Source organism: Haliotis rufescens, unplaced genomic scaffold (assembly GCF_023055435.1).
Source record: "Haliotis rufescens isolate VD_foot unplaced genomic scaffold, xgHalRufe1.0.p SCAF_21, whole genome shotgun sequence".
NCBI lineage: Eukaryota > Metazoa > Mollusca > Gastropoda > Lepetellida > Haliotidae > Haliotis > Haliotis rufescens.
The window spans coordinates 10864768-10936856 of record NW_025963902.1 but is presented as its reverse complement, the minus strand read 5'-3'; the positions used below and the strand labels follow the sequence as shown (position 1 = coordinate 10936856).

At 40.8% G+C, this 72089-nt stretch overlaps 2 protein-coding genes, 3 long non-coding RNA genes and 1 pseudogene across 6 annotated transcripts; 4 read left to right on the top strand and 2 right to left on the bottom strand.

Annotated features, from left to right (window-relative positions):
• Window positions 1-2419: 2419 nt before the first annotated feature.
• LOC125382922 lies at window positions 2420-5842 on the top strand. Its single transcript, XR_007222600.1, has 3 exons — window positions 2420-2485; window positions 4280-4351; window positions 5614-5842. It is a non-coding gene; the product is annotated as an uncharacterized LOC125382922 (long non-coding RNA).
• Window positions 5843-13575: 7733 nt separating this feature from the next.
• On the top strand, window positions 13576-19289 carry LOC124145748. Its single transcript, XR_007222599.1, has 3 exons — window positions 13576-13596; window positions 18255-18295; window positions 19112-19289. It is a non-coding gene; the product is annotated as an uncharacterized LOC124145748 (long non-coding RNA).
• Window positions 19290-32489: 13200 nt separating this feature from the next.
• On the bottom strand, window positions 32490-36442 carry LOC124144270. Of its 2 annotated transcripts, none has more exons than XR_006862393.2 (3): window positions 35782-36442; window positions 34196-34291; window positions 32490-33097 (listed from the first exon to the last, which is right to left on the bottom strand). It is a non-coding gene; the product is annotated as an uncharacterized LOC124144270 (long non-coding RNA). The 2 variants fall into 2 exon arrangements; XR_006862392.2 differs by having other exon boundaries at window positions 36133-36439.
• Window positions 36443-44859: 8417 nt separating this feature from the next.
• LOC124145719 lies at window positions 44860-46386 on the top strand. Its single transcript, XM_048401236.1, has 3 exons — window positions 44860-45378; window positions 45694-45771; window positions 46251-46386. Exons 1-3 carry the CDS (start codon window positions 45198-45200, stop codon window positions 46358-46360), a joined length of 369 nt encoding a protein of 122 aa, XP_048257193.1. The 5' UTR covers window positions 44860-45197; the 3' UTR covers window positions 46361-46386.
• Window positions 46387-46773: 387 nt separating this feature from the next.
• LOC124145707 lies at window positions 46774-48868 on the bottom strand (annotated as a pseudogene).
• A 4616-nt stretch (window positions 48869-53484) lies between these two features.
• LOC124145706 (formin-like protein 20) lies at window positions 53485-63033 on the top strand. The gene is made up of 4 exons (XM_046515601.2): window positions 53485-53631; window positions 54611-54721; window positions 58751-59297; window positions 62963-63033. The coding sequence occupies exons 1-3, from the start codon at window positions 53526-53528 to the stop codon at window positions 59239-59241; spliced, it is 708 nt and encodes a 235-aa protein (XP_046371557.2). The 5' UTR covers window positions 53485-53525; the 3' UTR covers window positions 59242-59297; window positions 62963-63033.
• The last annotated feature ends 9056 nt before the right edge of the window (window positions 63034-72089 follow it).

Below are 72089 nucleotides of genomic sequence, written 5' to 3'. Positions count from 1 at the left end.
TGCCCCCATGTTGAGAATAGGTCGCGGGGGACACATTCGAACTGGGAAAACCCTACAGGGTAGGAGTCATGTACTCATCACGAGCATGGCTCATGTCAGTGAATGGATACTTGATAACTGCATTGATCGATCTTTGACGTCATATAGAGTTAATGATACTCATTTGATTGTAATTACGTTTGCTGTTGAGGATATATAAACAATGTTTACAAGAGTGCCAACGCCACTGGTGTGGTTTATGGGAGACTAATATGGTCCACCTGTGTATGTTATCGTGGTTGGTTGGTTGGTTTGTTGTTTAACGCCGCACTCAGCAATATTCCAGCTGTATGACGGCGGTCTGAAAATAATCGAGTATGGACCAGACAATCCAGTGATTGATACCATGAACATCGATCCACGCAATTGGGATCGATGACATGTATCAACCAAGTCAGCGAGCCTGTCCACCCGATCCCGTTAGTCGCCTTTTACGACAAGCGTAGTCACCTTTTACGGCAAGCATGGGTTGCTGGAGACCTATTCTACCCCAGCATGTATGTTATTGTGAGGCTTTGCTTGTGGGTCTCGAGCTGCCGACAGCTCTTCGTGTTCTCCATCAGTGCATTGGCTATGCAAATATCTAAGTTACCTGTTTTAATCCATCGAACATGCATCTCGCTGGGAACATTACGTGAATCAATATTTTAAAATATTCTTCCATTATCAATGTGCACTTACTTGTCACTTAAAGGCATCGGTATTTGAGATCTATGTATTCAGATTCGGAGACCATTACAACTTTAAACATCACATGCGTTTCAAAGCATGGTTTCCAAAGCGACGATGTCAAAACATGACACAGAAAAAGCTGCTCAGCCATTAGTGCCAAAACTGCAAGTGCAAGTAAAATACGACTTGATGCAGTTATCCTGCCGTGGTGTTTGTATATATCCTGTTGCAATCCACCAGTTGATTCCGGTTTAAACTGGATCACGATGAAAAGATAGGGGAGGAGTATACCGAGTATCTGCATTAACAAAGAAGCAATGAAATTGAATTGGAATTATAGCTTATTGGGCAGAAGTGAAGCTAAATATATTCTGTTACTGTTTTCAGTGGGGAATGGATTGCATCTTAAGAACTGGAAAAAATCATGGTTTGATCTATATGAATTCAACATACCGTTAGGATCGTGTCCTTCGTGCTGGTCATTAGGCCTAAATCACCGATTCCGATTTGGCCTTGAGACAACTTGTTTGCGAACATTTTAACCTAGGTGCATGAAAAATATGATATTGACAAGACCCTACATATTCATTAAATTACATGTATTTTGTTTAATAACAACATAATAATTTAAACGTTCCAAAATAATTAGATAAGTCATTAGTAACATTACGCAATTATCAAATGGATATATTTTATGGAACTTTTATCATGTTCAAGATGCTTGATGACATTTATCAAATTTATCATTTAACATAACATGTAGGATGATTAACATTTATTTAATTTAAAGTCTATTAATGTTTGTATTAAAAATATCCAATGTATGTTAGATTGTGTGTGTGTGTGTGTGTGTGGGGGGGGGGGGGGGGGGGGGGGGGGGGGTACACATGTATATGTGGCAAGACACAACCATAACACAACATTGTGGCAGTCATGAAGCAAGTGACCTCGGACAACACGTGCAAAAGTTGGTTGGTTGGTTTGTCGTTTAACGCCGCACTCAGCAATATTCCAGCTATATGACGGCGGTCTGTAAATAATCGGGTCTCGACCAGACAATCCAGTGATTAATATCATGAGCATCGATCCACGCAATTGGGATCGATGACATGCATCATCAACCAAGTCAGCGAGTCTGACCACCCGATCCCGTTAGTCGCCTTTTACGACAAGCATAGTCACCTTTTACGGCAAGCATGGGTTGCTGAAGACCTATTCTACCCCGGAATCTTCAGAACCGGATACGAATTTACGACCCGGATGTACATTAATAAAGATAGGACATTAGCGTACGATTTGTTTAAGCGCTAAAAAGTCATTTAGTTGCTAGTACTTATTGCAATTAACGCCTCACTAAACTATATTCCAGCATATGACGATTGCCTGTAAATCAACGAGTCTGGACCAAACAATCCAGTGACTTATAATTGGAGAAACGTCATCGTGTCTGAGGTCAAAATAGGAGCCTCGTATGACAAGCACACGACATGTGCACTGGGGTCTATTCTTACCCAAAATCTCACGGGGCTTCATCGAGTCTGAAGAACAATGTAGCATGTGTGATAAAAGATAACAAGTCGTTTCAATAAATAAAAATAGAGTATTCATAGGGCTTATTATAGCTGACCTATGAATTATGTCATGCACGGTTAAGGTGACACCATTTCACATAATGGTAAACAGAAAGACCTTGACTGAAATAGCTGCAGGTGCTATATAAGGAAGACACAATTCAGTTTTCACCATATCCTCAAACAGCGACAGAAGAGTTCATGTAAGTTGTGAACAAACTAACTCTCTATGTTAAGGCATTTGTTTTCATTCACATACTTTTTATTCATTTCGACTGTTTATTTGGTAAACTGTTAAAATTAATTCAGTGTACTTGTTGATATCAGTCGGTGTTTGTTCAAGTCCCAACTAAACAAGGACAAGCATAGACTCGTTAAATAGCTCTCCATGTCAAGAGTGTCTTTAGTATGTTTGTTGTTTCACGGAGAACTCAGCAACATTCAAACGGTCTGTAAATAATCGAGTCTTGACCAGTCAATCCAGTGATTGACATCATGGGCATCGATTTCAGTGACTACTATCAATTCATATCAAACACAAAACATGTCTGATATCAGAGAGACGATTCAAATAAAAGCAACGAAACCCTTTCCATATTTATAAGCATCTCTGCCAATGTCGATTTTACGATTCTGACAATATGATGAGCAAGTGATTATGATTCACTATAAAAAAGTGATGATACCAACTGTTCGCTAAAAGTCGAGCGTATACTTCCCTGTTCGGTGGGACCGTCACAAACACATGCAAAGGCAAGTCAATTGTTCACCTGAGAAAACACGGGAACAATTTGTACAAGTCAAAATAGAGAATTGCATCGGATCTTATTTTCGTCACTTGTGCGTCAAATTTGTAACATATGAAACAAACTGAACATTCACAGAGATGTCCACGGACAGTAGTGACACGACCATCATACAAAATCTTTACTTGCGGATTCTAATTTCATGTTTTCAAATATTTATTTGGTTGAACACTCAATTATATCAAAAATTTTTGGTGAGATTCTAATTTATATAAACTACATGCATTGGGACGTGAGGCGCGGCAACTTGGCTGCTTGCATTTCACATAGCTGGACTATTGCTGCGTTTGGTGTGAAACAAACAATCAGACTAATCCCTTGCTGCAAAAATATCTCCGTAATATCGATATCGAAGAAACAAATACAACACTCACACACAAATATTATGAACTTATGAACAAACAGCGTTGTTCCATCCATTTTCTTATGATAAATACCCCTGACCCTTGCGCTACCATACCTTCGTTTCGGAAGTGACGTTACCATCTCTATCCCATCTCTCGTATAAGTAACTTCGCACATAATTTCTCTCGCTCATGCGTGGTAATTTGTTGGACGGATAATATTTTGGCACAAGCATTTTGTGGTCCATGGTATTTATCCTAACTGAATGGAGATATTATGCAGTGGGTTATTGATGATATTTTTTGTTTGTGTGTTGTTTAACGCCACACTCAGCAATATTCCAGCTATATGACGGCGGTCTGTAAATAATCGAGTCTGGACCAGAAAATTCAGTAACTGACATCATGAGCATCGATCCATGCAATTGAGATACGATGACATGCATCAACCAAGTCAGCGAGCCTGACCATCCGATCCCGGGAGTCGCCTCTTACGATAAGCATAGTCGCCTTTTACAGCAAGGATGGGTTTCTGAAGACCTATTCTACCCCGGATCTTCACGGCTCTTATCGATGATCAGTTTCATCGATGATAGATCTGATCTAGTGTACACATTTCAGGACGAGTATAAACTCACATAAAACACAAAACATGGTTACATAATTTTATGTCTGCTCTCAAAGAGATTGATTCAAACTGAACATTTACAAACCCACCAACGAACAATATTCTTTCTCTTATGTTTGTTATTTGGTTTGATCTGGTATCATCATAATCATAATATACTGGAGATACATGTAAAATGCACTGTGTTTGAGGGTAGATTTAACCTAGTATATGTTTCAGCATCAACAATGATTCTTAAGTTGGCTCTGTTCGTCACGCTGGTATGTGCCACCCTTGCAACGCCAGTGCCAGGTTTGTAACTTAAATGTATTAAAAAAGATGGATACTTTCCGCACTTCTATACCCAACATAACTTACGTACCAAAGCATCGTGTTAATACATAGATAGGAGCGGTGGGGGTAGCCTAGTGGTTAAAACGTTTGCTCGTCACACCGAAGGCCCTGGTTCGATTCCCTGCACAAGTGAATCCACCGTGATATTGATGGATTATTGCTGAAAAGCTTACTCAATCACTCACTAATATATCGATAAATAAATAGGTTCTTAGGCCACAAGAGAAGACAAGACATGCCTTCTTGTGTGCGCATATTTCACATTTGAGACATGCAAACACTATAAGAACATTTAAAGATATTGATCTGGTTACCCACTTGAAGTAAGTAAGGATTTAGCTGCCAATGTAAAAATACATTTTCAGTGTAAACGTCCATGTGTCGTATATGGACATGGAAGCGCGGCCACGCACACGAATATCTGAAGGAGCAATAGCTAGGCTTACTCGGAATGAGCGAGCGTATTGCCCTCGTCAACTTATGGACCTGTTCGTTTGTTAAGGTCAAACCCAATCACATAATTCTGTATAATTCTAGTAAATGAAGTAGTGACTTTGGAAAGTAGTGAGTATAGTTTTACGCCGCGTTTCGCAATACTCCAGTAATATCTCCGCGGAGGACACCAGAAATGGGCTTCACACATTGTACCAATGGGGGAATCGGACCCGGGTCTTCGGCGCAACGAGCGAAAGCCATTATTACTAGGATACCCCATCAACTGATGACACTTCAACATTACTTTAAAGTGAGGTGTGTGTGGCTGCTTGTTCTTGTCGGGTTCTTGTCGGTTCAAAGTGCTAGCCCAGCGAAACACCATGCCGGTAACTGTACTACACCAACATCCCAATTGTTTCTTTAAAGATCAGAAATGACTTGTCTCCATAGATTGAAATGTGCAATATATGCCACTTATGTTCTTTTATGGAATATATTGCAACAAATTCAAATTTCAAAATGTTCAAATGCCACAGAATATTGGTACATGTGTACAGGTGGTGGTTACATTCATGGTTATTTTCAATTGCAATTAGTGCGGTACAAAGATATCGTAACAAGTGGTTTGTTGGAGAATTTATCAAAGTGAAAGGTATATTTCGCGAGACTTACTACGAACATTCAGTCATGATATCTTTGATATGTTAAGTTCACAGTAACTCCTTTCTTCTTATATACAATTTATACCAACCCTTCCAATGTTTAAATATATTTCATTTTCCCAGAACAAAAAGACTTTGTCCAACTGATCGCAACCCCTGCTGCTCTGCCGCCCTGTCATGGTCTTCTGGCCTGTATACTTACGCGTACTACTTGGCCCCAAATTGTATATACCGTTGGTCCTTTCATACCGTCTTGAATAACCTACTTGGCTGAAATAAAACATGCATCACGTGGGTACATAGTCGATCATGTAAACGTGACGGATATCATAAAGAAACTTTTGTTTTCAAAGAAATGTTTTTGTTTTGTTTATTGTTCCAGTTATTTAAATTACGGTCTGTAAATATTCAGGTTTGGAACATATAAATCAGTGATTGATATTATGAACAACGATCCACACCATCAGGGTATGATGACACAATGAACCAAGTCACCCAGTTTGACAATCCAACACAGGTTGCTGGGGATCAGATTAATGTGGGAGGAAAGCCCAAAGTGATGCAGGTCTCAGGCGTTTCGCACTTTGACGAAACCCACAAGGACGAATATAGTGCTGACAAACCTAAAATTTGGTTTGTTTGTTGTTTAACGCCACACTCAGCAATATTCCAGCTATATGACGGCGGTCTGTAAATAATCGAGTCTGGACCAGACAATCCAGTGATCGATATCATGAGCATCGATCCACGCAATTGGGATCGATGACATGGATCAACCAAGTCAGCGACCCTGACCCCCCGATCCCGTTAGTCGCCTTTTACGACAAGCATAGTCACCTTTTACGGCAAGCATGGGTTGCTGAAGACCTATTCTACCCCGGATCTTCACTGGTCTTAATGACAATTGCAGCCCGTGGAAACACCAAGATAATGAAAAGCTGTTCCAAACAAGATGGTGAAAAGTTTTACAGTACATTAAGGAGTATTCTACCCCGGAAACGTGCAAAGTGTGGTGTTCCAGATTTACCAGTGTCACGCAGAATCGGCTGTGAGCAGACTAGGGCTGGGACGGGTAACTCGGGTACTCGGGTCGGGTGGGTACTGAGTAGGACCCGGGTACCCACAGGACTACCTGGAGTGAGTGAGTGAGTTGGGTTTAACGCCGCTTTTAACATTATTCCAGTTATATCACGGAGTGTGAGCTGAATGTGGGAGGAAAGCCCGAAGTGATGCAGGTCTCAGACGTTTACCGCTTCGGTGTAACCAACGAGCACGGGTATGGTGCTGACAAACCTAGGAACAATCGGGGCGAACCGGGATTCGACCACACAATCATAGGTTTCTGCCATGCCCAGGGGACGCAACTCTGCACTGCGAATCGAGGCGCCTTAAGACAACTGGGCCACCCGTTCCCCCAGGACTACCTGGACCCGTGGTTAGTCACGAGATATATTGTTCAATGGCTAAAAATAAAACTCTATGGTTACACTACAAGTCACTAATGTTCGCATTTCTTTCTGACTATGCACCCATTCCTTCTGACCTTTATAGGTTTGAATAAAGATAAAACTTCAGTCAAATTCAGTGTATGCATGACAAGATCGTTTTATACGTGTATCTAAATACATTTTACCAGGGCTACGGTCAAACTATTCCCAGTCGGACATTTTACACCCAAGTCTTGAGACATATAGCGGGTGTCCGTGTAGGGTCGGGTAATAGCATGGTGGGTACCCGGGTAGTAAATTTGGACTCGTCCCAGCCCTAGAGCAGACGTATGTTGTTTTCTTGGAACCAAACGCACAACGACGCTTTATTAAACACAACAGCAACAGCATTCATCATGCGACATTTGCAACGTGATGAACAACTGGCAACTGGTGTATAATTGCATGCCCGGACACTGCGAAATCGTATGCACAGATGGCATTTGCGTGCACGAAGTCCACGTGTCATCTAACAACTTTCTGTCATTTGAATCGGAGGCGTCAGTGGTGTAGGGGACGTCAGCACTAAGATAATCGACGTTAGGCTAATGACATGTTTTCTGGCGAATCGAGGTTCACTCTCGAATTCCATTACCGAAGGAATCGTGTTAGGAGACGTCCTAATGAGAGTCCTATGGACGTTAATGTCGTTTTTGGGGTGGGCCCTTAGTGGTATTGGGTGGTATCACAAGGACTGGCCAAACTGAGTTCCATATTGGCCATAGCAGAGTCACAGGTCAATACTAGCGGGACAACATCATTGCACCTCTCGTGGTACCATTTGCCCAACGTGTTTAGCAACATTTCATCTTTAAAGATGATAATGCACGCATCCCGTTAGTCGCCTCTTACGACAAGCATAGTAGCCTTTTAAAAGGCAAGTATGGGTTGCAGTATGCAGTATACATGTTATTTATTTTCAACAGTAAAGACAAGAAATACTAATAGGGCAAGATTGACAAAAAGTAAAAGGCAGATGACATAATTTTGTTTTCAAATGTTAAGGGCTTACAGTTTCGGGTGAATACCCAAAATGTCAGTCAATACCTGGTGTGACCACCATTAGCATTAATCACTGCCACACATCTCCTGTACATTGAGTGGATCAGACGATTTGTGAAGGCCCTAGGGATCCCCCTGCACACATCCAGAGCAGCTGTGCGTAGTTCATCGGCAGTTGAGCAGACGCCTTTGAACCTCATCCCACAAGTGTTCGATGGAGTTCAGATCAGGGCTGAGGGCTGGCCACGGTAGAACACGGATGTTGTGTTGTTGCAGAAAGGCCATTGTAGCTCTGGCAACATGGGGACGAGCATTGTCTTGCTGGAAAATGTGTTGTTCATGTTGTGCAAAAAATGGAACAACGTGGGGTCTGATCACTTGGTCGATATACCGCTGAGCAGTGACGCCGTGTCCCCGACCTTGACCAAAAATCAGAAAGCACATGGATCCCTTTCCGCAATGTTTCTGTCAGGGAAGCGATCACCTCGACGCAGCCCAATTCTTACTCTTCCGTCTGCATGGGAGACACAAAAGCGATTGTCATCAGAGATGACACGACTCCACTCACGATGACGCCAATTGCGATGACCCTGTGCCCACTGAAGTCGTGCTTGTCGATGCCGTGGTTGGAGAACAGGACGACGTGCTGGTCGGCGACATCTGAGGTTGTTGGAACGGAGACGTCGGATCGGATCGTCCCGGTTAATGTGTTGATTACGTGTTTCTCCACGCAAATGGGACCGATGACATGCATCAACCAAGTCAGCGAGCCTGACCACCCGATCCCGTTAGTCGCCTTTTACGATAAGCATAGTCGCCTTTTACGACAAGCGTGGGTTGCTGAAGACCTGTTCTATCCCAGGACAGTCAGTGACAGATATGATGCTGTATTGAAAAAGTATGTGTGTGAATGTAGAAAGCTGTTCAAATCAACGAGAATCTTTGAACGACACCTTAGGACAGTGCATACACAAGATGTGTCAAAACATTCTCCAGAATCCGATGACACTTTGGCACATGGGCGAGCATCTTTCATGCAGTGTACCTTGCGTCTGCGTGACACGATGATGCATACCAGAGGCGATGGTGATCGCATTGCCAGAGATGCCAAATTTGAGATGTTATTGTGCGACGTAGGTGGACAAACAAAATACAAGTTGTGGCTATTCCGATTCCAGGCCTACATCACAGTTCTCCTGTCATCCTGTCAGAGAGACACGCTGTGGAGTACAAATGGAACTGTACATCCAATACTTCTGGCGGAACTGGAAACAATATCCTCAATAATAACTTGGTTGAGAAGACGTTTCAAGATATCAAAAAGACGATTCACCATTAAGGTGCCAATGCAACATAAAAGTGCCAGGAATGCAGCACTTAACTTGAAGTCACAAGACAAGATCAAGAACAATCTAATGGCCGAATGCAAAATAGGAAAATCTGGCAAGTCAAGACCACATGTTGCAAAACATTCCGACATTAAAGCCATATTTACAGAACTGAAAGTCTAGACTTTTCAGTCATGTTCTCGGTCGGAGCTTTGACGCTTTCCCCAACTATAAAGACATAGTTTTGTATGTACAAGTGGATAACTATCATAAGAAACGACTTTTAGATCAACTGTTGTGAACATTTGTTGGTGTTACAGAGTGTTTAACACTACATCTCGGTTTCTTTTCAGCAGTCCCTAGTAATAGCAAGTTTAGTTACCGGAAAGACTATGTTGACATTTTCGTGAAGCTGGATTGTCCTTGACTAGTGACGTTTACCACGATATTTGTCTGTACTTCAAAACCTGCATTTAACAGTTTGAAATCAGAAGAGAATGGTTCATTCAGCCTTTTTTTATGCTCATATATCTTGTATTGTTTGTGTGGATGGATCATGAATAGCAGAGCTTTTTCTGTTTAAGTGTGCATTAGGATCATATTGAATTTGTTACTGACAGTTTGTAGGGTTATTAATGGCTTTTACCAATGAATAAATAAAGAACATACATTTGAAGACTGTTTATTATATCAAACCCCAAAAAGAGCTATTTTACCATTATAAAACAGGAGATGTCCTCACTGATCATGTAGGCCATGGTAGACAAGCAGCTACATTTTATGAATATATCCAAATATTTAGTTGGTGAAGTGGAGTTTAATGTCGCGTCCAAGATTACTGCATTTATATTGCGAAGTGTGTGTGTGTGTTAGAGAGAGAGAGAGAGAGAGAGAGAGAGAGAGAGAGAGAGAGAGGAGAGAGAGAGAGAGAGAGAGAGAGAGAGAGAGAGAGAGAGAGAGAGAGCTTTTACTAGTCCCGACTGATGTCGATTTCTAGTGCGGATGACGCGGACGGTGATCGTACCCCGGACCTTCCACTCTCCGGGTGGATGCTCTACCACTAGACCACAGAGGCGGAATTAATAAATTAATAATAATAATACTTATAAGCAATGTCATGATAGCCAGACTACCTGCAGCTGATGCGAGGACCAGAACTGTTGGTGGATTAGTTGGTTGACTGTGTGTTCACAGAGAGGGATTTTTGTGCAGGGGTTTACCAGCTTTTTGCCTCAGATCAGCCATACTTGTCCGGGATAGGTGACAGCTTCTGCTCCGAGTTTGTTACTACAGCCCGGATGCTTTCAAACCTGAAACATCGACGGAGCATCGGTAATGGTATTTAAACTGGTAAAGACATACTTTGCCTTGAACAGAATAGTTTGCGGCATTGAAGGATTAGATGACCCAGAGTTGAATAAACTTTGCAATGGGAAACAGCTCCAGGACAGTCATGTCGCATGTTGTGCCACTGGTCGTGCCACCCATTTACAATATAGGTAAGTCCCAAAACCTGTCCCGACATCTGAAGAAAATTACAACTCACTCAAATTTTCTAGACTCGGTCGATCGGTAATCTTGATGTGTTGGAATAACGTTTTCTAAGCAGGTGAATTAGCCTAAGACCGACTGCCTTTGTCATTTAAAAAGCCTTGCATATGAACTTGAGCTTACGTACTTGAGGCTGCAGGGCCCTTCCAATGACATTCATGTTACCTGTTGATTTATATGCCTTGGATATCACCTTCTTGATCTTGGTCTCCAGGAATTTGATCTGCATTGCTTTGGTGTCAATCTCCAATACGAACAATTTAAACTGAGCTGCCGGGCCGAAAGAAAATGTGACCCCAAGCTGTTCCAGTGTATGTAGGGACAAGTAGAGGTTGCCCCACATTAAACACTCATCTTGGTAATGCATCAGAAACATTGATTGCAGACGTTTGGAGAACATTTCCAAATTTTACCCATCAGTGATAAATGATGTCCAATTCAAATCCCTATTTTGACATATCTTGTGGTCCCTTGTTTTTTTCAGGTCAATAATTGACTTACCTTTGCATGTGTGTGTAGTGGGTGCCACCGGTGGGACATGATACGGTCACCTTTTCGCAAACGCCAGGCATCATCACTATTTGATGGTGATTTCTTATGAATATGGTAAGTTATTACCCATATTGGCTCAGATATGCAGTGTAATATCTTTTTGATATTTACACAGAATGCAATTAGTGATTCTCGAAGCTGATGGTCAGTTGAACAAAGATCAATTTTCATTGGACAACGGGACTATTTTTTTCTCATCCCATTCAATCACAAATCCACGCCATTCATTCAGATATTTTACGTGCTAGAATCTCACTGATTCGAGATTTTCAAGACAAGAAACATAGTTTCATATCAACAACATGATTTCACATTTTCTTTTCATTTATTTCACATCATATTCATTTTGCAGTAAAAACCAAAACTACGTCTGCGTTGTTTGTAAACAAACATAGCTGACCATTTGACACCTGTCAAAGTAGAAATGACCTCGTTAAAGCGGGCGGAGATCTGACTGGCATAAAGACTTTTTCGTATAATTCAACCTCTGAACACATTTAATGTCTCTGTTGTAAAAACTGCATATGGACAGATAGAAGTTCCAAGATTCAGATTGCGAGTGTTGCCAGAAACGGTTTCTATGCGCCACGATCAACACCACCAAGTCCGGGTTTGCGTTTTTGTTATCAAGAGGACTTGCTGTTTGATGAATGTTTCGACCACCCGAATCCCAAAACCGGACTTAGTACAGATATGTTTGCCTTGGTGAACGATGATGACATCCATAACTGCCAATGGAAATGAAAACACAATGAAAAAGACAAAACTTGACAAGTGGACATGAACTTAGTTCACAAATTTATACAGGTAAGAAAAACGCGAAAAAAATATTACTACTCACACTTTCAACGATGGCCTCATAACAAAAACAAATTCATTTTGCAACAACATTTAGGCTTTCCAAAAGACAATATAAACATGATAAAGATCCACTATTTCGTAAAATTTTGTAACGTTGTGTTAAGGAAGAAGAACGTGACACTTTTTTATACAATGTATACGCTATTTACGATTGGGTGCCAATGCTACGTATTTCGCAGTCTCGGTTTGAACGATTGAAGAAGTAATTCCCAAATGTTTGGAGAAAGTGTTAAACAAGGACACTGAGCTTTACCTGCTGGTTTGCAATCGTAAAACCGGTTTCGATTGCTCCAGGAGTTAACACATTAGCATTAGCTGGTGCCCCCTCATGCTATACTGGCCATTAGCCTGCATTTTAATTATCAACTGGGAGAATGGCACGGTATAACTGCACTGGCACAAGGAAAGTTGGAAATATGACAGTCGTTATTATTATCAAATGACACACCATCAGCATCCTGTATGATGCGAACTCAGTGGACTTGATGGTCCAGTTGAGCGAGATTGCTCGGTTTCTTACACAAGCCGGTGATTGATGGCTGCTCTTGCCTTCAGATGCATCACGGATAATGGAATTGACAAAAGCATAATAGAGGATACGTTGGTTGGTTTGTTGTTTAGCGCCGCATAGGTCTTCAGCAACCCATGCTTGCCGTAAAAGGTGACTATGCTTGCCGTAAAAGGCGACTACCGGGATCGGGTGGTCAGGCTCGCTGACTTGGTTGATGCATGTCATCGATCCCAATTGCGTGGATCGATGCTCATGATGTCAATCACTGGATTGTCTGGTCCAGACTCCATTATTTACAGGCCGCCGTCATATAGCTGGAATATTGCTGAGTGTGGCGTTAAACAACAAACAAACAAATAAACTTTAACGCCGCACTCAGCAATATTCCAGTAATATTGCTAGTACTTATTGCAAGTAACGCCTCACTCAACTATATTCCAGCATATGACGATTGCCTGTAAATCAACGAGTCTGGACCAAACAATCCAGTGACTTATAATTGGAGAAACGTCATCGTGTCTGAGCACCAGGTTAATTCTTACCAAAAATCTCACGGGGCTGCATTGAGTCTGAAGAACAACAACGTAGCATATGTGATAAAAGATAACAAGTTGTTTTAATAAATAAAAATAGAGTATTCATAGGGCTTATTATAGCTGACCTATAAATTATGTCATGCACGGTTAAGGTGACACGATTTAATCATTACATAATGGTAAACAGAAAGTCCTTGACGGAAATAGCTGCGCGTGCTATATAAGAAAGGCAGAATTCAGTTTTCTCCATATCGTCAAACAGCGACAGAAGAGTACATGTAAGTTGCCAGTGTTTGTGAACAAACTAACTCTCTATGTTAAGGCATTTGTTTTCATTCACATACTTTTTATTTATTTCAACTGTGTATTTGGCAAACTGTTAAAATTAACTCAGTAATCAGTCGGAGTTTGTTCAAGTCCCAACTAACAAAAGGACAACCATCATTTCGTTAAATGGCTCTCCGTGTCAAGATTTCCTTTGGTACTTTTGTTGTTTGACGGAGCATACAGCAATATTCAAATGGTCTGTACCGTATTCCGGTGTAGAATATATAGGTCTTTAGCAACCCATGCTTGCCGTAAAAGGCGACTAACGGGATCGGGTGGTCAGGCTCGCTGACTTGGTTGATGCATGTCATCGATCCCAATTGCGTGGATCGATGCTCATGATATAACACTGGATTGTCTGGTCCAGACTCGATTATTTACAGACCGCCGTCATATAGCTGGAATATTGCTGAGTGCGGTGTAAAACAACAAACTAACTAACTGTAAATAATCGAGTCTTGACCTGTCAATCCAGTGATTGACATCATGAGCATCGATATCAGTACCTTAATCTCCTATCAAACACAAAATGAGTCTGACATCCGAGAGGCGATTTAAAGCAACGAAAGCCTTTCCATATTTATAAGAATTCTCTGCCAATGTCGACTTTACGATTCTGACAATATCATGGGCACGTGGTTATGATTCTAACTCTTCGCGAAAAGGTGAGCGTATCCTGTCCATTTCGGTGGCACCCGTTACAAACACATACAAAGGCAAGTCAATTGTTCACCTAAGAAAACACGGGAACATATTGTTCAATCAAAATAGCAAATTGCATCGGACCTTATTTTCGTCACTGATGCGACAAATTTAAACATTTGAAACAAACTGAACATTCACAAAGATGTCCACAGACTAGTGACACGACCATCATAGAAAATGTTATCTTTTCTTGTGGATTCTAATTTCATGTTTTCAAATATTTATGTAGTTTAACAATGTCGAGCTCAAATATATCAAAAATATAAAGTGAGATATAAATTTGCTGTGACGGAATGTGTACTCATTAACATATCTTGATTCTAATAAACACAAGCGTATAGTTGACAAAGTCATCTATATCCCCCGCCCATTTTAACACATTATGGTCCCAAACCAGTTAACTGACCCAACATTTCTCTTAGCCCATGTCAAAATAGCTGCAATGGAAATTCTAAACTAAAACATTTCTAAAACTCCTTAATATCAAATGGCACTAGTTCAGTATGCGCTTTATATATAGACATGCAAGTATTTGGCATGGAAGTATTTAACAGTTTATTTGTTATACTCCTTAAGTAAACCAATCCTATATTAAAACTTAAATCCAACTTCTTGTCATGGAAACATAAACAATAAAATTTTCTAAAAGTGCTATATATCAAAAGGCACCAGTTCAGTATGTGCCTGGTAGACATGCAAAGTTTTGTAAGAAAGTATTGAACGGTTTTTGAGTTACGCTCTGGAAACGAACACCACCCCTGTAGACCCTAAGTCCAACTCATTGCCATGGAAACGTGAAAAATAAAAAAAATGTCTAAAATTCCTAAATGGCAAGAGGCACCAGTCCAGTATGTGTCTGGTAAACATGCACAGTTTTTGTTGGAAAGTATTGAATGGGTTTTGAGTTATGCTCCGGAAACAAACTCTACCCTATAGAACCTAAGTCCAACTTGTTGCATTGGAAACGTAAAAAAATAAAAATTTATAAAACTCCTAAATAGCAAAAGGCACCAGTTCAGTATGTGTCTGGTAAACATGCAAAGTTTTGAAAGAAATTATTGAACGGTTTTAGGGTTACGCTCCGGAAACGAACAGCACCCTTATAGAACCTAAGTCCAACTTGTTGCCATGGAAACGTAAAAAATAAAAAATAATAAAATTCCTAAATAGCAAAAGGCACCAGTTCAGTATGTGCCTAGTAGACGTGCAAAGGTTTGTAAGAAAGTATTTAATGGTTTTTTTTAGTTACGCTCCGGAAGCGAACACCACCCTTATAGAACCTAAGTCCAACTTGTTGCCATGGAAACGTAAAAAATAAAAATTTATAAAATTCCTAAATAGCAAATGGCACCAGTTCAGCATGAGTCTGATGGACATGCAAAGTGTCGTAGAGAAATATTTAACGGTTTCTGAGTTATGCTCAAGAAACGATTTCGGGAAAACACACACACACACACACTTCTTTGGGGCGGGGGATAATAAAATACAAGCATTGGGTGGTGAGGTTCGGCAACTTGGCTGCTCTCATTTCACATAGCTGGAATACTTAGTGCAGCGTGAAACAATCAGACTATTCATTTGCTGCAAAACTATCTTCGTAATATCCATATTGAAGAAACTGATACAACACACACACATTTTTTTATCACCTTAACAAACAGCATTTGTTCCATCCATTTTCTTATGATAAATACCCTTGACCCTTGCGCAACCATACCTTCGTTTCGTTACCATCTCGATCCCATCTCTCGTATAAGTAACTTCGCACATAATTTCTCTCGCTCATGCGTGGTATTTGTTGGACGTATAATATTTTGGCACCAGCAATTTTTGGTCCATGGTGTTTATCACGCACTCTCTTTCAAAAAACGCACAGGTAGTATGTAGTTCATCGAACCTTACTACACAAAAGATCCGGTATATAAATTGGATATATGTTATTAGAAAATGTTGGTGGCCTGGTATTCGTTGGTTGGTTGGTTTGTTGTTTAACGCCGCACTCAGCAATATTCCAACTATATGACGGCGGTCTGTAAATAATCGAGTCTGGACCAGACAATCCAGTGATTAATATCATGAGCATCGATCCACGCAATTGGGATCGATGACATGGATCAACCAAGTCAGCGAGCCTGACCACCCGATCCCGTTAGTCGCCTTTTACGACAAGCATAGTCGCCTTTTACGGCAAGCACGCAAACGGTGCGTCAAAACGCAGCCACTGTCGATTTGCAATGCCTTAAACGTCATTGTTTTAACACTTGTTCAAAAATGTCATGGAGGAAAACAGTAAAGCAAAATGCAGGTGCAAGTGCAATAAATTGTCATTCAATTGTCAACATTTTTCAAGTTTGAAAATGCCGAGACTCAGCGCTGCCGATCGGAACATTGCCATAGGACGTATCGAAAGAGGGGAATCGCAGTCTTCTGTAGCACGCCACTTCAAGGACCACCACAGCACCATGTGCCACCTTTGTGGCCAATACATACAGGTCAATTCCACTGCAGACCGTCCGAGAACCGGCCGACCAAGAGTTACCATCCCTGCACAGGATCGTTACATTCGACTGTTCCACCTACGTCATCGCAATGCCACTGCTACGGAGACTGCAGGACGCATCCCTGGTTTGAGGAGGATATCTGACAACGCTGTCAGGAACCGTCTTCGCGAGGCTGGAATCCGACCCAGAAGACCAGTTATCATCTCTTTTTTGCAACAGATCCATCGACAGCGACGCCTGCGTTGGTGCCATACCTTACAGCCTTGGAATTTGAGAAACTGGAGACAAGTGTGGTGTAGCGATGAATCACGATTTCTTCTTCACCGGCGAGATGGAAGACAACGTGTTTATCGTCGTCTAAATGAGCGTTTTGCCCAACATTGTGCACGTGAATTTGAAAAATTCGGTGGTGGTAGTGTCATGGTGTCGGGGGCCATATCCTACACCTCGAGATCTGACTTGGTTGGGGTTCAGGGACATTTGACAGCAAATCGCTACAGCTACCGCACACAGCTCGTGTCACGGTAGACTACCTTCATAATGCCAACATCAAGTCTTGCCCTGGCCGTCGAGATCTCCCTATCTCAACCCAATCGTACACCTCTGCATGAACTCGATCGACGTGTGCGCCAACGTCAGAACACGCCGCAGACACTCTCACAACTGGCCAATGCGTTACAAGCAGAATGGCGCAGCATTCCGCAGGACAGAATTCGTACACCTATCCAGTCAGTGCCGAGGAGATGCAGAGCTGTGATTGCTGCTCGGGGCGGTCACAGGAGATACTGAGTTCAACGTACATGTTACCTTGTGGCCTTATGTGACATGACAATGAACAGTTTGCAATGCCTTTGTACATCATGTACAGCATCATGTGACTTTCGGGGCTCCAAAATTTCATATTTGTATCTATGATATTAAATATATCTACTTTTTTAGGAAATCTACATGTGCGTTTCTTTTTTTGAAGAGTGTAATTCAATGGAGATATCATGCAGTGGGTTTTCGATGATGGTTTTTGTTTGTTTGTTGTTTAACGCCGCACTCAGCAATATGCCAGCTATATGACGGCGGTATGTAAATAATTGTCTGGAGCAGACATGATCTTCGATCCACGCAAATGGGATCGATGACATGCATCAACCAAGTCAGTGAGCCTGACCACCCGATCCCGTCAATCGCCTCTTACAAGCATAGTCGCCTTTTACGGCAAGCATGGGTTGCTGAAGACCTATTCTACCCCGAAAGTTCAACATCTAGTTTCAAGGAAAATATTGTTGCCAACCGAGATGCGGCAACTGAATCTCTGTATTGCTACATGTTAAATGCACTTGATACATGTTAGATACTGGTCAATGCACTGTGTGATGGAGATAGGATTTAACCTAGTGTATGTGTTTCAGCATCAACAATGATTCTTAAGTTGGCTCTGTTCGTCACGCTGGTATGTGCCAACCTTGCAGCGCCAGTGCCAAGTAAGTTTGTTTGTTTATTTGTTGTTTAACGCCGTACTCAGCAATATACCAGCTATATGACGGCGATCTGTAAAAAATCGAGTCTGAACCAGACAATCACGTGATTGACATGAGCATCGATCCATGCAATTGGGATACGATCACAAGCATCAACTAAGTCAGCGAGCCTGACCACCCGATCCTGTTTGTCGCCTCTTACAAGCATAGTCGCCTTTTATGGCAAGCATGGCTTACTGAAGACCTATTGTACCCCGGATGATCATGGGTCATATGATTAAATAGTGACTTATAGAAAAGTATATGGAAAGTAGTGAATATAGTTTTACGCCGATTTTACTCGGCGGGAGACACGTACCAATGTACCAATGTGGGCAATCAAACCCGGTCCTTTGCCGCGACGACCGAACGCTTTTAATTCTAGGATAACCATCAGCTGATGACACTTTATATGAATTTATATGAATAGACTGAAACGTGCAATATATGCCACTTATATTTTTTAATAGAATAAATTAAAACACATTTAAATTCCAAAATTTTCAAATTGCCAAGAATAGTGGTACACATGTACATGTGGTGGTAAAATTCATGGTATTAAGTGGTGTACAGAAATTTCGTAACGTGATTTGTTATAGAAAGTATCAGAGTGAAAAGCTTGTATCACGAGACTTACTACGATCCTTCAGTCATGATATCATATATGTGTTCACGGTTACCCCTTTCTCCTAATGTACATCCACCAACCATTCCAATGTGTTTCAATCTGTTTCACTTCCCGGAACAAGAAGACCTACTGGATATCCTAAAGCAGTTTGAACCGCTGCCTACGCCCAGACAGGATCCCTGTCGTGATTTTCCGCATCTCTGTCTTTCGCATATCCTTCCTATGGATCCGCAGAAATAGGAATATGTAATATCAATGAAATGCGCTCATCCGAAATAAAAAATATCCGAAATAAAAAATGTCCTTGTTCCTAAAATTACACACCTGAATAACCTACTTGGCTAAAATTAAACATGCATCACGTGATGTATATCTTACGGATGTCATAAAAAAACCATTTGTTTTCAAAGAAATGTTTATGTTTTCTATATTGTTCCAGTTATATGAGGGGGCGGTCGGGTAGCCTAGTGGTTAAAGCGTTCGCTCGTCACGCCGAAGACCCGGGTTCGATTCCCGACATGGGTACAATGTGTGAAGCCCATTTCTGGTGTCCCCCGCCGTGATATTGCTGGAATATTGCTAAAAGCGGCGTAAAACCATACTCACTCACTCCAGTTTTATGACCACGGTCTGTAAATTATCAGTTATTAATGTAAGCAAGGATCCACACCACAGGGGTATGATGAAACACAATGATCCAAGTTACCCAGCCTAGGTAGCTGGGGATCAGTTCTAATCAGTAAGCATTGTCAACATTGTAGTGAGTGAGCGAGTTAAAATTTAACGTTGCATCGGCGTTTTTTCAGCTTCATTGCGACGAGAGGAAGTTAATATATTCACAATTTAGTTAGTTATGCAGTTATATTTAAAACATATTTGAGCATACTATGTTTAAAAACAATTCATGAAACATATTTGAGCATAACAATATAACGGGATCGGGTGGTCAGGCTCGCTGACTTGGTTGATGCATGTCCTTGATCCAAATTGCATGGATCGATGCGCATGTCAATCACTGGATTGTCTGGCCCAGACTAGATTATTTACAGACCGCCGTCATATAGCTGGAATATTGCTGAGTGCGGGATCCGAATGTCTCCATGTCTCTGTACGCAAAGGGATTCAGTGTGAAACCAACAACAACAAAACAAAGAAGTGGTATACCACTGACATTTGTATAATACAATGAACTACAACAAACCAAACAGATATTGAACTTACTCTGTTGTTTCAGTGTGCGAGTCGAAATGCCCTCTTTGATGACGTGTTTCTGCTGATTTTGCACCATTGTCCGTATACTATTGACAAGGAAGGCCACATCGTCCTTAAGTGTATCTGAAACAGCAATCATTTTGCTCGTGATCTACGCTGAAAAGGTCTTTCAGCAACCCATGCTTGCCGTAAAAGGGGACTATGCTTGTCGTAAAAGGGGACTATGCTTGTCGTAAAAGGCGACTAACGGGATCGGGTGGTCAGGCTCGCTGACTTTGTTGATGCATGTCATCGATCCCAATTGCGTGGATCGATGCTCATTATAATAATCACTGGATTGTCTGGTACAGACTAGATTACTTACAGACCGCCGTGCGGCGTTAAACAACAAACCAACCAACCAACAGTAATACAGCTAAAGGCCACCAGTAACCAAAGCTAGGCCACCTCGCTGGGGATCATGGAGCATTGTAAGGGGCCTATCGACCAGGGACAGGAAGAATATTCTGCCTCAAAACGAATGCACCAGTCACTTTTTAATGCCCGTCGGCAATAGTTGTTCAGACATGTAGCAACAATCACAAACTAGACTCTCATGAAGAAGAGCCGGGTGATGACCTGATCCGTAAGTCGCCTCTAACGACAAGCAAGGTCGCCTTTTACGGCAAGCATGGGTTGCTGAAGACCTATTCTATAATCCGGATCTTCACGGGACTGTAAATTAAGTAGTGACTTTGGAGTTAATGACACAATAATCGAATCTGGACCAGACAATACAGTGATTGACATAATGCGCATCGATCTACGCAATTGGCATAATATGACGTGCAGTAATCAAGTCAGCGAGCCTGACCACCCTTTTCCGTTAGTCGCCTCTTACGACAAGCATAGTGTCTGGCGCCCTGTCATGATCCTAGGACCATCTTTGAAATACAAAAAAAAAGATTTTCTTTGTTCCTGAAATTCCAGACATTGGTAACCTTGATCTACATCTACAACCTTGATCCGAAACAAAACACACATTCCGAGGGCACGTATTCGATAATGTAAACATTACGGATGTCACCCAAAAACATTTTTCTCAAAGAAATGTTCTTTTGTTAATTCTTTCAGTCATGTTTGTTTATTAGCACTCGGCTATATGACGGCGGTCTGCAAATGATCGAGTCTGGACAAGACAATCCAGTGATTGGCATGAGCATCGGAGATGACATGCATGAACTACGTCAGCGACTCTGTCCAGACGAGTGAGTGAGTTTGGTTTTACGCCGCTTTCAGCAATATTCCAGCATTGTCATGGCGGGGGGACACAAGAAATGGGCATCACGCATTGTACCCATGTCGGGGATCTAACCTGGGTCTTCGGCGTGACGCGCGAACGCTTTAACCACTAGGCTACTTGACTGCCCCCTTTAGTCCCCTCTTACGACAAGCACAGTCGCTGGGTTGCTGAAGACCTATTCTAACCCGGATCTTCACGGGTCATTTGATCGTCATTGTCCCCGAAAAGTCTTGAACAATAATACTGTTTCAGACTGTTGAAAAAAAGAAAGAAACTGCCTGCCACAAACATTGCAACAAAGTAATTTTTGTGGCAGGCAGTTTCTATAAAACAAAATCAGGCTCATAATAAACAAGTCTGGTTACACTCATCACTTCCAGGCCTCCTTGGGCAGGAGACAGGGATGTGCCAGACTACCCGGGAAACCAGACCACCCGGGAAACAGAATGTTGGACACCGGGTCGTCGTGGAACTGATGCAGCCTCACGTCAACACAAACCATCACGTCATCCTAGATAGTTACTTTAGCAGTCCTGGCCTTTATCATGCTTTATATGATTGGTTGGTTGGTTTGTTGTTTAACGCCGCACTCGGCAATATTCCAGCTATATGACGGCGGTCTGTAAATAATCGAGTCTGGACCAGACAATGCAATAATATGAACCGCAAAAGAAACGTCACCATGGATAGATACATATTAAAAAGATGAAACTTGGCAAAACTGATCATCAAAGTTGAAATAATAGTATCAAAAGTTCTTAAAGTAAAACACAACACTAGTCTCTGAGAAAATGGCATCACATGTCAGTATCTCGTGTGTCCGCCATGTGCATTGATGACTGCCGTGCAACGTCGATACATGGAATGGATGGTCCTTACGTGGACTTGAAATATATTGGCTACTTGACGGGCGGTTTGTCCAGCTTGCAATCGTCCAAGGGCTTGGTGTGGCTGATTTCTTGTTAATCTTGGCATGTGGTAGCAATTCATTAACGAATGAATGTTATCCGATCTGGGTGGATTTTTATAGGGCAAGAAATGGGGGAACTCACGTGCTTCGGGTTACCATGGCCGTTGCCGTGATGCGTTTGGGCGATCGGTTTTATTGTCATCTGCTTTGTTTTTTTATCATCAAATTTCATTTGCCGGACAAGGTAATGTTAAATTTGAGAAACTTTGACAATAATTACCCAGATATTTAAATGACAACTTTTCATGCAATGTTACTTGGGGTGACGTTTCTTTTGCGGTTCAGTATATTCGGGAACTTCAACGTGCTGGACAGAGCAATTAATAATGTCAGTTGGTAAAATTATCACACCTTATTTAAAAAACAAGCAGTTGATTATTCACATAAATCTTAATTTCTAAAAATTAGCAACTTTTGGTTTAATTAAATGTAAACAAAAAATAACTTTGGTCGTCACATCATAGACTGGATAAAGCGGACACGATCATAGCAACGGTGGTAAACAAATAACTCTACCTGCACCGCGATACCGTAATACCATAACATCACATTTTTAATAGGTAACTTAAGGTTCTAAATACAAATGCATACATTTATCAGTCTTTTTTTTAAATCTAATATTTAATGAATTCGTAAATGGTTTCGTGAGAAAAACTTTCGCGAACATCGGCATTGACCAGCTGTTGATGAGCGTGGATAACACGTGTGGGCGTGACATAACTCGCGATTTGTTTTGTTGAAAACATGACCACTAAGCTTATCGCCGAGCTGATACATGAACATAACTGATAAAACACAAACCCTGAACGCAATAGCTAATGACTGAAGGATGTAATAACAAAAAGCATGAAATACTCACATCCCCCGCCAATATGACATGTCGGGTGTGTGCAATGCATTAGCTCCTGTGAACTTTGTTCACTGGGCCTTTTTGTAAAGAAATATAGTACGTTTTTCAAGATCTGCTCCGGTAACGAAGACTACCTCCATTTTCAGTCTAAATCAAAGTCGTTGACATGGAAACTCGAAAAATAACTTTTAAAAAAAATCCAAAACTATCCAAAGGCACCAGTTCACCACTAGACCTATCAATGTGCAAAATATGGTGAAGAAAAATGGTACGGTTTTCAAGATCTGCTCCGGAAACGAGGACTACTGCCATTTTCAGTCTAAATCAAAGTCGTTGCCAAGGAAACTCAAAAAATATTTTTTTTAAAAATGCCAAACTATCAAAAGGCACCAGTTCACCACTAGATCTATCTATGTGCCAAGTTTGGTGGAGAAATATGGTAAGGTTTTCAAGATCTGCTCCGGAAACGAAATGTGACGACCGGACGGCACCCATTCCTATATCCCCCTTCCACTTCGTGGCAGGGGATAAAAATATGCTGTAGATTAAAAACAGATTACTAGTCACATAAAGAAACTGTGCACGGAGAAAATATATTCTTGATTGAAATACAACACAGCAAGAACAAAATGATGCAGACGCTGTAGCAGCTGAATGATCGGACCATAAGAAAATGTCAACGGGACCTGAACAACATCTGTTACGATGACGTCAGAAGATCAAAATGGAGTAGGGGGTCAAACGACAAAGTCAATAACGGGTATGACCACCCTGTGCGTGAATCACAGCAGTGCATCGGCGACGCATGGAGTCCACCAAATGGGCATGGAAGGCCTGGGGAATGGCCTGCCATATCCTCAAGTCCTGTGCCAAGTCACGGACGTTATCTGGAGGATGTGGAAGACGGCGCTCCATTTCATCCCACACATGCTCTATTGGGGAGAGATCTGGAGAAATTGCAGGCCATGGGAGTAACATGACATTGTTTTGGTGAAGGAAATCCATTGCGACCCTAGCCGTGTGAGGACTAGCGTTGTCCTGTTGAAATGTCAATCCCGGGCCATGACGTTGCAGGAAAGGAATGACCACATGCCTCAGAATCTGATCTCTGTAGCCAACACCGGTGAGATTGCCCTGAACAACCACCAAAGGGGTTCGGTGCCGTGCTGTTATCCCACCCCAAATCATCACAGAGCCACCTCCAAAACGATTCCTCTCCACAATACAGTTGCGTGCATAACGTTCTCCCAAACGCCGGTAGACACGTTGGCGCCCGTCACTGTGGGAAATGTTGAACCTCGATTCATCTGTAAAGACAACATTTCTCCACCATATTCGAGGTTGGCGAACATGATTTCGACACCATCTTAGACGGTTGACTCGATGACGGTGTGTCAGGATGGGACGTATGGCAGGGCGTCGTGGTCGAATCCCGTACTGACGTAAACGATTCCTGACAGTGTTGGGGTGAATACGGCGCAGTCCAGGAATTGTCTGGGACGTCGTTACTGCCGTTTGGAACCTGTGTCACTCGAATCCATCTGTCCTGTCTTGGCGTCGTTACTCGGGGACGTCCTGAACGTGGGTGGTCGGCAACGTCATTTGTGTTCTGATAACGCCTCACTAATGCCGATATCGTGTTACGATGATATTGGAAATGTGTTGCCACCTGTTGTTGCCTCATTCCCGCTCGGATCATTCCAATGGCTTCATGACGCTGTGCAGCTGTCAATCTTGGCATGATTTGCTTGTGATATGCTTGTGTCTGCGCCTGAGAAGTTTTGAATTTTGGAATGACCACAGATCATGCTTTCCAAAGTGACAGCGAATTTTGAGTTGCACATGCTGTGTACAGCTGCACAGGATGCACGTGCAGTAACACATTGCACGTCCATAGGCCCCCTTCAATGACGTCATATCGTATGGCACGTGCATGAGCGTTTGAATGTCTCCAATAATTGCTGTGTTCAAACCTATATTTCATATATGGACGGTGTGCCCTTATATCTATATTTTCTCCGTGCACAGTTTCTTTATGTGGCTAGTATAGAAATACTTGCAATTTTATCGTACCTGCTGAAAGCGGACAGCCACGCCCCGAGCTAAAATGGATGGCTTCGAGAAAGTTCCGGAATTTTTCCCCCGCCAAAATTGAAGGAAATGACGTAATTATCTATTGTAAACATAATCACTTGTTTATTACTAATTGACGTAGGTAGTCACAGTTGATAGAAATTTAAAAAGTTTTCGAATTACTTTGCGTTCCGCCCAAAGGCAACAAAACGTTTGAAGTTACATTATGGCTTCCGCAATCGAAGATTTTAGGGAAATTCGGACAGCGAGGGGATGACGATTTTTTCGGGTTTGATGACGTGAATTTGGAAGAAGTGGACAATTTGGACATTGAAGACGCCGAAGAAGAAATTTTAGAGGACCCCTCAGTCGGAGCCAGCAAAACACCATGGCTAAGAGATTTTGTTGATCGATCGGGGCCAAGAAATATTTGTGAAAATGTAAGTGAGTATGATACCTTCTCACTTTTTTTCAGTGATGAAGTGTTTGCTTTACTTGTCACTGAAACCAACAGGTATGCGGCGCAATTTATTGCTGATAACATGGACACGTTTAAAGTACATTCACGTGCGAATAACTGGAAAAATGTTGACACCTCCGAAATGAGGGCTTTCATTTCTATCTTGTTAGTGATGGGCCTGTCAAAAAAGCCATCTTATGAATCCTACTGGTCATGTGACCCACTAAGAGTTCAAAGCTATCATGTCCAGGGATAGGTTTATACAAGTCATATACAGATCAAGTCATGGGGTCTGCAGGACTGGGTACATGTGGAACTTGCAGGTTTAGACAGGGAGACAGGAGGGAGGGAGACCGCATGGTTTGACGTATGAGGTTGTTACATCATTGTCACCATGTGTACGTGGACAATTTTTTCACTTCTCCCACTCTTTTCCAGGAATTATCTGACAACCAGACAGGTGCTTGTGGAACACTGAGGGCCTACCGACTGGATGTACCGCAGCCTGTCAAGGATGCCCGACCAAAGGCTGGTGATGATCCGCATTTCTTTCGTGCTAATGAATTCCTGTATATCACATGGACAGATAAAAGAAAAGTAAACCTTTTGACCAGTGTTCACAATGGTTCTTGTTTTTTGAAAAGAGTAAGATCAAGGTCTGCACCAAACTACTTCAGGGAGGTGAGAAAACCAAAAGCAGTTCAGTTATACAGTCAGCACATGGGAGGCGTGGACCTGGCAGACAAGCAGCTGCAGTATTAATGGTGCTCCATAGGTGTTGTAAGTGGTGGAAAAAGGTATTTTTGTACCTCATGGAACTCTCTTTCAACAATGCACTTGTCATCTACAGGTAAGAGGGTCAATTCGGAGAAATTTAGATTGGTTATTGCAACCAAGTTCCTGGAGGGATACGAGCGACTTGGAAGTGGAAGACCTGGGCGTCCTGCCAGACTTACAGCTCGCCATTTCCCCGGCAAGACACAGGAAAAGACCTCAAAAGGTAAGATGATGTGCAACGATTGTGTGGTATGCTCAAACAGATCTGCAAGAAGGCATCAGACCGTTTTCATTGGCAAGAGCTGCAGTGTTTACATGTGCCCTGTTCCATGTTTCGAAAGCTACCATTCATTTGTAAATTATACAATTACGTGCTACCCAGGTCTTCATGATTAAAAGATTGCACATGTTTGTCCTGTTAAAATCTTAATCATGTTCATATTACTGTTTACTGTTATGGTTGTTGACAATTATTTTGTTGGCAAAAAATAAAACATTGGCCTATCAAATGTATACATATTTGTTGATAATCGTGTTATTTATTTATTTATGGATATATTTTGTTTCATGGAAACATTAATTGATGATGTTGGTTTGTTTGTTTGTTGTTTAACGCCGTACTCACCAATATTCCAGCTATATGACGGTGGTCTGTTAAAAATCGAGTCTGGACCAGACAATCCAGTGATTGATATCATGCGCATCAATCCACGCAATTGGGATCGATGACATGCATCAACCAAGTCAGCGAGCCTGACCACCCGATCCCGTTAGTCGCCTTTTACGACAAGCATAGTCGCCGTTGTTCATGATGTCACAAATTGACAACATTGCAATTTCACTCAGGGTTGTGATTTCATTTTTAGTTTTTCTCCCTTTCATTAGTAGGTTTTATTAAATGACATATTAGGAGATCAGGAGCCTTGGTTATACTCTAGTTATTTTCGTTTGTCTTGTATATTTCACTTTTTTATAAAATAACAATGGTATTTGTAGGGATTATTTCATATATTATGCTTATGATTTTTTTCAGACTTCCCAGGACACCAGACTTCGGGGAGCTGATGACAAGAAACCGCTTCCAGTTGTTGCTCCGCGTGATTCATTCATGCAAGTGCTAACACGGAGCCAACTCCCCGAAGACAGCCTGGTGATGAGCTCCTCGACAAGTTTAAACCGATGCTTCAACTTGTCAACAAGTCATTCGCATCAAACTATCGGTAGCTTTTGTTTTGAATGAATGTAAACAAGTTTATATGTATACTCAACAACAAATGTTCCTCTGACACCACTATTTTAGTGTATTTTTCAAACAATACTTATAATGATACGTAGTAAAGACTCGGCTTGGTCAATATGTATGAGTGAGTGAGTTAATCACATCGGCAATATTTCAGCCATATCCTGACGAGAACAATTTAGACAGTAATAAATACATTATGACTAAAAAAAACACCTGTCGACAAAGGACAGTTAAAGAAGTAGATTATCACAGATATATACTCAACAACAAACGTTCCTGTGACACCAGTATTTTAGTGTATTTTTCAAACAAGTAAAGTTTGGTTTTCAATATTGTAGTACATGTATGGAATAAAGTCACAAAAACGCAACTGCTACAGAAAAGCATGCATTCCATGCAAAAGTTGACTTTTATTCAAGCCCCATGCATTCCACTACCCAAGAATGGGTATAATAACATGTTATCGCCTGAAGTTTGATTGTTTATTTGTTATTTAACGCTGCACTCAGCAATAAATAGTCCAGCTATATGACGGCGATCTGTAAATACTCGAGTCTGGACCAGACAATCCAGTGATTGACAACATGCGCATCGATCTATTCAATTGGGATCGATGACATGCATGCATCAACCAAGTCAGCGAGCCTGACCACTCGATCCCGTTAGTCGCCTCTTACGACAAGCATAGTCGCCTTTTACGTCAAGCATGGGTTGTTGAAGACCTATTCTACCCCGGATCTTTACGGGCCTTATCCATCATGAGAAAACATGCATAATGTACATATGTGTTTGCATATATTACAGGCTGTCCCGAGATGTTTGTGTGGTGTCCCGAGATGTTTCTGTGGATGAGAGGGTCGTTGGTTTCGGGGGGGGGGCAACAATTAAGCTGAAGCTGTACCTGGCCAAGAAGAAGAAAGACAAGTGGGGTTTGAAGATGTGGATTTTTGCTGAGTCTGAGTCTGGTTACACTCATCACTTCCAGGCCTCCTTGGGCAGGAAACATGGATGTGCCACACCACCCGGGAAACAGAATATTGGACACCGGGTCGTCGTGGAACTGATGCAGCCTCACGTCAACACAAACCATCACGTCATCCTAGATAGTTACTTTAGCAGTCCTGGGCCCGGGATCATTAACTAACTTAAGACCATATTTTGTCTTAACTCTTAAGATTTAGACTTAAGACCAAATTTTGTCTGAAATCGGGGATCACGAAGCTCAATCACTGAGAATATCTTAAGTCTAAGACAAACTTTGATCTTAAGTCCTAAGACTGCTCCTGAGTAGGCTTAAGACAAAATTTGTATCAAGAAAGATGGCGGAGGTTGTTCGCCTCATGCGTCGCCTAGGGGCTAAAAAGTACAAAACAACAATTCATCGCACATTTCGAGATCGTTTCAACCCTCTTGATCTGTACAACGACGAAGAGCTCTTTGAGAGATACAGATTTCGTCGTTGTACCATTTTTTTCATTGTTGGCTTAATCGGTGCTGAACTGGCACACCCCACTCAGCGTTCACACAGTCTCCCACCCATTATTCAGGTTTTGATTTTCCTTCAGTTTGTTGCCACTGGGGCTTTTCACTTATTAGTTGCTCAGTCGTTCTGTATCAGCAAAGCAACAGCCGGTATGTGTGTCCGACGAGTGGCAGAGCTACTCTGTAGGCTGTCGTCTCGCTTCATCGCTTTCCCGACAGGCCAGAGATCACATGACGTGAAACGTGCCTTCCATGCCATTGCCGGTAAGTAATACACCCAAAATTGACATTTGAGCATTAATATAACACTCTGAAGACATATACACGATAAGGATACATACGGTGTTTTCCACCCGAGTCTCCTAAGGCAGCCATTTTGATCTAAAATTAGAGTGAGTGAGTGAGTATGGTTTTACGCCGCTTTTAGCAATATTCCAGCAATATCACGGCGGGGGACACCACAAATGGGCTTCACACATTGTACCCATCTAAAATTAGAACACGACACTGGTGCCACCTATAATTTACTTTACCGTATTCGTGCTAAAAGTGATGAAACTACATTGCTCTGCTTCAGTTCCACAAGCATGCTCAGATCACTGCTAATATTTAATGAATTACTTTATTTAGGACTTCCAAATGTGCTTGGCTGTGTTGACGGCACACAGATTAAAATCCAAACGCCAAAGGTCAACGAGGCTGACTTTGTCAACAGAAAGGGATTTCATTCTCTGAATGTTCAGGTACTTGACTGACTGACTGACTGAGTATGGTTTTACGCCGCTTTTAGCAATATTCCAGCAATATCACGGCGGGGGACACCAGAAATTGGCTTCACACATTGTACCCATGTCGGGAATCGAACCCGGGTCTTCGGCATGACGAGCGAACGCTTTAACCACTGGGCTACCCGACCGCCCCTCAGGTACTTGAAATAAAAAATGATGGTTGTTTTAAAAAATGATTTTTCGTAAATTGAAAAATTTCCATAAACATTGAATTCATACACCTCCTGTAAATAATGTATGAATAATACTACAGTACAGGTCAGATTATAGCATTTATGTTAACTGAATAAAAAACAAGGTGCATGTTCACAATGACAAATAATTTATTAATACACAAATAAATACAAAGCTTTCAAATGGATGTGTATGTAATTTCTAGCATCTGCAATACTAATTTGACAATACCCAAAACATGTTTTGGTAAATTTGATACAAAATCTGCAAAATAATGGGTGTACATACAGGTACAGGCTGAGATTTCATTAAACAAATACAATACATCCCAGAGTTTGCTTTTGCTTCAGACCGTTGAAAAATATGTTGCCTGACACAAAATAAATGTTGAAAGATGTTTTAAAACTGACAAACAAGATGATTTTCCATTCTCCCACCAATCATTCATATTATGAATCATTATTCATAATACAGATTGTATATTTCTTTTACATAGATGGTTTGCGACCCCAACTTTATTATTACTAACTGCGTGGCCAACTGGCCTGGATCATGCCATGATGCCCGCATATTCAGAGAGAGTAAACACTGTGATAATTTGGAAAATGGTAAGTATTTGAGGGTTAAGTGAGGGTTAGTCAGAAGAGATCTTGTCATTCTAGGTAGTGCAAGACAATTAATTTCAATACCTTTTACATGGGGCAATAATAAATAGTGACAAAATACATGTTGCATGTTGGTCGATGTAGTGTGAGTCTGATACTGGACATTTTACAGAGCCTTTATCATGCTTTATAAATATGGTTGGTTGGTTTGTTGTTTAACGCCGCACTCAGCAATATGATATTGATTGTCTGGTCCAGACTCGATTATTTACAGACCGCCGTCATATAGCTGGAATATTGCTGAGTGCGGCGTTAAACAACAAACCAAACCTCTGGGCTACCTCCATTGACTGAGTGAGTGAGTGAAGATTTATAGTCACATCGGCAATATTTCAGCCATATCGTCACTAAATCAAGTTGTACAGTAATAATATATAAAATCTGTCGTCAATGGACAGTAAAAGAACTGGAGTACCACTGCTATAAATATGAAAGTAGTAAGTAACTATATAGAAATTGACTAATCAGGACAATACATTATTAAATTGGGCTAGAAATCACCAGCAACCAAAGTTAGGCCACCATACTAGGGACCATGGGGACTTACGGTAAATCTTCTTCTTGCATGGTATCCCAGCAGGGTTAACGCCATCCCTCTGGCTACAGAGAGATAAAAAATACTTTGAATGAAATGGGACTTACGTACCCTCGCAGGGGGACAATTATTTTACGTTACTTCAACCCCCTTTGAAGGTACAGCCCAGGTAGCATGCCATCATCGGCCCTGCATCGGCCCAACGTCGGCTACACCATTGGCCCAACGTTGGCAAACTGCATCGGGCCGATGAAGTTTTGCTCATCGGATCGACGTCGGCCCAACGCCGGCAAACGTCATCGGCCCTGCATCGGCACTGCACTGGCCCAGCATCGGCCCAGCGTCGGCAAACATCGTCGGGCCGATGAAGTTTTGCTCATCGGATCGACATCGGCCCAACGCCGGCAAACATCACCGGCCCTGCATCGGCAATGCACCGGCCCAGCATTGGCCCAGCGTCGGCAAACAATGTCGGGCCGATGAAGTTTTGCTCATCGGATCGACATCGGCCCAACGTCGTAAATAGTTATCTGGCCAGCCTCCGGCAACTGTTATGGAATCAGCATCGGATGGACATCGGCCCAACGTCGACAATAATTATCAGCGCAGCATCTGCCATTGTCTTAAATAGGCTGATGTCATCAGAAGTCATAACTGACAACATCTCATCTTAATATTTCATGTAAATGATGCCACAATAGAACTTTTCCAAGTGTAGTGTTAGGGTACATAAAACTAAACATTTCTAAAAGCTGCAGCTAGCCATGATGTTTAAGTAACAAAGATAAAAGGTAAAACTAAAAACTACTGAATTTTTAAAAAGATAATAATTTTTTATCATAGTTAATACTTTGAAAACCAAATGTAAGTAATATAAATACTTCTAGCTGAACAATACAATCGAAATGCTTACACTAGTTACAGTACTATTTTTTATGTACCCTAATACATGTGTAGTTAATACTTATAAAAAACACAAACAGCAAAATAGAATAATAAACTTTATTATTAATTAATTATTATTTACAAGAAAACAGTGTTACTACCTGCAACAAGGCGGATGTGAAACATATATTCTCAAAACCTGTTTTAAAACACAGTCTAAACATATACCCCTCATATTGGCCTGCAAAATTTCATTTATGTGGCTTCAAATTCGTTTGCAAGACAAAGCCCCCCCCCCCCCCATATTTCATCAAGTTAAAATAGCATGAAGCAAAGGCCATAACTCCATACAAAATAAGTTCTTATAACCATCTTCTGGAGTTTGTACCTTAGGTAAGCACGGAAAGTTTCATTTATTAACTTCAGTAGTGTCCAAGAGAACCTGGCAGAATATGTACCAAGTTCAAAAACAAGGGTCATAACCCTGTGAAAAATATGTTGTCAACACCAACATTTTGGATTTCTTTGTTCCGCTGCAATTCAGCACTTTTGTTTGCAGATTCTCTATCTACATCTCTGTTTTTCAGTACGCGTTTTCTTTATGCCATTTCTAAGCCTTGCTCCTGGAACTCGAAGCCATTCTTTTACACAGGTCACCATGTACTTGTCAGTGGCTTGTAAGAGCCCAGCTGCAGGCTTCCTCCTCAGCTTCTGTTTACAAATGATAGCAAAAAATGTCAGTGTGCATATTATAAGTCATTGCATGCACTCTCACTATTACAAGAAATGGACTTCACAAGTGTGTTAACATAATGGAATAATAGAATAAGTAATACCCTGTTCACATGCACCACCTTACATATGTGTGTATATTTTATTTTAAGTCTTGACACCTGTTAATAAATACAGGGTTCACTCAAGGAATTTTCTGCCATGGGCCCTTTATGTGACAATTTCATATATTCCCTAGGTACACCCGCACTTGCCCATACAGCACAATGTTAAAATGCCCCATTGTATTTGAAAATGTGGGCCTTTTTCCAAATTTAGGGGCTAAAAGCAGAAGGCCCCACCCTAGAATTATCTGAATCCCAGTAAGTAAATTGATGAGTTAATAATATGTGTAAATAAGTAAATTGAATTATGTGTAATTATATACGCAAATAACATAACAACTCCCAATATTGTATGGTAGGTCCCTAATCTGTTTCTTATGTCAATTAAAAAAGATTTTATAACTGACATATCACCCTATTAATTTAGCCCAATAAAAATCCCCAATAACCACATAACACCCCTCCTCCAATCTTGCTGGAGAACAGTTTTAGGTGTGCAATCTCTCTTGTATGTCCATCAAAAGTAAGTCAGCATGAAATTTCATTAGGAAGATTACCATAGTAAGTGTCAGGGGCCCTTAATAGGGCAAACATGATATTAAATATATGCTTATAAATATTTCAAGCAGAAACATGTATCAGTTGGTTTGGTTTGTTGTTTAACGCCTCACTCAGCAATATTCCAGCTATATGACGGCGGTCTGTAAATGATCGAGTCTGGACAAGACAATCAAGTGATTAACATCATGAGCATCAATCCATGCAATTGGGATCGATGACATGCATCAACCAAGTCAGAGAGCCTCACCTCCAGATCCCATTAGTCGCCTCATACGACAAGCATTGTTGCCTTTTACGGCAAACATGGGTTGCTGAAGATATCTTCTACCCCGGATCTTCTATATGAATCAAAATTGGAGTAAATTTCCCATACTTGATAGTTGATACATCTAAAGAAATTTAATTCACTCACCAGTTCTCTCTCAGTTGCTCGATTTTGGAAAAGCTGCTAAGAGTTCATTCAGCTCATCCATGTTTACCAATAGGAAATGGCTAAACATCTGATTTTCTTAAATAGAAATATAAGAATATTATATGTCAAGTTTGTGTAGCAGCAGTGAGCACTTAGCTATTATGGTGATGATGTCAAGAGGTTGAGGGGAATATTGCTCAAAACATAAAAGTAACATTTAAATAAAGCTTTGGCCATACACAGATATCAGGTCCTTTCCTTAAGTCATACATCTTATCTCATATATTTGCACTTGTACATACAGGCCTTATCTGGAGCCATGTAGCAGAAATAATTTCCCAGGGAAAGTAGTTTCACGTTAATAGCCATAGCCACATCCATTGAAAAGCATTGAGAAAATCCCCATATTGACATAATATTGAACAGATCCTGTGAAGTCTGGTTACCACAAAACAGATTTCATTTATTATATGATGCCAAAATATATGTAGATTACATCATGGTAAACCAAAACTGCAAATAAACGTTTATCATTAACAGATCAGATACAAAGGTATATACATATTACAAACACTTGTATGCAAAAAATAGCAGGAAAGTATTGGGGACAAGTAATTTTAATTTTTAATTTAATTTAATTTAATTTTTTTAGTCAGAATAAATCAAATTTGAAACAAGGCTGTGGGTGTTTTTCTACAATGGATAATGTCCTGAAAAATCTGTACTGAAGTATCTTCATCAAAGTTTTACAATAAATTTGAATTTTGATTAAATAAATGACATTCTAAATTGTCTTGGATTATATATTTAGCATCATACCTTTGAAATAGTACATTTAAAAAAAATTAATTCAGTATTTCATCAAAAATGTACATCATAAATTACTTAACTAGATAAGACTACCATACCCCCCCCCCCCCCCCCCAAAAAAAAACAACAAAAAACAAAACAAAACAAAAAAACAACAACACACACACACACACACACACCCTAAAAATCCATTCTGAAATAGCCATATCTCAAAACCTCAATCGATCGATACAGATACCATACATCGGTATAAGATTTCTGATCGATTATAGGCATATGTCTATGTAAGGTATCCAGCAGATCTTGATAAAATTGCCCACACCTGTAATGCGCAGTGATCCGTTTACTAAAAGAGCTGTCCTGTCATTTCGCCCATTATCCAGAAAAAGTTCAAAATTCGCAAGTAACTATGACATTAAAAAACATATTTTTATTTTTTTTATTTCAACCTTTTGGTGATCGAAAACCAAACTCGGCAGTGAAGCTCCGTTCATCGATCAGTAGGAAACATTAGCTGGATCGCATGACATGCACACGCAATGCTGAAAGTTTCCGAAAGCCTCGTTATGAATTTCATGTTCACTGCTTTTTGCGCTGACAGCAATCACAAAATTGACTTGTAAATTCGAGTTTGTAATTAATTTCCTAACCTCATCCATCCCCACACTTAACAAATACGCCTGTGACAATGACAAATAAAGCAATGTTCATTCAAAAATACTAATGTAAGTAAAAGTTTGGCTATTTATTTGCTTGCCGCTGTAATACTCTCTCACCCCGAGATTGCGACTCGTTGGTTGAACATCGCTGAATCTACATGGAAATAAAACATATCTTGTCATGTTTTGTATTTGCCCTTGTCCCCGCGTTTTGCTAGAAATATGTATATGGTGTTTAAAAAATATAAATAGAGAATTTAGTGAGGATGCAGTGTCACGACATATTCTACGGATTTTGACACTGACGTAGAATTGACAGGAGTGTGTTTCTCGAACCTCCAAAACACATAGGCCTAGATTTCTCTACTCATGTTGACACTTATGAATGTACACTGTTTCTCGTTTCAATTGTAAGGTTTGAAAATGAAATAAACACCTCGTAAATACAGTAATGAAGTAAACACTTACCGCAAAATAGATTTTCCCTCAGCCCTCCGCGCATCATCCTTTCGTCGTCTGCTTGAAAAGACGCGCGTGAGTAACAGCGCCCTCTATAACAAGAGTAGCTTCCCTTGGAAACATGTTGTGAAAACGTTGGACCAACGTAACATAACCGCTCGCGATATTCCAAACTTTTGCCAATATCATGTAATTTGCTGAATGAATTGTAAGATGTGACGAATCCCGTCTGTATCTTCTCTGTCTGTTGTATATGTGCAGCCAAAATGGTCAGTGAATGTGCTTGATCTATTTAATTTTAAAATTAAAAATAAAGTTAATATTTTGAGTTCGAATAGAATTATTGTATTATTCGTAAATATACTTGATCTATTATTTGTCACATTGTAATCGACAAATGTGTTTTTTTTTCTTTTATGTTATCATAACAAGATCAAATCATATATCAGGTTCAATGTCAGTGCCAATCACCAGCATTGGCCTGACAGCGGACCGCTGCAGTTTGCCGATGCCGATATTGCCGGCGGTTGCCGATGCAAAGCCAACGTCGGCCCGACGTAGGTGTGCTAGCTGGGAGCCAACAACAATCTCAGTTATTAATTAATTCTTCCAAATTAAAAAATATACTTTTTTACCTCCATTGACAATTAGGTTTTGACCTGGCCTTGGTATGCCAGTTTGTTTAACGCCGCACACAGCAATATTCCAGCTATGTGACGGTGGTTTGTAAATAATTGAGTATGGAACAGACAATCCAGTGATTGATATCATTAGCATCTATCCACGCAATTGGGACCGATGACATGCATCAACCAAGTCAGCGAGCCTGACCACCCGATCCCGTAAGTCGCCTTTTACGACAAGTATAAGCTAGTCCCCCGAAGACCTTTTCCATCTGTTAAGGGCGACTATGTTTGTCGCAAGAGGCGACTAACGGGATCGGGTGATGAGGCTCGCAGATTCGGTTGATACATATCATCGTATCCCAATTGCGTGGATCGATGTTCATGACATCAATCACTGGATTGTCTGGTCCAGATTCGATTATTTACAGCTAGAATATTGCTGAGTGCGTCGTTAAACAACCAACCAAAGACAGCCGTCATACAGCTAGAATATTTGCTTAGTGCGTCGTTAAACAACCAACCAAACCAAACTGTTAAGGGCGACTAACGGGATCAGGGCCCCGATCCACAAACATCGTAAAACCCGTCGTAACTTTATGACAAAAATCTTAAGCGATCCACAAAGCTATCTGAGTGAAAATATCTCGTAAAGTTAAGAGAAAAATTATGAGTGGTCAGTACCTATCGTAAATCAACCATTTCTGTGGTAACTTTAGTATCAAGATGGCGGCATATTTTTTGCTTGGCTTATTAGAAGAAAAGGCAACACGGTCACGATCAAGGGTTTCGCGACCGAAGTAGAGTACTTGACACGCTCGATGATCACAGCATCATGCTGCGCTGCCGGCTACCACGTCATGCCGTATTTGAACTTATAGACTCACTAAAACCATATCTTGCTTCCCAAACAGAGCGTTCCCATGCATTGTCCCCGGTTTTGATTGCCCTCAGATTTTATGGTAAGGGATCGCTCGTTCTTCACTGGACTTGGTTGATGCAGGTCATCAATCCCCCAAATCACTGGATTCTCTGGTCCAGACTCGATTATTTACAGACAGCCGTCATATAGCTGGAATATTGCCGAGTGCGGCGTTTAACAACAAAACCCCAACCAATGACGGATCCTGGTTTCAGTGGGAGGGTACCCACCTTAGCTTTAAGGCAATCCAAGAATACATCAGAGATACCTGTAATGCCTTCGTACCCATTTTCAAGCAAGTCATAAATAATGGGACCCGTGAAGATTCCGAGGTAGAATAGGTCTTCAGCAACCCATGCTTGTCGTAAAAGGCGACTAACGAGATCGGGTGATAAGCCTCGCTGACTTGGTTGATGCATGTCATCGTATCCCAATTGCGTGGATCGATGCTCATGATATCAGTCACTGGATTGTCTGGTCCAGACCGCCGTCATATAGCCGGAAAATTGCTGAGTGCGGCGTTAAACAACAAACCAACCATAAATAAAGGTAAGTCATCTCTCTAACAATACAGTAATGGCGGCACGCGTATCATCCTCGGCGGCCGTGGGGTGTAGGGTAGGGTAAGTGTCTGTGCTAAGTGGCGCGGTTCTTCTAGGCTGCCCATACCAGTGAAGATTCCGGGGTAGAATAGGTCTTCAGCAACCCATGCTTACGTAATAGGCGACTATGCTTGTCGTAAAAGGCGACTAACGGGATCGGGTGGTCAGGCTCGCTGACTTGGTTGATGCATCTCATCGATCCCAATAGCGTGGATCGATGCTCATGATATTAATCACTGGATTGTCTGGTCCAGACTCGATTATTTACAGACCGCCGTCATATAGCTGAGTGCGGCGTTAAACAACAAACCAAACCTCTTGGCTACCTCCATTGACTGAGTGAGTGAGTGAGTTAAGATTTATAGTCACATCGGCAATATTTCAGCCATAGCGTCACTAAATCTAGTTGTACAGTAATAATATATAAAATCTGTCGTCAATGGACAGTAAAAGAACTAGAGTATCACTGCTATAAATATTAAACTTGTAAGTAACTATATAAAAATTGACTAATCAGGACAATACATTATAAAATTGGGCTAGAAATCACCAGCAACCAAAGTTAGGCCACCATACTAGGGACCATAGGGACTTACGGTAAATCTCCTTCCTGCATGGTATCCCAGCAGGATTAACACCATCCCTCTAGCTACTGGTGATTGTCAGGAAGTTCAAGCCAAAGCATTTTAATTAAAACCAACACGAATTCTACGATTACAATCACAGAGATGAAAAATACTTTGAATGAAATGGGACTTACGTACCCTCGCAGGGGGACAATTATTTTAAATAACTTCAACCCCCTTTGAAGGTACAGCCACCCAACAAGCTCAGTTATTAATTCATTCTTCAAAATTAAAAAATATACTTTTTCCTCCATTGACAATTATGTTTGACCTGGCCTCGGTATACCATTTCGGTTGGTTGATTTGTTTAACGCCGCACTCAGCAATATTCCAGCTATATGACGGCGGTTTGTAAATAATCGAGTCTGGACCAGACAATCAAGTGATTATTATCATGATCCACGCAATTGGTTGGTTTGTTGTTTAACGCCGCACTCAGCAATAATCCAGCTATATGACGGCTGTTTGTAAATAATCGAGTCTGGACCAGACAATCAATTGATTGACATCATGAGCATCGATCCACGCAATTGGGACCGATGACATGTATCAACCAAGTCAGCGAGCCTGACCACCCGATCCCGTAAGTCGCCTTTTACGACAAGTATAAGCTAGTCCCCCGAAGACCTTTTCCATCTGTTAAGGGCGACTATGTTTGTCGCAAGAGGCGACTAACGGGATCGGGTGATGAGGCTCGCAGATTCGGTTGATACATATCATCGTATCCCAATTGCGTGGATCGATGTTCATGACATCAATCACTGGATTGTCTGGTCCAGATTCGATTATTTACAGCTAGAATATTGCTGAGTGCGTCGTTAAACAACCAACCAAAGACAGCCGTCATACAGCTAGAATATTTGCTTAGTGCGTCGTTAAACAACCAACCAAACCAAACTGTAAAGGGCGACTAACGGGATCAGGGCCCCGATCCACAAACATCGTAAAACCCGTCGTAACTTTATGACAAAAATCTTAAGCGATCCACAAAGCTATCTGAGTGAAAATATCTCGTAAAGTTAAGAGAAAAATTATGAGTGGTCAGTACCTATCGTAAATCAACCATTTCTGTGGTAACTTTAGTATCAAGATGGCGGCATATTTTTTGCTTGGCTTATTAGAAGAAAAGGCAACACGGTCACGATCAAGGGTTTCGCGACCGAAGTAGAGTACTTGACACGCTCGATGATCACAGCATCATGCTGCGCTGCCGGCTACCACGTCATGCCGTATTTGAACTTATAGACTCACTAAAACCATATCTTGCTTCCCAAACAGAGCGTTCCCATGCATTGTCCCCGGTTTTGATTGCCCTCAGATTTTATGGTAAGGGATCGCTCGTTCTTCACTGGACTTGGTTGATGCAGGTCATCAATCCCCCAAATCACTGGATTCCCTGGTCCAGACTCGATTATTTACAGACAGCCGTCATATAGCTGGAATATTGCCGAGTGCGGCGTTTAACAACAAAACCCCAACCAATGACGGATCCTGGTTTCAGTGGGAGGGTACCCACCTTAGCTTTAAGGCAATCCAAGAATACATCAGAGATACCTGTAATGCCTTCGTACCCATTTTCAAGCAAGTCATAAATAAAGGGACCCGTGAAGATTCCGAGGTAGAATAGGTCTTCAGCAACCCATGCTTGTCGTAAAAGGCGACTAACGAGATCGGGTGATAAGCCTCGCTGACTTGGTTGATGCATGTCATCGTATCCCAATTGCGTGGATCGATGCTCATGATATCAGTCACTGGATTGTCTGGTCCAGACCGCCGTCATATAGCCGGAAAATTGCTGAGTGCGGCGTTAAACAACAAACCAACCATAAATAAAGGTAAGTCATCTCTCTAACAATACAGTAATGGCGGCACGCGTATCATCCTCGGCGGCCGTGGGGTGTAGGGTAGGGTAAGTGTCTGTGCTAAGTGGCGCGGTTCTTCTAGGCTGCCCATACCAGTGAAGATTCCGGGGTAGAATAGGTCTTCAGCAACCCATGCTTACGTAATAGGCGACTATGCTTGTCGTAAAAGGCGACTAACGGGATCGGGTGGTCAGGCTCGCTGACTTGGTTGATGCATCTCATCGATCCCAATAGCGTGGATCGATGCTCATGATATTAATCACTGGATTGTCTGGTCCAGACTCGATTATTTACAGACCGCCGTCATATAGCTGAGTGCGGCGTTAAACAACAAACCAAACCTCTTGGCTACCTCCATTGACTGAGTGAGTGAGTGAGTTAAGATTTATAGTCACATCGGCAATATTTCAGCCATAGCGTCACTAAATCTAGTTGTACAGTAATAATATATAAAATCTGTCGTCAATGGACAGTAAAAGAACTAGAGTATCACTGCTATAAATATTAAACTTGTAAGTAACTATATAAAAATTGACTAATCAGGACAATACATTATAAAATTGGGCTAGAAATCACCAGCAACCAAAGTTAGGCCACCATACTAGGGACCATAGGGACTTACGGTAAATCTCCTTCCTGCATGGTATCCCAGCAGGATTAACACCATCCCTCTAGCTACTGGTGATTGTCAGGAAGTTCAAGCCAAAGCATTTTAATTAAAACCAACACGAATTCTACGATTACAATCACAGAGATGAAAAATACTTTGAATGAAATGGGACTTACGTACCCTCGCAGGGGGACAATTATTTTAAATAACTTCAACCCCCTTTGAAGGTACAGCCACCCAACAAGCTCAGTTATTAATTCATTCTTCAAAATTAAAAAATATACTTTTTCCTCCATTGACAATTATGTTTGACCTGGCCTCGGTATACCATTTCGGTTGGTTGATTTGTTTAACGCCGCACTCAGCAATATTCCAGCTATATGACGGCGGTTTGTAAATAATCGAGTCTGGACCAGACAATCAAGTGATTATTATCATGATCCACGCAATTGGTTGGTTTGTTGTTTAACGCCGCACTCAGCAATAATCCAGCTATATGACGGCTGTTTGTAAATAATCGAGTCTGGACCAGACAATCAATTGATTGACATCATGAGCATCGATCCACGCAATTGGGACCGATGACATGTATCAACCAAGTCAGCGAGCCTGACCACCCGATCCCGTTAGTCGCCTTTTACGTTCAGAAAATGATCCCTGAAGAGGCTAAAACTCAACACCGTAACCTCTCTCAATGTAGATAGACTACAGAAAATCTCTCAATGTAGATAGACTACAGAAAAGCTGATGAGTCTGTATCTCACGAATGGATTTTGAAGTCACTGGAATGTTTCGGTGACAGGTGATGACTTTGGAACCTCAGGGCGATTCTTTCAGCCCTTTGCTTTTCTGTTTGTCATTAAATCTTTTACGCTTTTTTTTTAGCAAAGAGGAAGGATATCCTTGACCTCCTCAGCACAGATCCCCAATAGCCCTTACTCACCTCCTTTATATGGATGACATTGAACTTATTGCCAATGGAGGATCCACACTCCAAAAACAGATTCCCCTTGTCGAGTCATTTTCTAATGACATCGGCATGTCCTTTGGACTCGACAAATGCAACATTCTTCATCTGAAACGTGGCAAGGTAGAAGAGGGAGGATCAGTCAGTTTACTTGGAGGAGGAGTTATTGACCATCTCGTTGAAGGTCAGGCCTATACGTACTTGGGGATGCAGATTAGGGACAAACTCCAGAATGCCCATATCAAGGAACACTCGCAACAAAGTCAAAGCCACAAATACTTATGCTATGCCTGTCCTTCGTATTCTTTTGGTGTTCTTGATTGGACGAAACAAGAAATTCAGGGTATTGACACCCTCACACGAAGAATCATGTCAGACAATAGATCCCACCACCCTCGCTCTTCCCTCAATCGCTTATATTTACCAATCATTATGGGAGGACGTGGTTTGATTAACGTTGGGACTATTCATGAGTGAGTGAGTGAGTGAGTTAAAGCTTTACGTCACATCGGCAATATTTCAGCCATATCGTGACGAGAACATTTAATATACTGACATGAGAATAAAACACCTGTCATCGACGGACAGTAGAACAACTAGCATATCACAGTTTATAAGTAAAACTAGTTTAGAACAATTAAAAGAATAACCTATTATTCAACAATACATTATAAAAATCGGGCTAGAGATCGCCAGATCCTCTTGTGAAGCTTGTAAAGACTCATGATGAAAACAAGGCATTCCACAGTTTTCTAAAACGAGCCAAGGATGTGGGACATTATCTCAATGTCGGTGTTGATTTTGATTATGGTTCTGTACTGCAGGACGGTACAGAAATGAGTGTCAACCAAGCGAAGTGCCACATTAAGTCATCCCAGACTCGGTTCTTAAAGGAGGGGCTATCTGAACGACCACTGCATCGAGTTTATGTGCAGTGTGTTGAGAAGATAAGCAATCCTGCAGAGGCCTTTGCTTGGATGAAGTCGTCTGGCCTGAAAAGTGAAACAAGGCTTTCTGTTTGCTGCTCAGGCTCCGATTTCTCGAAACAAACTTAAATTTTTACTCAAATCTCAAACTTAGTTTGAAAAAAAAACCTCAGCTGAGTTTTTAACTCAGGACATCGATCTCAGTTTGTTTTATGCGATGTAAGCGGCCTTTGCGCAAGATTTGACTTCCGTTTCCAATGTAAACACGGAAGCGCGTGATGTTACGTTTTATCGTCTGCTGACATATCCGCGATGGCTGAAAGCAAACGGAGGCAAAATTGGACCGAAGAAGAAAGAATTTTACTCATTGACAACGTGAACGAAAATTTAAAGGATGCGGCACGCTGAAGGGAGGAAAAATTAAAGTGAGTGAGTGAGTGAGTGAGTTAAAATTTAACGTCGCATCGGCATTATTTCAGCCATATAGCGACGAGACCAAGCTAATATATACACAATTTAGTTATTTATGCAATGTCATATTTAAAAACAATTGATGACAATTAATGGACAGAGCCTTTAATAATGTCAGTTGCTAATAGCATCACACCAAATTTAAAAACAAGCATTTAATTATTCACATACATATTTAAAATTTATTATACAGACCAATTTCTTTCAAGTAATTTATGATGAGATGCCCGTTGACACGGGAAAAGAGATCTTTTAGATTTACACTTTGATAATGTGAATCCCTTGTGATTGCAAAGTCCACACAGTCAAGCAATATATGCTTGACGGTGAACCTTTCATCGCAAGGGATACACTTAGGAGGTTCGTCCTCATCTGTCTTCAGCAGATATTCGTGTGTAAACCGACTGTGGCCAATACGACACCGTCGTAAAACGATCTCGTCATTTTTCAATCACAAGGGATAAATATTTCAAAGTGTTATCTGTAAAGGATCTTTTTAATCAAGTACATGCTCATTTAATCCTCGGTTTTTTAAAGGAAATAGAATTAATTAATAAATTTTGATGTACAAAGATATATATTTTATAAATTGGTAGAATATGATAATTAACAGAGATTGTTAGTGGCTATATCCTCGAAGGGGGTTGAAGTAGCGTAAAATTATTGTCCCCCTGAGAGGATATGTAAGCCCACATAAATCAAAGTAATTTTATATCTGCCAGTGTTTTAATCGAAGCATATTTGTTGGTTTTAAATCTCCGGCTAAGCCCTGTCAACGGTCGCCAGTGACTAAAGGGATGGTGTAAAAATCCTGCTGGGGTCCATGCAGGTAGCAAAGGTACTGTAAGTCCCCATGGTCCTCAGTATGGTGTCCTCACTTTAGTTGCTGGTGATATATAGCCCAATTTTATCTATTGTAATGTTATGAATTGTCATATTTTATGGTTCTGTACTAGTTTTAAACATATATCTGTGATAATCTAGTTGTTTTACTGTCCTTCGTCGACAGATTTTTATATAGTTTACATATATGTTATTAAAGTCACATTTTCTCTCGTCACGATATGGCTGCAATATTGCCGATGTGACGTTAAATATTAACTCACTCACTCACTCACTCACTTGACTGACAACCCAAGTAGTTATGACCGATTGTTGGTTTAAAGAACAAGCCTGGGAGGAGGTGGTGAAGGCCCTAAATGCGTAAGTAACTATAGTTGCAAATGTTATTGTATGACTCTATTATCGCGGCGTCGGCAAATCTCGTATCAGCATATGAAAACTAATTAAAAGATATAAGTACATCAATGCAGCTGAAGGCCAGCATTATCAAAATATCTGACAGGAATTAAAACAATGAATAAATAATAACAGAACTTTTACTCAATAAGAAAGCAATAACATTGTTGTCATCGTCATTTCAGTATGTTAATTTTAGTATGTTATTTACAAAGGTAAATCAATAATGTCATCACAAGCAGATGTAATAAGTTATATGGTGATTTGTCTTCAGCCAAAGACAAATCTGATGCCATCAGACGGCCCAAAACTGGTGGTCTCGCCCTCATTTGCCGAGACGTTGATCATTGAAAATCTACAAGATCGACCTACCCTGCAGGGTTTGTTAGATGGCTTTGACACTGAAGGTATAATAAATATGCACATGCTTAATATATATATCAAGTATATCACTACTTTTTATAAAAATATAATGAATTATAATTATGAAAACAATTGAAAAAAAATGAATTAAACACTCATCACAGATGCTTATGAGTCAATGTGATAATGTGATAAAATATGTTGACAATTCAAAAAATGATAATGAAAATACATAATTAGTCGTAAAGCTATTTCATGTTCACTGCATACATAACAATAATAGAGTCCTAAAAATAAATACACAACAAACATATAAACAAAGAGAATGGCTATAATGATTTTGTTCATGAATGTTTCAGATTTCAGTGGAACACTATCTGCAACAACTGCATCAGAGGATCCGGGGTTGGGCATGGACATGTTGTCAAATGAGCCCAGTAAGTTCTAAATAATGTACATGTCGGATTTCATGTGCTTACACATATGTCAGCTTTGTACTAAAAATTGAATTAAATAACTTCCTAGAGAAAACAGCAGCACATAGCGCATTTTTGTGCAATAAAGGTACATGTGTCAATGAAAAAAACCTGGTTCAGCATTTATGTATGATTAAATGCAAATATATTTCTGATATAAGTGTTAATTCATCAACAGATACTCATCATGATTTAAACCAAACTCATAAAAATATGGGGCGTTAGGTTATCCTAGTGGTTAAAGCGTAAGCTCATCACGCAGAAGACCCGGGTTCGAATCCCGACATTGGTACAATGTGTGAGGCCCATTTCTGGTGTCCCTCGTGATCTTGCTGGAATACTGCTAAAAGCGGCGTAAAACCAAACTCACTCACTCATAAAAATACAGTGGAAACATGGATAAGCAATTTATGAATTTGGATGAATTATTATTCTTTCAGATTGCCCGGTGCAACTGGATCTTGTGATTGACAAACAGGGAATCCTGCAAGTTCCAACCCCAAGTCCCTGCAATGGTCCTTTCAAGGAGCCACCCAAAAAAAAAAGCTAAATTGCATGAGGAAGAAATTCTTACCCTCAGGGCCGAAAAAAAGAAATTTTTACAAGAAACCATTACATTAAAAGAACAAGCAGAATACTTTAGATCCAAAAACATCATTGCCAAATTAGAGAAGGAAAAGTTAGAGCTGGAAATACTAATATTAAGAAAGAAATGTGTAACATTAGAAGAAGAGTAAAATGAAATGAAAGTACAAAATGAAGAACATAAAGATAGACGTGTAGTCAAGTTTCAAGAGAATAAAGATTGAATAAAGAATGGTTGATTGACACGGTTGAACTTGTGGGTGATTGAATGTGTGGGTCATAATGAATAATGCGTGTGATTGATTGACCGAGTTGAATTTCTGTGACTCGCTGATCTGGGACATGTATATGGGGGGGGGGGGGGGGGGGGGGTGCTAAGCTGTGTGAACTGGTGTCTAGGTTGAATTTGCGTGAGAATATGTGTCTGTGGCGGGGGGTGGGGTTGCTGTATACATATAAAGATATTATTAGTTATAATGTTTTATTTATGTATTTCATTGATTGTATAATTTTAGGAGTGTCTTTTAGGCCAGTAATGGCCAGGTGTATTATGTACACATGACACATTAATAAACTATTTTATTATTATTATTATTATTATTATTTTTATTTTCATGCATTCCTATTGACAGTAACATTGACGGATCCACATACCTACTTTGTCTAACTAGCAAAGTCACTCATCCCTGACTATACCTGGGCTGTCTAATAGCTCCTGTTTACCTGTACACAAGTATTAGAAGAAGCAGGAAGATACCAGATATTAACCAGCATTATCTATCAAACAAATTGTTAATAGCAAAATTCTTTTGACCACAAATACAAGCATCTATGTATCAAAACAGTTGGGAGCTACATCAAATACAGATAGCATCAATGCATTTATGCATAGGTCAGTAAATGTCAGTTGCAATTTACATTGATAATCTAGAGAAAATTGAACAAGCCAATCCCTTGCCACCTTCCCACTTAAAGTATTTCATATTACAAACATTTAGCTGAGAAACTGCTGGCACAAGTTTTTACAAACATTGCTACCTGTCCATTCATCAGCAACATGGACAATGACATTATTATTCATCTCAATATCATCATGATCAACATTTATTATATCTTTTCTATCAATACCAATATTATGTAGAATCACAGGCAGTTATAATTTTACAAGCATTATGAGGTGTTGTTCTTAATCCACTGTGTAAGCAAGAAAATCTTCGTTTTAAAATTCCAAAACTCTGTTCTACTAAAATTCTAGTTCTACAGTGACTTCTGTCATATCTTTCTTCAGCCCGGCATGAGGTTGTGAGGAAAGGTGTCATTAAGTAAGACTTGCATGGATATCCCGAGTCTCCAAGGGGAAAGCCCTTGTATGTTCCTATGAAATGAAGCAGATCAGAATTTGTGTGATTCTTTCTGGTGACATTTGATCATGACATGCAGAAAATGAATTTATTACTGATTTAATAGTGATGCAATAACAATAACCAATTGTCTTGGAACCATCATAATACATTTTTAAGAAATAATCATATCAAGAGGCTGTTTGCCTCTTTCCCTTAGCAATAAATATTATTGGTTCTGTAAATGAACTGTGTCCTTAAAAGTTATGTTAGATTAAAGATGAATTATGAACCCGTACCATTTTCAAAAGCAACACTGATTTTACTATCCATGAAGATGCGGCTGTTATGGACACTCCCTGGCCACTTCACAACACAAATTGCTGAACTTGTAGTTGGCATCGCATATCATCTGATAAGTGATAGAATTAATAGGTCAGTTCAATACATTTATAAGCAAAAAACACAGCAGGTCAGTAAAATGAATAATTGAAATGGTATTATTCATATTTTGGCTGCCACTGTGTAGTTAGTGATTTGTGAATTTCAAAATATAGATTCTATTTTCATACATTTCATGAAACATAAAAAGAACATGAACATTAAGTGGTTTTAGTTTCAGGCAATAACAATTATTTAGTCTCATAAACATAATATGATTACCTGAACATCGAGTGAGTGAAATCCTTTTCGAATCAAATAATCGACTTCATTCCTTGAGGGTGCTAGAATGCGAATGAAGGTTCCATCTAAGCAGCCAGCCAAGAACTTTGGGGAAACCTGAAAAATTAAATTATATGTATAATTTTTTAGATTCATTAATGATAAATTATTGTTATTATGGGGAATTGATTATATTTTATAATATATTTCTTTAAAATTTGATTTTTTAAACGATTGAAGGCGTTTATTTTTATGCATTTTACAAAAGGTATTGGAAAATTTAAAGTGTATATCTTAAAATATGTTAAACGTAATTATTATTGGAAGTTTTCGTCAGAATATCAGGAATTATGTCATGATATGATATCTGTTCGTTTTAGAAAGGGAAAAGTTTTTTATATAGAAATGACAAGAATTAGAGTAGCTCCCCCTTATTTGAACTAGTAATTAATAACACCACTGATATTGTGGCGAGCAATGGCCCGCAATTTGAAGAACATTTTCTTGATCTTGTCTGCATCTTGTCCAGTTGGCATACATACAAAATGCCGGAGATGTTCGATCAGACAAGAGCATACATCTCTGACTGACCGAAACACCGAAGAAGTTGAAATAATCGAATATGAATCGGCGATCAAAGAATAAAAAGATCCAGTGGCCAGGAAACGCAGGGCGACAAGTACCTGCGTTCAAACGGGTAATAGGCTGCTTCGGTTGGAGCACCGTTCAAGTTTCTCACAAACAAGGGAAACAATAAATAAAATGCTTTCCGCACGGAAACGGAGCCTCATGAATAACTCCTCGGGTTCCATGAACTGAAGAGGATTTTGTCTATCGACTAATCTCCTTGACAATGTTGATTTTTGTTTCTGCCTACGACGTCTACGCCTATTCAACACCGCCTTGTTATCACCGACAAAAAAACTTAAGTTACCTTCCTACCTAACTCAAATTGTAAACTCAGTTTGAGTTCAAAATCGAACTCAGTTTGGTTCGAGAAATGCATTTTGCTGAGTTTTCTCAAATTTGAGTAAAAACTCAGACTTGAGTCAGTTTTTGAACTTAAGTTTGTTTCGAGAAATCGGGGCCAGGACCAGTCATTTCCCACTCGAAACCGTCAGTGTGTGATTTTGAATCAAAATGTAAATATGAAATGTAGATTATGTAATGAATTGAATGAGACTGTCCAACACATTGTCAGTGGATGCCCAGCTTTGGCACAAACACAGTATCTTAAAAGACATGATGGTGTAGCTCGATCATTTTATTACCGTCTTCGCCATGATTGTGGTTTTGACACAGGTCCATCCATGGTATGACCCGGAATATTTAGAGGGCGTCATGGAAAATGATAAATACAAAATTCTCTGGAATAGGCCAATTTACAGCCTCAGACGTATCCAGGCCAACAAACCTGATCTTGTCTCTTTTGATAAATCCAATGAAATCATGTATATAATTGAATTTTCTGTCCCCTTTGACACTAATGTGATTGACAAGATTGAGGAAAAACATGAAAGACCATGTGGACCTCGCTTTCGAAATGTCAAGATTGCATCCCAAGTACCAAGTTCTCCGACTCCCCATTGTTCTCGGTGCCTTAGGTTTGGTACCTTCCAATCTGTTGACTGACATGGGAGAGTACCCTAGTTTGCTACCAGGAATACAGCCCTTCTGGCAATCTGGGTAATGCAGAAGGCTGCAGTGTTGGGGAGTCTTCACATTCTCTTGTTCTCGAGTGACTAACACAAGAGACTGACAGACAGTACAATTGGAAATAACTCTATCACCGATTCCCAGGTGATCTGCTTGGTGAACTGGAATAATGCGAAATGCTAATTTAACATCAAATTTGGAGAGCAAAGCTCCTGGACCATCCTAACTGCTTCATCAAAACAGGCGTACGTGCCTGAGCAATCCTGTGGAGAAATGTTGTCATTAATAGACTGGATGTTGTCCATGCACCGATGCCAAGCGACTTGCCTGGCAAGCTTTGAGGCTGTACTTGCGTCAGCGTCACCTTACCTGTGCTGTCGGTCAGCTTCGTTCGCTTTAGGGAACAGCACAGCCAGATCCACATTTTCCCCTTTCCAAATCGTTTCCCCCATAGCTTGCTTCACATGTGCGCCAATGTTGTCGGCCATGTAGGAGAGGGGATCTCCCATGTGACCAATCGGCGAGGCCGTGACGTCAGAGGGAATTCCAGGATCGGCCGCGGCCTGACAAATACTGACAGAATTATCAGTAACGTAGCTCCTTACTGTTGGGGTGTTGTTAAGAAGAGGCCTAGAAGATATGACTGAGGAACCATTATTTGTAATAAGTTCCATGATGGCACCTAACTGTTGAGATAGCTGATCAGCTGTGGTTGCCAGAGTGGGAGGTTCCGGGGCGGGAGCGGCTGCCACAGGGGCAAGAGATTGCAATAAAAATGAAGAATTGACGTTGACATTTAGCATTGCAGACCTTGGCCTATCGTGTGAAACGAAGTTTGGTACCTCACCCGGTGTTGTAGCTGTTGTTGCTAATGACGTCCTAATTGCAGTAGTAGACCTCCGGTTCTTACCGCCGGTCCTCACCAGCTTGTGATTCACCGATGCCTTACGCTTTGGTGGCATTATGAGCGGTGTATGGCGAAAGAGAAAGTCGAAGACGAGGAGTAATTATAATCGGTGAAGAGGAGTCAAAATTAGCAGTCACAAGCCGAAAAGTAGAGCCGAAGAGCCAAAAGTTGAGAATTGCTGTACAAAAACTGGGTACAGAAAATTTTGACAGAACTAACGGACGATGGTGATGACGCAAAAGAAAGTTTGATGACGTCATAGGAAGTAGAATTATGACGTAAGTGGCGGGAGATTGGAAGAGGAAATGATGTAAGCTAAGTAAACAAAGAGGTGCCTTATGGTTTCAATAAACCCATTTAGAGAAGCACTAAATGAAATTATTTACAGAACGTCCTCATATAGCTGAGTGCGGCGTTAAACAACAAACATCATGTCAATCACTGGATTGTCTGGTCCTGACTATATTTACATACAGACCGCCGTCTGAAAGCCGATAATAATAATAATCACTGATTGCTTATGTCGTTGTTGACGTTTTGAATCACTAACTCTATGGCTTGAGAAGTAGTGCTTTCTCACAATTATTTTCTGTAATGCTGAGATTGCACTATGGCAGCTACAGGTGATCATGACACGTAGTTGAAAGGATCTAGTGTTGTTCTTTAACTGTAAAGACATTCCATAGGCCCACAGAATACATTGCATATTAACGATGGTGTTTCATACAGATGATTTCAAATTACACTAAGTTCTGTTAAACGAAATACAGTGTTGTAGAGAAGGCAGTTTCCAGTGATTGCAATCTGGCATTTCACATACAGGTACAGTGGATTTCAACAAATGTGTGAGTTTATGGTCCTATCAAAACTAGCTATTGTTGTTGAAGGTTGCTATAATTACGGCAGGGGTCCGAATACTGGAATGTTTGTGAGAGAGATCTATCAGGATTTGTTTGAGTGGCTACATCAAAACATGCACATTATTCCCGACAGGAGTTACCGAACTATGTTTATTGTGGGGTGAAGGGGTGTGTTTTGTGTTGTAAACTTTAGTAACAAAATGAGTGAGTAGAAATTTACGCACTTTTCCACCGCAATGACCGCGGGGACACAAGGGGTGGACAATTGTAAGATGAAATGGGGATGTTATTCGGCACTTAATCACATAAGCTTCAAATATATATGTCAACCCAAACAATGGTGTTTCCTTTCCCGAAACTATACACTGTTCATATGGAATCGCGATTCTTCAGAGAAAAACTAGGAACATCATTTTGTAATCTAAGCGGTATGAAACACCGTAGCTGAACGTGTGCCTGAAGGTGGCCTCTGTCCAGAATGAACCAATCTACAGGGTGACAAGCAGTTGGTTCCAAAATTATTTAGGAGGATCGATTGAACGATCTGTCAATGATTATGGCTTGTTTGAGCGAGAAGGGATTTACGCACCTTTCTACCAATATTACGGCTTTGACACCAGAAATGGGTTTCACATAATATAATAAAACCATGTGAGGTATCGAACCTCGGCCTTTGTTGTGACGAGCGAACGCTTAAATCACCAGGCTAACCCACCTCTAAATATGACGTTGTCCAACTTTGGTAACAGACCACACAACGGTGAACATACCTAACTTAATGCATGCTCAACCTGTTCGATTGTTTTTTTGTTTGTTTGTTGTTTAACGCCGCACCCAGCAATATACCAGCTAAATGACGGCGGTCTGTAAATAATCGAGTCTGGACCAGACAATCAAGTGATTTACATCATAAACATCGATCCACGCAATTGGGATCGATGACATGCATCAACCAAGTCAACGAGCCTGACCACCCGATCCCGTGTGTCGCCTTTTACAACAAGCATAGACTAGTCGCCTTTTACGGCAAGCATGGGTTGCTGAAGACGTATGCTACACCGGATCTTCACGGGTCTCTCGATTGTACGAATCCGACTATATCATGGTTGGCGACGATGTTTGTCGCAAGAGGCGACTAACGAGATCGGGGGGTCAGGCTCGCTCACTTGTTTGATGCATGTCATCGATCCCAATTACGTGGATCGGTGCTCATGATATCAATCACTGGATTGTCTGGTCCAGGCTCGATTATTTCATATAGATGGAATATTGCTGAATGCGGCGTTAAACAAACAAACCAATGAGCATGTGTTTATGAATCACTGGACCCGTGAAGATCCGTGTTAATAATTAAACAACAAACGAAAAAACAAAAACAATATGAATCACTATCAAATAGTGATGACACCAGGTGTTCACTAATCCTGCTCAATGTGTGGCGTTAAACAACAAACAAACAAACAAACTCAATGGGTGGCACCCGTTACAAACGTTTCAGGGCTCCTTTTTATCCCTTCATCAGCTGAATGGAACACTGTTCATATGCGTGTACATAACATGTAAACTTTCTTATTTTGTTGAGTATAAATAAACTGATTAACCTTCAGTGGAACATTCCAAGGTTGCAACACTGAAACACATTAAGATTCAGGTATAAATTGCTGACCCAGGATCACAGACCCCAGAGACTGCTTGCGAGGCACCATGTCTCAGCTGTTGCCTCTTCTCCTGTGTGCTGTTGTTGGGTGTTCCCTTCAGGGAGCAGCTGGACAATCAACCAATGCAGAGGGCCAAGTGGGTGCGGATAAAGGCGAGTAGCGAAATCGTTTATTATCTATTCTCTTGATCAATATAAGTTTCAGTCCTCATCGAGATCCGTTTCACCTTTGTTTCACAGAGGTACTTTTCAGTGAATGTGCGATTTGGTTAAAAGACGTTATATGTGATACCACGACGTGTCGGCTTTCTCGAACTCAGGAAACGGTAGTAGTTGGTTGGTTTTTGTTTAACGCCGCACTCAGCAATATTCCAGCTATATGACGGCGGTCTGTAAACGTTCTGTGTAACATTTTAGCACGTTTGTACATTCAATAACTGCTGTTTAAGTTGAACGGAACTAATCTATGCATCATCAACATTTAGTTCTAGCTTGTGTCGTATTCGACTAGAATTGGTCTTCAGCAACCCATGCTTGCCGTAAAAGGCGACTATGCTTGTCGTAGGGGGCGACTAACGGGATCTGGTGGTCAGGATCGGTGCCGTTGTTTGTTTGTTGTTTAACGCCGCACTCAGCAGTATTCCAGCTATATGACGGCGGTCTGTAAATGATCGAGCCTGGACCAGACAATCCAGTGATTGACATCAAGAACTTTGATCCACGCAATTGGGATCGATGACATCCTTCAACCGATCCCGCCTCTTACGACACGCATAGTCGCCATTTACACAGCAAGCATGGGTTGCTGAAGACCTTTTCTACCCCGGCTGGTTGGTTGGTTTGTTGTTTAACTCCGCAATATTCCAGCTATATGACGACGGTCTGTAAATAATCGAATATGGACCAGACAATCAAGTGATTGATATCATGCGCATCGATCCACGCAATTGGGATCGAGGTTTTCTACCCCGAATCTTAAAGGGCCTATAGCTGGAATATTGCCGAGTACGGCGTTAACAAAAAAACAAACAAACAGTAAATGATCGAGTCTCGATCTTCACTGGTCAATACTAGTTTGACCTAAGGTAAACGTAGGTCAGTGTAGATCACGAGCAATGATTGTTCTATTCAGATGCACTTAAAGATGACGTGGCCTTCCTTGTCAATAGTGTACGGACAATGGTGAAAGAACAGCAGGAAAGGATCATCCAAGAGGACATTTCGTCTTCAACAGTGAAAGACAGTAAGTTGACTATGTCGTCTGAAGGAAAATATTGTTTCCAACTCAGGTGCGGTAACCGTATTTCAATATATTAAAGTCGTTTATAGGGAGCAGGAGAGATATCGGTTACCGCAGTTATTGGCAACCTGTCACACGATGCGCATTAGTGGCAGTAGAAATGACAGACCCACAAAAGATAGGTAAAGAAAATAATTGATTACAAAGCAAACATAAACAAAAGCGATTACATAATTCCCACTAAATTGTAAGTACCTAATTACTCAAGTCCTAATAGTAAACTGATAATAATGCTAACAGTACTAACTTCATATTACATATCTACCCATACAGATTCTAGTTCTCATAACTAGTTTTAAATCAGAACTGTGATATACTAGTTATTGTACTGTCCATCGTTGACAGGTTGTTATTTCGTCTCAATATATGTCTTATTAATGTACTTCTCATCACGATATGGCTGAAATACTGCCGATGTGACGTTAAATCTTAACTCACTCACTCACTCAAAGATTCTAGTAAAATACATTATATAAGTTCAGGTATCAGCACCTGATATTTGTGAGTGAGTGAGTGAGTGAGTATGCTTTTACGCCACTTTTAGCAATATAACAGCAATATCACGGGGGGGGGGGGGGGACACCAGAAATGGGCTTCACACATTGTACCCATGTAGTAAATCGAGCCCGGGTTTTTCGGCGTGACGAGCGAACGCTTTAACCACTAGGCTACCCGACCGCCCCATAATGACATCATAAGCAGGTTCAGGACATTATGTTGTCATTCACGAATTGTCGTTAATGACAATTATAGTTGTGTTGACATGGTCATAGTTATTACTATTGTCTTCCCTTTACAAAAGAGTTCATAGACCTTGGTCGATGTATTGTCAATTTTGACAACAGTTCATACTGAGTTGACATATACTCTGGAATAAAAGAAGGCCAAAGTAGTAAAATCTTAAATATCTGACAGTGTTGCCGACATCCACACTGAGTGAGTGAGTGAGTGAGTTAAAATTTAACGTCACATCGACAGTATTTCAGCCATATCTTGACGAGAAGTACATTAATAATACACATATTTAGACAATATAAAAAGCTGTCAACGATGGACAGTACAAAAACTAGAATATCACAGAGACTATTTAAAACTAGTTGAGAATATATAAAAGACATAAGTATTAGTGAACAACACAAGATAAAAATGGGCTAGAGATCGTCAGTAACTAAAGGGAGATCACCATACTAGGGACCATGGGGACTTACAGTGCCTTTGCTTCCTGCATGGACACATCCACACTGCATGGATTGGGATTGATTTGTGTGGAAAGAATGATATACTGCTGAAATTTGGTATAAGATGGAAAAATCGCAAACACACAACCACGTGAGAGTCTGGCTCCGAAACACACCAACATGACATGCACATGCAGTATCACTTGTTGGGCAATAAATACGTTAGGTTTTCATTCGCATTCTGTCACAATCTTACAACGCGTGACTAGGTTTTATATCCGTGATCTAATGCAAAAGAGTGAGTGAGTGAGTTGACCCACAATCATAGGTTTCTGGCGTGCCCAAGGGACGCAACTCTGTCTAATGAAAAAGAAGTGGGACACCCAAGTAGGTATAAATATAAAGTACATGAAATTACACCAAATATCGGTTACACCAGCTTGGGCTGTCAGTCCAGATTTGAAGAGGCCATTTCTATGACGATGTCGTTTTGGCCATTCTCGTTATACTCATGAATATTTATTCAAAAGGTGAGGATCCTCCGTTCTGCGTCCCCTGTGACGAAAGAATCACAGTCAAGCATGTCCTGCTTGACTGTGTTGACTTTTCCATCGCAAGGGATCAGTATTTCAAAGTTTCATCCATCAAGGATCTTTTTAACATAAATTCTCATTTAATTCTCTTTTTTTTTTACAAGGAAATTGAATAGATTGATAAATTCTGACTGATATGTTTTCTATATAATAAAGGACTTTTTTGTAATTGGTAGAATATATTTGATAACCGAGATTGTTAGTGGCTGTATCCTTGAAACGATCTCATTCAAATCAGATCAAAGTTTTTGCTGCCGCTTAACAAAGATCTGAGAACTTCCCAATACGGTTCACGTCAGAACCAACTTTCGCAAACTTTGCCCGACCACTGAAATGACTAACAAGAAGCCGACATCAGTCACTCGTTTCAATCTGGCGACATCCGTTTCAGACTACGCTGGAATATATATGAATAAATATGTTGACACAGTTCTCGATTAAAATTTTGAAAACTGAACAAACGAACATTCTGGAATGTCTACTATGTGATTGCGATTGTATGGCAGTGCTTCCCACGTACTGTGCAACGCCTCATCCATTCAAATGTTTATCCCACGGAAGCTAGAGAAAGATGATAATTTTGACGGAATCAGTCGTACGGGTCGTAACTTTCATTCGGAATACCCCGTGTTAACATTTTCGAGGTGGCATGATTAAAAAACACATTCCGACTGTCACTTTCATGATCTGGTAAGCGACGCTTTGATTGGTCGGATGAAAGGTCGTTCTGACGTGACCCGTAATGGGATGTCCTCAGGACTTTGTTTAGCGATAGTGAGAACTAAGATCTGATTTTAATGAAATTGTTCTTTAAGGTGGTTCAAGTAGTGTAAAATTAATGTCCCCTTGAGAGGGTATGTAAGACCACGTCTTTCAAAGTATATTTATTTCTGCCCCGTTTTTTAATCGTAGAATATGTGTTGTTTTAATGTTTTGCTAAATTTGTCAATCATCACTTACAACTGAAGGGTTGATTAAATCCTGCTAGGGCCCATGCAGGTAGCAAAAGTACTGTAAGTCCCCATGGTCCCCAGTACTATGATCCACCTTCAGAGGGTGGCGATCTATAGCCCGTTTTGATATTGTGTTGTTGAATACTAATTTCTTTTTACATGCTCTCAAACTAGTTTTACGTAAATCTGTGATATACTAGTTAATATATTGTCCTTTGACGACAGTATTTTTATTTTGTTTAAATATATATTCTCAATGTCAAATTTTGTCTCGTCACGATATGGCTGAAATAGTACCGATGTGACGTTAAACTTTAACTCACTCACTCACTCCAAAACAAGGGGTAATTATTTAAAATCATCATCTTTTCGTATTAGTTCTCATCACATTTTATTATTATTTTTTTTTAAGATATTGAACTTATTGATAAATTGTGAAAATGTGTAGATTTTTGTGTTAAATTTTGTGATATTTGGAGTGTCTTATTTGTAACTTTGATTGTTAGTGGCTGTATCTTCAGAGGGTTGAAGTAGTGTAAAATTATTGTCCCCCTGAGAGGATATGTAAGACCACATCATTTAAAGTACTTTATTCCTACCACAGTTTTAAAACGTAGTTTTGTTATCATTTTAATTGATAGCTATATTGAGTATCATTGCCAGCAGCTGAAGGGATGGTGTAAATCCTGCTGGAGAACGGTGAAGGTAACAGGAGTGTCGTAAGCCCCCACGATCCCTAGTATGGTGGCCTAACTTTGGTTGCTGTTGATCAATAGCCCGATTTTATAATGTCTTCTTGTATACAGCGATATCTTACTGTGGTAACCTACTAGTTTTATAAATATTAATCTGTGATATATCTTAATATTCTACTGGCCTTTGTTGGCAGGGTTTTATATAGTCTAATTGTATTTATCATGTATAACATTTTATAGTCACGATATGTCTGAAATACTGCCGATGTGACTTTAAATTCTAACTCACTCACTCACTCACATTGTCACTTCCTTGTTTACAACGATAGCGAGATTCGCCACAGTTAAAGCTTTCCGCATCGAAATTAATTACGTTTGAACAGGTAACGCCGCAAAAAGCTCTTGTAAATGGGTGTTTTATGACGCATTAATATTTGGTTTTGGGGGAAATGAGATAAATAATTATTAAAATAATAATTCCGCATCCTAGAAGAAACACTTACAAACAAAAAGTTGCAACGTGACATTCAACCTGAGTATTCAATGTTTTCAGTTTCGGACATCAACGCCACACTGCACAATCTCAAGAAAGTGATTGACCAACATGTACTAGAAGATACTCGGCCATGCCCTCCACCTCCTCCTCCCCCACACCGGAGACATCATCATCGTCCTCCTCCTCCTTATGGCTATCCTCCTCCTCCACCATCTTATGGCTATCCTCCTCCTCCACCACCTTATGGCTATCCTCCTCCCCCACCACCTGATGGCTATCCTCCTCCCCCACCACCTGATGGCTATCCTCCTCCTCCACCACCTGATGGCCGTCGTCATTATCCTCATCATCCTCCTCCTCCACCACCACCTGATGGCCGTCGTCATCATCCTCGTCATCCTCCTCCTCCACCACCTGATGGCCGTCGTCATCATCATCATCATCATCCTCCTCCACCACCACCTGATGGCCGTCGTCATTATCCTCGTCATCCTCCTCCACCACCTGATGGCCGTCGTCATCCTCCTCCTCCTCCACCACCTTATTAACCTTCTGCTGGACACATCAGTGGAAGGTCTCGATCCTGGGGACTGATCTAACATGGGTAAGAATTACATTGTATAAGAAGAATACGTGATATGTGAAGAATATATTAAGAATTGAACATGGACATTTGTATCACATTCACATTGATATTGGGTTAGCTACATAGAATGCAGCATGGTAATGAGCAAATCTTGCACGCACGCGCACATACACATACACACATACAGATACAAACACGGACACACACACACATACAGATACATACACGGACACACACATACGAGGGGCGTTCAATGAGTTTTGCAACTTTGGCATTTGTGTTTACACAAACAATGTCAACTTGTGGTAGGTGTGACAATAGTCATATCATCAGGTTGACACGTGTCATAACATGTTCCAGACACAACAATAAGTTAGATGTGATGACTTCATTCACCTAAGGGTGGTCACAATCATGGATTCTCTCAAACATGAACAGCGTGCAGTAATAAAGTTCCTTACCAAGGAGGGATGCAAGGCAAAAGAAATCCATGATCGCATGTGCAAAGTAATGGGTAAGGATGCTCCTGACTATTCCACAGTTTGCCGTTGGTCTTTACAGTTTAAAAGGGGTAGGGACTCCATAGACGATGACCCAAGGTCAGGCAGGCCTTCAGATGCCACCCAACAAGAAACCATTGCTGCTATAGAAAGAAGAATTTTGTCTAACCGACGAGGGAAAGTATCTTAACTTTTTAGTGAGTTCCAATTATCAGTTGAGCATCTTGGTATGGCCAAGGTATCTGCAAGATGCGTACCTAGAAACCTCAGAGCTCTAGGTCGCCATCAGAGAACTGAAAGTTGTCGAGACCTCCTGGATCTCTTTACCATTGATGAAGCAGGATTTCTTTATCGTCTAGTGACAGGTGATGAAACATGGATCCACCACTGGGACCCAGAAACTAAACCTGGCGGCATGATCCATGATTGATAAAAAAATAACAAGAAAAGGTTTTGTTGTGAATTATAATATAATCTAGGGAGGGGTAACAAATGATTGATCAACCACAGTTTGAATGAAATTGTGCAATCACAGGTAATGTAAGCTCAAGGTAGACAATGGTTGGGTAAGAAATTTCTTTTTCAAAAGTTGTCTGAAATGTCACCAAAAAATTGTCAGACCCACTACAAGTTCATTGTGGACACAGTTGCCTTCAATAGCTTGTGTGACCTCCAGCTGCTTCAATGCATGCTGTGATACACCGCCTCATCGATGACGTCAGTCTTCTGATGAGGTGGACTGGAATCCGTTGCCACTCGTCTCTCAGGGCCTGCTGCAATGTTTGTCTGTCGACGGGAGGCTGATGGCTTACTCTAATCTGTCTGTCAAGATGGTCCCACAGATGTTCAATTGGATTCATATCGGGTGACGTTCTGTTGGTTTAGAAAGTTCCGAGTCAGTCTTGCAGTATCGGGCCTGGCATTGTCGTGTTGAAACAATGTCCCCTGCTGTTGGTTTTGTAAGAACGGAAGCACAACTGACTGCAACACTTGGTCTCTGTACTGCACAGCGTTCAGGTTTCCCTGTATAATCACCAAATCAGTCTTCTGATCTCCACAAATACCGCCCTCACCATGACACCTCCCCCGCCGAATGGATGGACCTCTCGAATACACGCCGGAGCCAAACGTTCCCCTCTTCGTCGATAAACTCGTTCTCTGTCGTCAATTCGAAACAAGTTAAACCGACTTTCATCAGTAAACAGCTATCGACGCCAATTTCTCACTTACCAGCGTCGAACCTGCCTCGCCAATCGCAGCCATCAGGCGTCGATTTTGAGCAGTCAGTACCATTCCTCGGAAAGGATGATACGCTCGTATTCCAGCAGCACTAAGTCGTCGTCGTGCTGTACGTTGGCTAATGGGATGTCCCAACGCTGTTGCTGCCGTCGCCGTCGCCGTCGCCGTTACGAATCTGTTTCGCAGGTGAATGAGCCGTATCTGACCGTCTTCCAGTGGTTTTGTCACTTGGGGTCGTCCGGTTCTAGGCCTGTCCTGTGTCTTCACTGTCTGCCTGTACCGTTGAATCAGCCTGGCTACTGTCAATGGTGTACAACCAAACCTTCTGGCAGTTTGGACCTGTGTTGCCCCCATTTCGGCCATGCCGATAGCTCTCTCTCTCTCTCTCTCTCTCTGCCCCTGTGACAGTCGTGGCATTTCTTTTGTGTGCTTTCATCACGTGTGGTTATACCCTGCAGACGAACGCATTCATACAGCAAACATGCACGTGCAGTTTATGCCATATGCGGGAAAGCTGTTTCACCATTTTTTTGTCACCGCATGAGCGCCGTCAAAGGTGGCGCGTTCGGGTGAGGTGTGTTTTGGTACCTGTTCCTGGGCAGTCATATTCCCAATACCCACTTTCCACTATTAATCGCTGTTTTTAGGAAAATTACAAATTGCCAACCTATACTTTCTTTTGCCGCTTAGTTTAAATTGGAATCCATGCAATGGAAGCGCCCCAATTCTCCGCCTCCAAGGAAGTTTCGCACTCAACCATCGGCTGGCAAGGTAATGGCCACCATATTTTGGGATGCAAGAGGCATATTACTGTATGGACAGTATTCCTCATGTAATGAAAGAATTGCGAAAATCTATTCGCGTTGTGGGATGTTAACACGTGGAATTCTACTTTTGCATGACAACGTTCCTGTTCACAAGTCGAGAATTTGCACAGGCCGCCATATGTGAATGTGGATTCGAACAGTTAATTCACCCACCCTACAGCCCCGGCTTAGCCCCCAGTGACTATTTCCTGTTCCAGCAAATGAAATCTGCCCTAAGTGGAAGACGCTTCCAGGATGACGAGGACATAAAGGCTGCGACAGAGGCGTGGTAAGAGGGCCAATCTGCGGATTCCTATAAAAGTGATATTAAAAGCTTGAAGGTCAAATGGAATAAGTGTATTTTGTGAGTGTGAGTGAGTTGGGTATAACGCCGCTTTTAACAGTATTACAGTTATATCGCGGCGTGTCAGCCTAATGTGGGAGGAAAGCCCGAAGTGATGCATGTCTCAGACGTTTACCACTTCGGTGAAACCTAGAAACATAATTGGGGTGAACCGATTCGAACCCACAATCATAGGTTCCTGTCGTGCCCAAGGGACGCAACTCTGCACAGCGTATCGCGGCGCCTTAGACGACTGGGCCACCCGTGCCCCCGAAGAAGTGTATTAAGGTGAATGGAGATTATATTGAAAAATAAGACTTAGTGCAAAAGATATTCTGCGACTTGGTCTTATATTGAAGTTGCAAAACTTATTGAACGCCCCTCTTATATACACCAACACAGATATGTTAAAGAGAGATGTCCGCTCAAATATTGTTTAATAAATTTCATACCCGTGAAGATTCCGGGGTAGAATAGGTCTTCAGCAACCCATGCTTGCCGTAAAAGGTGACTATGCTTGTCGTAAGAGGCGACTAACGGGATAAGGTGGTCAGGCTCGCTGACATGTTTGATGCATGTCATCGTATCCCAATTGCGTGGATCGATGCTCATGATATCATTCACTCGATTGTCTGGCCCAGACTTGATTATCTACAGACCGCCGTCATATAGCTGGAATATTGCTGAGTGCGGTGTTAAACAACCAACCAACAACAACAACATAATGAATTTCATAGTGACGTTAAAAAATCTGCCTCCAAATATTCCTTTCATATATTTGTATTTTACTTCCAGGAATCTTCTACATCTTCAGCCGTGCACGGGCATAATGAGTCGCAGTACGAAATAAATGATTGAGAATATCACAACTTGTGTTACTTTCATCATAGGAATAAATCTGCAACCTTTCTACGATTATTTTGCAGCCTTGAGAAACACTCGATGTTCAGGTTTATCCACCCGTTAAGATCCGGGTTAGAATAAGTCCTCAGCAACCCATGCTTGTCGTAAAAGGCGACTAACGGGATCGGGTTGAAGCATGTCATCGTATCCCAATTGCGTAGAGATCGATGGTCATGACGTCGATCACAGGATTTTCTGGTCCATAATCGATTATTTACAGACCGCCGCCATATAACTAAAAAACATTGCTGAGTGCGACGTTGAACAAAAATATGTTTCGACGCCTAGTTTATACTGATCTTGACCTTCAAGGTCATGCAATCATTTGTCAAAAACTTTCATCGGGAGTATATAGTATCAGGAGTATAAGTAAGTACCTAACATCTGACATAACCCCCGTGAAAGTCCGGGTTAGAATAGGTCTTCAGCAACCCATGCTTGCCGTAACAGGCGGTAAGAGGTGACTAACGGGATCGGGTCGTCAGGCTCGCTGACATGGTTGATGCATGTCATGACGTCAGGGCCGGATGTTATTTTCCCTCAAACGGTTGCGTACAGCTCTGTCACTGATTGGTCACATCCCAGGAATCTTGAACAATGTCGTCCCGGTAGCGTACACAATTCAAATTGCCATGATCGGCGATGAATTGTTTTCTCCCATGAGCTGTGATGCCATACCGAAAACTGACGACGTTGAGCAACGCAAGCGTTGCTAAAATAGTCTCCTAGACACATGTGGCCCCTTGCCTGATCATCAGAGCTATCCAGATGAAACCTGGACACATCTGTGAACAGTACACTGTCCCAGTTTTGTCTTCTGAACCTTAGATGCTGTCTACACCAAGCTAGGTGTACATGGCGGTGACGTGGAAGCAAAACTGGGCGTATTTCTGGACGTCAGAGCCGGGTGTAATGCTCCCTCAACTGGTTGCGTACGGTTCTGCCACTGATTGGTCACAACCAAGGATATGTCTGAGTTGGTAATGTGGCATTTTGGTATCGATTAGGTAGATGCGCCAAGCGAGTCTTCTTGACGTGACGACACGCGTCGATGTAAGCGTTATTTTCAGAAGTGTTTTCATGTGCACCCGATGGCTAAACAAGCATTGTGTGCTGTTCACAGCAAAAATCACGTGTATAAGTATCATGCTCATCCAACATGCAAACATCCAAATTGTCCACCGTGCATTGACATATGCGTGCAAATTGCAAATACAGTCGAGGAGATGCCTTCATAAATATATATTGAAGGATGCATTATTTAATTTCAGAATTATAAATATTATTTTAACCTTGTATGAAGCATAGTTACGTTTTTACGGCTAAAACATGTTAACAATTACCCAGGTTCTGCTCGTTCACCATAACGGTGTCTGATGAACATAAACCCTTCTCACAGCACTGTCTGATGAACATAAACCCCCATTACAACAGTGCATCATGAACATAAACCCCCAACACAACAGTGTGTGGTTAACATAAACCCCAATCACACCAGTGCCTGATGAACATAAACCCTATTACAACAGTTCGTTTTTAACATAAACCCCCATCACGAACAGTGCATGGTTTACATAAACACCCATCACAACACTGTCTGATGAACATAAACCCCCATCACAGCAGTGGCTGATGAACATTAACCACAATCACATTACTGTCTGATGAACATAAACCCCTATCACTACCGAATGAACATAAACCCCCATCACAACAACAATCCCAATTGCGTGGATCGATGCTCATGATATCAATCACTGGATTGTCTGGTCCAGACTCGATTATTTACAGACCGCCGTCATATAGCTGGAATATTGCTGAGTGCGGCGTTAAACAACAAACCAACAACCAATCACAACAGTGCCTGATGAACATAAACCCCCATCACAACAGAGGCTAATGAATATAAACCCCCTATCACAACAGTGCCAAATGAATATAACCCCTATTACTACAGTTCGTTTTTAACATAAACCCCAATCACGAACAGTGCATGGTTAACATAAACCCCTATCCCAACAGTGCATGGTTTACATAAACACCAATCACAACACTGTCTGATGAACATAACCCCCCATCACAACACTGTCTGATGAACATAAACCCCCATCACAGCAGTGGCTGATGAACATAAACCCCCACCACAACACTGTCTGATGAACATAACCCTCATCACAACAGTGCCAGATGAACATAAAGCCCCATCACAACACTGTCTGATGAACATAAACACCCATCACAACACTGTCTGATGAACTTAAACCCCCATTACAACACTGTCTGGTGAACATAAACCCTCATCACATCATCTATTGATGAGCTCTTGAAACATTTGCGACAGCATTTAGACAGAAGAGATCCCATTATTGGTCCATTCAAATCACGCAATACCAAAATTCAAAATAAATCAACATTCTCATCTCACTTAAGCAGAAACCACAAGCATCTTGCTGTATCAGAGTTATCGGATTCAGTTCACAGAGATAAAATTGATCATGATGAAAGTGAAAATGAGGATGCCCATTTAGATGAGACCACACAAAATCAGTTCCTGAAAAATATTTCTCAGTTCTGGAAGCAAAACACTTGCTACCGGTAGTATCTTTAAATTCAAGATATTATAACGGAATACCAAGCTCTTCATGAATTTAGCAATAACATTGTACAGAGTCAAACCATAGAGAGACTCTAGTCAAATGGGATTTCAGATGTCATCATTAATGACATCAGGTTTGACATCAGAGCATCGGATGTAGTTTGGGGTTTCAGTGAAGATTGGTTGGTTGGTTTGTTGTTTAACGCCGCACTCAGCAATATTCCAGCTATGACGGCGGTCTGTAAATAATCGAGTCTGGACCAGACAATCCAGTGATTGATATCATGAGTATTGATCCACGCAATTCGGATCGATGACATGCATCAACCAAGTCAGCGAGCCTGACCACCCGATCCCGTTAGTCGCCTTTTACGACAAGCATAGTCACCTTTTACGGCAAGCAAGGGTTGCTAAAGGCCTATTCTACCCTGGAATCTTCACGGGTCGTTTCAGTGAAGGAAGGAACAAACATTTCAGTATGTCTCAATTCTCAAAACATTGTCAAGCGTATATACTTACCACAGATTACACATGGCAAACCATAATAACAGTGGTGAATATCTTGTGAGCAACAGTCAGGTTTTCATGACATTCACCAGGGTTCCGTGTTTAATCGCAATGCATTCTTTCAAACACATATGGACACATTTCAGATTATTTAGTACCAGTATGCATTTGAAGATGTAAATCATTTGGGTTCAGGTAAAAGAAAGCACAAGCTTGTAGGAGTATAATTTACTCTGGGAAATTTCCCGTCTGTCAAGCGTTCCACAATTGACTGTATGCAATTAGTTATACTTTGTCGTGAAAAAGACCTGAAACAATGTGGTCCAGATAAAGTTTTTGGTCCATTGGTGATGGATTTGAAACACCTTGAAAGTGTTGGTCTAGATGTGGGAAATGATGTTTTCATTAAAGGTTCCGTATTTTGCATTCTGGGTGATAATTTGGGTTCGCACATTGTTGGGGGCTTGTGGAAAGTTTTAGTGGAAACCATGTTTGTAGATCAGAAACGCTTTATGAATCCTATGCTATTGGAGGTGAGAAAGGAACCCAAGAAAATTACCAAGAAAGTGTCCAAATAGTGCTCAGTGAAGGTCTTAACAATCGCAAAGGAATAAAGCAAAGTTATATCTTTAATGAGTTACAACACTTTCATGTAGTAAGTGGACTGCCACCCCGTATAGGGCATGACTTATTTGAAGGAATTCTTGCCTATGATATGATTTGTTTGTTATTTGTTTGTTGTTTAACGCCGCACTCAGCAATATTTCAGCGATATTTGACGGCGGTCCGTAAATAATCAAGTCTGGACATCTTGAGCATCGATCCACGCAATTGGGATACGATGACATTCATCAAACCAAGTCAGCGAGCCTGACCACCCGATCCCGTTAGTCGCCTCTTACGACAAGCAAAGTCGCCTTTTACGGCAAGCATGGGTTGCTGAAGACCTATTCTACCCCGGATCTTCACAGGTCTCCTATGATATGAAGTTGGTCACTGATTACTTTATGATCACATCAAGATGGTTTACCTATGACCAGCGAAACAAAAGACTGATTGGGTTTCCCTACACTGGCTATGATGCCGTTGACAAGCCCTGTGCTGTAAACCCAACCTCAGATAGAATGCCAGGACATGCAGTACAGAACTGGGTATTTATCAGACAATTTTCCCTGTTAGTTGGAAAATATGTTGCTGACAAAGGACAGGGTTTGGGCTTTTTTCCCTTTGATTAAAAAGTTGGTAGAAATTGTTTGTACACAAAGTTTTGAAATTTTCCAAATTGCAATTTTGAATTCTGTTATAGAGGATTAATTGCATGAAAGTAAAGAGATGTTCAGATGCGTCCAAAGCACCGTTATTTGGTACATTATCCAGAACTGATTTTGAAGTTTGGGCCTCTGATACGCCTCTGGACACTTCGATTTGAAAGCGAACATTCCTACTTCAAGAAATGTGCTAGGAAACTTCAGAATTATAAAAGTCTTATAAAAACACTCTCTCAAAAACACCAGCTTTTCAAGGCTCTTTACAATTCAGGTAGTCTGTTTCCAAATGAATTTGAAGTGGAAATACTATTTTACCCTTTCACCCTGAAATGTATTCAGAAAACATCAAAGCTGTTCTGTCTGGATGTGGCTTAACTAGTTTAAACTCTATGAAGGCAACAAATGTTTGCATAAGAGGTATAACATACAAACTGGGAAACACACTGGTGATCAGCCACCCAACTTCTTATGAAAAGACATATTTGTAGAAGGAATTACAGTGTATTTCTTGGGTCCATGAAATTGAAAGCACATATATTGATGCTATGGATCTTCATGCGTATGAAAGTTCACTTGATCACGAGTATTGTGTGCAGTGTCTAACTCTCTCTCAGTTTGCAGATTGCTATACAGAGGAAAACCTATTTTGAATCAGGGACGAGCTACGTTTCCCTAAAGGATTCATTATCACTGACTGTCAACGCTGACAATGGCCAGTGGGATTTCTGAGGATGAGAAATGTCTTCAGAGACATGTGTGTGAGTGAGTGAGTGAGTTGGGTTTAACGCCGCTTTTAACAGTATTCCAGTTATATCACGGCGTGCCAGCGTAATGTGGGAGGAAAGCCCGAAGTGATGCAGGTCTCAGACGTTTACCACTTCGGTGAAACCCACGAGCACGGGTATGGTGCTGACAAACCTAGAAACATAATCGGGGTGAACCGGGATTCGAACCCACAATCATAGGTTTCTGGCGTGCCCAAGGGAAGCGACTCTGCACAGCGAATCGCGGCGCCTTAGACGACTGGGCCACCCGTGCCCCCCAGAGACATGTACTTCATCTTATTGGTAACCTTTTTTTTTCTTTTTTTTTGGTTTGGTTATTGTCAAGTGATTGATATCATGAGCATCGATCCACGCAATTTGGATCGATGACATGCATCAACCAAGTCAGCGAGCCTGACCACCCGATCCCGTTAGTCGCCTTTTACGACAAGCATAGAATCTTCACGGGTAACCTGGATGAGGACACTTTGAACAATATTGTTGATGTTCTGAATATCTTAGGCGTCACACAAGTGGATGATGACCCTAAGTGGGTGACACAGGATGATCTGGCGGGGAGAATCAAACCTGTTCATGCAAGAAAGCTACTTAGCCATTCAGTGTGTGAGTAGTATTATACTTATTTCATAGCTAATGCACATTCACACAATCTAATGTTTCTTCTCTCAGCTTCTTATGGTAAACCTGGTTATTCTTGAAAGTTGCTGAAGCTGAGTACCTAGTTAGTGTAACATGTAATTGCATTTTGTTGGATTATTGGAGTTACATTGTTTGCCCTTCCACTAATAATTACATACCATGCAAGACATGGCTATTGCAAAATCAAAATATAGTTCTAAGTCATTATCTGTAATAAGGTCACAAAAACACCTTTGTGGTTCTGATAGCATGGCTGCTGTCAAAAATAGGGTAGGTATGTAGGCAGTTTTGTTTTAATACAAATGGGGTAGGGGGTGTATTCTATTATCCTGAGGGGCGGTCGGGTAGCCTAGTGGTTAAAGCGTTCGCTCGTCACGCCGAAGACCCGGGTTCAATTCCCGACATTGGTACAATGTGTGAAGCCCATTTCTGGTGGCCCCTGCCGTGATATTGCTGGGATATTGCTAAAAGCGGCGTAAAACCATACTCACTCACTCTATTATCCTGAATCAAGTATTTTTTATTGATATTGATTTTTCTTTCAGAACAATTATGTATATGCTCATAAAAAAGTAAAATATTTGTGGTAGATCAAGTAATTGGAATCACACCTATTTTGGCTAAGCCTTAAGGGTTTTATGTTTGCAGTTACCAAATCTCAGTATGATACTACTTAATTTGTCCATTTAAGAATAGTGTGTAATTTTAGCACAACCATCAAGTAGTGTCCCCTCACCTTCATCCAGTGTGGATACATCCATGTCATTCTCACCGAAGAGTCCGTGTCCAATATTGATTCATAACGTAAACACTGATCCCAACTGGCCAGTCAAATTAGAACTCAAATTAGAAGTAGAGCATAGCTAAAGGGATGATAGTTTGCCATTTTAGTTAAGATTTATTACCTTAATAATTTACTAATTTATGTCCTTATTACCATTTTAACTAGTTAGTTTATTACAATATTTACATTAAAAGAATATATTATTAGTTATTATATTAGTTATGGTTTATACCTTAGTATTTTATACCTTAAACATTCATTCCATAGCTCTGTAACATTAAGTAAGCTTACTCTCAGCCTAACTTCCACTAATTGTCACACTGCCGGCCTAGTCTACTGTCTTGTAATGTCATCTTAGATATTGTATAAATATTCTATATTCAATGATTTGTAATTCTTACCAAAGTTACATACAGTATGTTCATTATCACTATCAGATTGATATATTTTGTATCTGTGCATTGATGCATTGATGTATTGTACGGATACGTCTGATGAATTGTGTAAAATAAAGTAAGTTACATTTATTGAATGAAATTGATATCTCTATTTTAGAAATTCAAAGAGTAACTATAACAGATTGTATATATTTATTAGATTCTATGTTATATTTGCTTATGTTGTGCTTTCATTGTTTCAGGCTGAAGTAAGTACGTACATGAGTACCTACAAATTAATAAACGTCATCAGCCTCACCCCCCACAGCTGTTTGTGATTATTTGGACTAGTGGTACTTCACTACGGCCAACACAAGCACGGTTACATGTAGTACATTTAGTATTAAAATGTGAAGCTCCAGTATAAAATGCACTCTGCACTAGCAAGGCAAGTTTTGGTCTGTGTTTAAAGATGAATAAAGAACCTCGGAAAAGTACAATATTCTTTAATAAGATAATGGTACATGGTACACATCTCTATGTGATTTTTTAGTTGTAATTTTAATTGGATTCAGATGTTTCATTGGCACCAACCCTGATAGAGGATCGAAAGGGAACCAAGGGAAGAAGTAGAAGACTAAGATTAACCCCAAGGGTCTCAGTTTAATCAACGCTCTTGCGGATTTTGAGTGGCTGGAATCAGACCCATAGCCTGTTCAAAATGCAGCAGAGATTTTGTTAAACTTGAGGAAATATTAGTACTGCTTGTGAGTGTAGTATGCTTATTGATATTTTCACGAGAGAATTTCTTTCAGAATTGTAAGAGACAGTTGTGTTAACTGAATGTTGTGATTTGATTGTTTTAGAGTTCAACAATTAAGTAGAGGATTTCACTGCAAACTGACATCATACTGGCTTTCAGATTGGTAATATTTGAACAGCGTGTAGGAGCAATAAATGAAAGGAATAAGTTTGTACAAAGAAGGTCCTATTTTGTCAAACTCTTTCAGTTATTGCATGCTAGAGACTAGGTCATATCGATTGGTTGTGTGTCATTTAGTAAAACATAATTCGAGATTCATTGAAATTTATATTTCAAGGTTTCTCCTTCACGGAATATTAGTGTTATCACATTTTTTTCATATTGAATGTTTTCAAAACTTAAATCTTCTTGGATTTTTAACTTGAAGTTTCTTTTCTGAATTAGTCTCCCTTTGAGGGTTTCTTTAAGACTTTACTTTTTTTGATCATTTAAGGTGACCATCATCCATGTTAGTGTAATTGGATTCACTGGAACACAGGACATTGGCTGGGCTACTTTTCGATCTGAGTTGTGTTCAGGTTGTATTGAGCAACTGTGCAAGAGGCAAACATGTTTTGGTAATGGAGTGAGTGAGTGAGTGAGTTGGGTTTAACGCCGCTTTTAACAATATTACAGTTATATCACGGCGTGTCAGCTTAATGTGGGAGGAAAGCCCGAAGTGATGCAGGTCTCAGACGTTTACCACTTCGGTGAAACCCACGAGCACGGGTATGGTGCTGACAAACCTAGAAACATAATCGGGGCGAACCGGGATTCGAACCCACAATCATAGGTTTCTGGCGTGCCCAAGGGACGCAACTCTGCACAGCGAATCGCGGCGCCTTAGACGACTGGGCCACCCGTGCCCCCTGTTTTGGTAATGGAACTCTGGTTGTGTTTGGAGTCATTCAAATAAGAGTATTTGTTCATGTTACACATGTTTCCTTCACATCCCAGTTTATGCAAATCCAGATTGATTAGTTAGTTATATTGTGACAGAATTCATGATTATTAATAAACATGTCTACTTAGATATTTCAGAATTTAAAAAAGATGGCCATATGTTACTGTTTACATACTTGAAGGTTCACAGAATATAAGGAAACGTTTTTTTTATCTCAATCTACAGTTGCTATTCACACAATGTTGTGTTTTGTCATTTTCCTCCTTAAACTGACCGAAATACAAGAGGGTATATCTACTGTGATGTGAACTATTCTTGGCATTGTAAGAAAAGAATAGTTTCACACTACAAACAATG

Bases quoted from the DNA above. Each gene is read 5' to 3' on its own strand.
- LOC124145706 (XM_046515601.2), top strand. From the start codon at position 53,526: ATGTCTCAGCTGTTGCCTCTTCTCCTGTGTGCTGTTGTTGGGTGTTCC. The intron at 53,632-54,610 runs GCGAGTAGCGAA...TGTTCTATTCAG, and splicing joins CCAAGTGGGTGCGGATAAAG to ATGCACTTAAAGATGACGTG. The intron at 54,722-58,750 runs GTAAGTTGACTA...CAATGTTTTCAG, and splicing joins GTCTTCAACAGTGAAAGACA to TTTCGGACATCAACGCCACA.
- LOC124145719 (XM_048401236.1), top strand. From the start codon at position 45,198: ATGTCATCACAAGCAGATGTAATAAGTTATATGGTGATTTGTCTTCAG. The intron at 45,379-45,693 runs GTATAATAAATA...TGAATGTTTCAG, and splicing joins AGATGGCTTTGACACTGAAG to ATTTCAGTGGAACACTATCT. The intron at 45,772-46,250 runs GTAAGTTCTAAA...TTATTCTTTCAG, and splicing joins CATGTTGTCAAATGAGCCCA to ATTGCCCGGTGCAACTGGAT.